This window comes from Nicotiana sylvestris, chromosome 5, assembly GCF_000393655.2.
Source record: "Nicotiana sylvestris chromosome 5, ASM39365v2, whole genome shotgun sequence".
Taxonomy (NCBI): Eukaryota; Viridiplantae; Streptophyta; class Magnoliopsida; order Solanales; family Solanaceae; genus Nicotiana; species Nicotiana sylvestris.
In genome coordinates this window covers 127767434-127839522 of record NC_091061.1, presented here as the reverse complement: position 1 = coordinate 127839522, position 72089 = coordinate 127767434, and the positions used below count along the sequence as shown (strand labels likewise).

The window sequence follows — 72089 nt, the reverse complement described above, 5'->3', positions numbered from 1 at the left end:
TTTCTAATTAGAATCGTTATTTATTATTATTTTATTATTGTTATCATCATTAGATAATACTATTGTCATTGATGATATTACTACTACTACTACGATTTTATATCTCAAACTATTCCATTCAATGTTAATCAACCAATAATATTTTCCTTTACAAATATTTTTCGCTGCGTTGCCTTAATCCTACTCCTATTTGTAATATATTTATTCAAGTAAATTACATATTGGTTGAGTGCCCATTTTAAATTAATGGTTATCTACTAAATAGATATTTACAACATAAATTCGTAATTATTTAAACACTAGCGAATTATTTAATATAAATATTTTATTACTAGGCATATCAAAATTTAATTACTTATTTCATATTAATAACTTTTTTATAAGATTTAAGAAGCCCAAATAAAAAAAACAAAGAAGAAAGAGATTCAGTCCTTTCCATAGCCCAAATCGAAGGCCCATACCCACCAGCCCACATACTCTACCTCTTTTCCATGTCATCTCCACATAAGCCCCACGTCAGCGCCACATAGGGGCCAACGGTCCAAAACCCATAACCAAAACACGCTCAGCACACACCTTCCTCATCCCTTCACACTCTGACCCCACATCCGCCACATGGCCCAATCTGATCCATTCTTTTGAATGGCCAAAATTAATCTTCTAGAGAATTCTATGTATTTTTTTTATTATTATTATCTTGTTTTATCCTAAGCCTAATCTTAGCCATCCATTATTTTTGATCCAACAGTCCACATCCTTTCAATCATGATATTTTCTAACCCTAATTCCCTCTCTCTATTCTCATCAGACGCTCCCCTTTCCCCTCTATCGTCCCTTTCATTATCTGCCATGGCAGAACTTTCTCTTGGCATTTTCTTCCATTTTTAGCCAAGCTTTGACCTTCAAATCCCTACGTGACAGAGCATATCTCACCATTTCGGGTGTAACCTGAAGCATATCACTGAAGAATCACGTGAAGATCGAATCCATCCAAAAAGCTTCAACGATAAAACTCAAACGGATGCATTTGACTTAGTTTGAAATTCGAATTTCAAATTCCCGCTAAAAGGAACAAGGAACCCTAATTTTACACCTATAAATACCAGATTTGGTAGAGATTTTCAGCACCTTTTAGCTTGCCGCTTTAGAACCTTGTACCAGTTACTCTCCTTAAAACCACACTCTAAAAGCTCTTTCTTTTAGCCTCTATTGGTTTTACTTAACCATAAAAGAGGTGTCATCGTATTTGTTTCGAAGTTTGACGCTCGTTTGGAGTTGCGTAGTAGAGATCGAAAATCATAAACCTTCTTAACGATGCCCCGTTCACTGCCCACAAAAAGGTCAGTGATCTCCCTTTATCTTTTTATCTACTCTAAGTAATATTTGAGTTCTTTTGTAAAAATAAGTGTTAGTTCTCTTTTCTGATCTTTGATTAGAAATTATGAAATAAGGATTTATCATGCTTTCATTCAATGTTTCATATTGTTTGTGAACTAGTGAACGCGGTTTAAGATTTCTTTATAATATTATTCTGGATTAAGTTATCAGATTATGTGAAGCATTGTATGCTATAGAAATTTTATTTTTTCTAAAATGTAAGTTGTTAACCAGAAGTCATGACTTATGGATATGTTTCCATAGAAAGTATGGTAATAAAGTTATGAAATTATCTCTGCTTAGAATTTGGTTGAATCTGCAATTGAAAGTTTACTAGGAATCATGATTTCGTTACTTGGTCATTATCCGTTAGCATAGCGATACATCAGTTTGATACAATCTGTTGATGACAAAGAACCTGCATTATTCTTTAAAAGATCTATTTGTGTTCCTTCCTGTAATGAAATCAAGTTCATAAAGAAAATAGGAACCTACTAGTATAACTTAAGAAAGATTAGTGTTTCTTCATTATAATATGGTTCATACATCCCTAATAACTAGTTAAAGTTAAGTATGAGTGCAGGGCTATGTGTTAAACACCCTTTCCAGGAATTGATATCAATTTTGCCTGCACTTTAAGGATCATATAATTGTTGCATAGTAAGTCAGTAATCATGATAGCATGTATATGTGATATCTTACTTATTAAGGGTAAAAGTGAAACTTGTTAGCATGTGTTTGTCGAACAAAGTATGGTTTTTGTTGTTGTTATTTCTTATGTACCTTTAAGAATCAAGTTTAACTTTTGCTAATGGCCTTAAGGAAGTGTAAATCCCACTTTGTTTGTTAGGCTGAATCTCTTACTTTAGGAGATTACTTGAATACAGAATGTAATTGTTTAACCTTAATATAAGAACACACTTGAGAAGCCTTTCAAATTGGTAAAAGTTTATGTGCCTTAATAGCTTGATATACATAAGTACTGGTTTTTTTGCATAAGTTTGTGATTTATGTACTCTTTCTGTAACTTTAGTTTTTCTTCTTTTATCTTCCTTACGTGTTTAATATATTCAGATCCTCTTTCTAATCCTTTCCTTTCTTTCTTTGTTTTACATGTAAACATCGGAGTCGCAAGGAGTTCCAGTATGGGGACTCGACGCTGCTGCCTAGACACGAAGCACGCACACCCTTTCATTTTCTTTTCTATTCCTAAAGTATATTTAGGCTCTCGAAAAAGAGAGAAGAAGAAGAGAGGACCAAACATTGGCTGTCTAATGTTACTTTCCTGTGTTTATTATTAGCTAATTGTTTTATTCGATCTATTTGCTTGCTTCATTGCTTGAACTCGTTTGAAGTAAATTAGTTTGTTTGATCACATAGAATTTGGCATCTCGATGTGCAAACTTTAACACTAATAATAGCTTTGCATTTAGTAGTCCAAGCTAATAGACCTGACTACTGATTTAAGATCATTTTGGAAGGTGTTTGGAGCTTTAAATTGTGAAGGAACCTCGTTTTTATTTATCGTGTGTTAAAAAAGTTTAAGGAAATTAGCTAAATTCTTATCTTTATAATTATCTGCCAATCTTTTTTTTCTTTTACAATGATAAAAGAACAAGTTCAAATTTTGTTTTCCTTCAAACAACATATTTCTTTCAAGTACTAGGCGAGTGGATAGATCCATACATCTTCCTTGAATTTGGGTTTCACTGGATTAAAGAACTTTGGACAATGATCTATTTTTTTTATTTCTAAAAGTTAAAGTTGTTCTCTTGAATCTTTAACGAGAGGTCAGATTTTTAAAGTCAAAATAATGCTTTCTATTTGATAATTTATACTAAGTTTAGGTAACTATCTACTTTAAGCTGCCTACGGCAATTAATAGCATACATTTTAGTGTTAACTTTCTTTTATCTATACTTATAAATGACCACATTTTTACAACCCTTAGTCTTAATTAACCTAAGTTTTGCCGGTAATCGTTATTAACAGATCTTAAAGAATGCTTGACACCTTCTCTTTAGGATAATTAGAACCCTTGTCTATAATTTCTAAGGTTAAGTAAACCATAAAATAGAGTTAGCTTTAAGCATTACTTAGCTAAATTTTGTGTCCTAATTCACCATTAAACCAATTAGGTGGCGACTCGCTTTAGTTAATTAAACCTCTAGAATTACTGTCATGACCCAATCCCCGAACCCGGTCGTGATGGCGCCTCTCGTGAAGACAAGGCCAGCTAGACCAAAACAGAATACCTCTTTTAAATAGTTAATCATTATAATAGTAATAACATATAATATAATACTCATAAATTGCGGAATTTAACGATAATAACAGCAGGAACCATCTCGACACATCCCAAACCGGGGTGTCACAAGTCATAAGCTACTACAGAATCTGCTATAGGTCTACAAAGTACGGAATCCGATACAACAGTCTGAAGAAAACATAAATGATAGAGGATAAGAGAGACAAGGGGCTGCGGACGTCAACAGCTACCTCGTAACTCCAAATCACCGCCTAGCCTGGAAGGAATCAGCGCTCAGGTGCGGACTCTGCTATACCTGAATCTGCACACATGGTGCAGGGAGTAATGTGAGTACTCCGACTCAGTGAGTAATAATTACAAATAATGGCTGAAAGTATGAAAACACGTAAAGGCACAAAGCAATTCCATATCAAGCAGTAAAATCACTTAAAGCAGTAAATCAGTGAAGAAATCAAATGATATTCCTTTTTAAAACAAGTAAAACAGGTAATTTAACAGGTAGAAATCCGCCCCTCGGGCACAGTATCAATCGCTCAGCATAGTATCAGCCCCTCGGGCTCACTCTCAGTACAGTATCAGCCCCTCGGGCTACTTCACAATCACTCAGCATAATTGTCAGCCATTGTTACCTGACCAACTTTTGTCAAACAGTGTCATTGTTACCACTGTTTCAAATCACATGAGTACCCGCGCTCACTGTGGGTGTGCAGACTCTGGAGGGGCCCCTTACGGCCCAAGCGCTATCTCAAGCCACCTCGTGGCATCATCACTCAGCATATCCTCACATCACTCAAGCCACCGCATGGCATAAATAGTATCTCAGGCCCTCGACCTCATATCACTCAGCATATCCTCACATATGGCCCTCGGCCTCACTCAGTCCAGAAATCATCATAAGCCCCTTGGGCATTAGTAAAACAGTAGTTCTCATCCCAAAACATGATGTAGAAATATCATTTTAGTTTCAAAACTGAGTAAAAGTGGCTGAGTTTGTAAAACAGTAGATATCAATAGGACTGAGTTCAAACAATAAGTCAAGCAGTAAGGAAACAGTGATAAAAATCCCCGAAGGGTTCAAATAGTTGGCACGAAGCCAAAATATGGCAATCAGCCCAAATCATGATGGTAACAAATGAATTTCAGTCAAATATCCGGTAAAATCATCAATCAGGATGGACCAAGTCACAATCCCCAGTAGTGAAAAACCCCACGCTCATCATCCAGCGCGTATCTTGCCTCAATATAGCACTACGATGTTCAATCGGGGTTTCAAACCCTCAGAACATCATTTACAACCATTACTCACCTCGAACTGGCTAATTCTCTAGCTCACGACGCTTTTGCCCCTTGAATTGGCCTCCACGCGCGTCGAATCTATCCAAAATCAGAACGAATACGTCACAATATGCTAAGGGAACAAAGCCCAAGCGAAAACATTCGAAAAATATCAAAAATCTCGAAATTAGCATAACCCGAGCCCCGGGCCCACATCTCAGAATCAGGTAAAATTTACATTTTCAGAATCCTCATACCCTTACGAGTCTAACCATACCAAAATTATCCAATTCCGATACCATTTGGTCCTTCAAATCATCATTTTACATTTTTGAAAGGTTCCAGAATTTTCTTCCCAAATTCCATATCAAATCACGAATTAAATGATGAATTCAGTGATAGATTCATGTACTCTAACCAAATCTGAGTTAGAATCACTTACCCCGACCAATTTCTTGAAAACCCTTCGAAAAATTGCCAAAATCCGAGCTCTCTAGGTGAAAATATCAAATAAAACCCAAAACCTCGTATTTATAGAGTACCCCTCGGATTCCGACACCGCTGACCGCACAAAAATGACCGCAGTCCGCGCAAAACCAGCGGGGTCCGCGCAAAAACGACCGCGGCCGCGCAGGTCTTGCTCTGCAGGGATAGGCTTTAGTATTTTGGCTATACATTTCGCTACAGATGTCCAAATTGCAATATCTTTACCTTTCTGGAATGTAGACACGAAAGGCTACAACTTTTGTTTTTGAATCACCTCAAAGTTCCTTGTGGAACAAAAGATATGAGCTTCCGAAGTAGGACCAGCAACCTGCAGTCTTCACGACCGCGGCCGTGGCCACTTTGACGTGGCCAGCACTAGGCCAGCGCGCCCAGCACGAAAAGGAGCGCGGTCCGCGCCAAAACAGCTGCTCCCTCCAATTTTCTAAGTTCTGGGGTGTCCGTACTCGCTCAAAACTCACCCGAAACACACCCGAGGCCCCCGGAACCTCAACCAAAAGCACCAACGCATCCTAAACATTACTCAACCTTGTTCCAATCATCAAAACACCTCGACTAACACCAAAATCATCAAATCACATAGAATTCAAGCCTATGAATCTTAAGAACTTCCAAATTCCATTTTTGATCAAAAACCCAACCAAACCACATCAGAATGACCTCAAATTTTGCAGACAAGTCCAAAATGACATAACGAAGCTACAGAAACTCTTGGAATTCCATTCCGACCCTCGGATCAAAATCTCACCTATCAACCGGAATTCGCCAAAATACTAACTTCGCCAATTCAAGCCTAATTCTACATCGTACCTCCAAAACCACTTCCGATCACTCTCCTAAGTCACAAATCACCTCCCGAAGCTAACCGAACTATCAGAACTCACATCCGAATCCTCTAACATATAAGTTAACATCCGGTTGACTTTTCCAACTTAAGCCTTCTTAAAAGAGACTAAGTGTCTTATTTCTTATTAAAACCACTTCAAATCAACTCGATTACACAAGATATGGATAATGAAGCATAAGGAAGCTGAAAATGGGGAAATGGAGTGGTAACCCATGAGACGACTGTCCGGGTCGTCACATCCTCCCCAACTTAAACAAACGTTCGTCCTCGAACGAGTCAAGAGACATACCTGAAGCCTCAAAGAGATGAGGATATTTGTTCTGTATCTCCCGCTCGGTCTCCCAGGTAGCCTCCTCCACGGGCCGACCTCTCCACTACACCTTCACTGAAGCTATATCCTTTGATCTCAACTTCCGAACCTGGCGACCCAAAATAGCTACTGGATCCACCTCAAAGGTCAAATCGTCATCCAACTGAACCATGCTGAAGTCCAAAACATGAGACGGATCCTCAATATACTTTCAGAGCATAGAAACATGAAATACCGGATGCACATTCAACAGGCTGGGTAGCAAAGCAAGCTCATAAACCACCTCCCCAATCCTCCGAAGCACCTCAAAAGGCCCAATGAACTGAGGACTCAACTTGCCTTTCTTCCCAAATCTCATAACACCCTTCATGGGCGAAACCTTCAGCAAGACCTTCTCACCGACCATGTAGGACACATCTCGAACCTTCCGGTCCGCATAACACTTTTGACGTGACTGTGCTGTATGAAGCCTCTCCTGAATCACCTTCACCTTCTCTAAGGCATCCTGAACCAAATATGTCCCCAATAGTCTAGCCTCGCCGGGCTCGAACCAACCAACCGGAGATCTACACCGCCTCTCGTACAAAGCCTCATATGGAGCCATCTGAATACTCGACTGGTAGCTATTGTTGTAAGCAAACTCTGCAAGTGGTAGAAACTTATCCCATGAACCTCCAAAGTCAATAACACAAGCACGCAACATGTCCTCCAATATTTGAATAGTACGCTCGGACTGTTCGTCCATCTGAGGGTGAAACGTTGTGTTCAACTCTACCTGAGTACCCAACTCTCTCTGCACGGCTCTCCAAAACTGCGAAGTAAACTGAGTACCTCTATCTGAGATGATGGAAACAGGAACGCCATGCAACCGAACAATCTCCCGGATATAAATCCCTGCCAACCGCTCTGAAAAATAGGTAGTACACATAGGAATGAAGTGCGCAGACTTGGTCAGCCGATCCACAATCACCCAAATAGCATCGAACTTCTTCAAAGTCCGAGGAAGTCCAACCACAAAGTCCATCGTGATTCTCTCCCACTTCCACTCGGGAATAACCATCTGCTGAAATAAGCCACCCGGTCTCTGATGCTCATACTTCACCTGCTGACAGTTGAGACACCGAGCTACAAATCCCACAATATCTTTCTTCATTCTTCTCCACCAATAGTGCTGCCTCAAATCCTGATACATCTTCGCGGCACCCGGATGAATGGAATACCGTGAGCTATGGGCCTCCTCCAGAATCAGCTCTCTAAGCCCATCCACATTGGGCACATAAATCCGGCCCTGCATCCTCAACACACCATCATCACCGACGGTCACATCCCTGGCATCATCATGCTGGACTCTGTCCCTAAGGACAAGCAAATGCGGATCATCATACTGGCGCTCTCTGATGCAATCATATAAAGAAGACCGAGAAACCACACAATCCAACACCCGACTGGGCTCCGAAATATCCAACCTCACAAACCGATTGGCCAAGGCCTGAACATCAACCGCAAGAGGTCTCTCCCCAACTGGAATATATGCCAAACATCCCAAACTCACTGTCTTTTGGCTCAAAGCATCGGCCACCACATTGGCCTTTCCCGGATGGTACAGAATAGTGATATCATAATCCTTAAGCAACTCCAACCATCTCCGCTACCTCAAATTAAGATCTTTTTGCTTGAACAAATGCTGAAGACTGTGATGATCAGTGAACACCTCACAAGATACGCCATACAAGTAATGCCTCCAAATCTTCAATGTGTGAACTATGGCAGCCAACTCCAAATCATGAACGGGGTAGTTCTTCTCATGGGGCTTCAACTGCCGAGAAGCATAAACAATAACTCTACCCTCCTGCATCAACACACAACCAATCCCAACTCTTGAAGCATCACAATACACAGTATATGAACCTGAAGTTGATGGCAAAACCAACACTGGAGTTATGGTCAAGGCTGTTTTGAGCTTCTGAAAGCTCTCCTCACACTCGTCCGACCATACGAATGGATCACCCTTCTGAGTCAACTTGGTCAATGGTGATGTAATGGATGAAAATCCCTGAACAAACCGGCAATAATAGCCTGCTAACCCAAGAAAGCTACGAATCTCTATGGCTGAGGACGGTCTAGGACAACTCTGAACCGCCTCTATCTTCTTCAGATCAACCTGTATACCCTCGCTGGACACCACATGCCCCAAGAAAGTCACTGAACTAAGCCAAAACTCACACTTGGAGAATTTTGCATAAAGCTTCTCCTCCCTCAGTCTCTGCAACACAACTCTCAAATGCTTCGCGTGCTCCTCCTGACTACGCGAGTACACCAGAATATCATCAATGAATACAATAACAAACGAATCCAGATAAGGCTGAAATACACTGTTCATCAAATGCATGAATGCTGCTGGGGCATTGGTTATCCCGAAGGACATAACAAGAAACTTATAATGACCATATCTGGTCCTAAAAGCAGTCTTAAGAATATCTGAATCCCTGATCTTCAACTAGTGATAACCCGAACGGAGATCAATCTTGGAGAACACCCTCGCTCCCTGAAGCTGATCAAATAAATCATCAATGTGAGGAAAAGGATACTTGTTCCTAATTGTTACTTTGTTCAATTGTCTATAATCAATGCACATTCTCATCGTGCTATCCTTCTTCATCACAAACAAAACCGGTGCACCCCAAGGGGACACACTAGGCCGAATGAACCCCTTATCTAGGAGTTCCTGAAGCTGTTCTTTCAATTCCTTCAACTCTGCTGGTGCCATACGATATGGCAGAATAGAAATGGGCTGAGTGCCCGGCACCAGGTCAATACCAAAATCAATATCCTTGTCCGGTTGCATGCCCGGCAGGTCTACAGGAAAAACATCGGGAAAATCCCTCACAACTGGGACATAATCAATACTAGGAGTCTCAGCTCCAACATCCCTCACAAATTCTAGATATGAAAGGCAACCCTTCCCAACCATACGCTAGGCCTTCAAGAAACAGATCACTCTACTAGGGATATAATCAGTCATACCACGCCACTCGATCCTTGGAACACCCAGAATAGCCAATGTGACTGTCTTAGCATGACAGTCTAGAATAACACAACATGGAGATAGACAATCCATGCCCAGAATAACATCAAAGTCCACCATGCTCAATAGCAATAAATCAACTCGGGTCTCTAGACCCCCAATAATCACAACACATGACTGGTACACATGGTCCACAACAACAGTATCTCCCACCGAGGTAGATACATGAATAGGTAAAGAAAGAAACTCTCGGGGCGTACCCAAATAATGAGCTAAATATGAGGACACATAAGAATAGGTGGAACCGGGATCGAATAATATCGAGGCATCTCTGTGGCAGACTGGAACAATATAGCTCTTAACCGTGCAATCAACTTAATTAATAGCAAACTCCCCAACTTGGATCAAAGCCATATAACAAAACGCACTCAGTAAATCATAACGCACATACTCTATTGTTGCTGTAATACCATAGTGAGATTGAACTCACTCCTTCATAAGCTTGTGGAAACACAAATCATCTGGAATTTTAACTCTTCTGCAATTCTTGCATTCACTCACACAACAGTTAAGCCCACTCTCTAGGCAGAACAATTTAGATTTCAACGCATATTCTTCACTTGTAAATGAGATCTTCTAATAGACAACATAAGGATCATACCACCTTAGAACACTCTGCAGGAGATATCCCACCTGTTTCGCCTCCAATTAACATTTTGTATACCTTCCACTGTCATACACATTACACAGTCACTTAATCTTCCTGAGTCTAAACTCATACCGTAACATGAAATTTACTTCACTCCAAATAGGAGACATGAAAAGATTATTCACGCGCTCATAACTCGGGGCTACACATCCAATTACAATGGAAATCAAACACTTAATGGTTCATCTATCATCCAGCAGACCTTCCTCGCCACTTCCAAGTCATATAGATACATCTCGCAGTACTAACATACTCATCACGTAGCTATCCAGCTGTCATTCAAACTAATAGGGGCAATACCGAACACATAAGTTCAAAACACTTGCTCACACAATCAACACCTCGGTGCTCAAGCCATAGGCAAAGATCCGACCTCAAGTCCTCCAGACCGGCCCAACATCAACTCATAGAGATCACATCTCGCCCCTCGATTGGGGAATCACAAGCCGTTGATGCACATCTGATATTGAGCGCTCATACGCGCATACGAACACGTGGAAGGTATTTCAAGAGTTACTTTTCAAGCTGAATCAAGGACGCACGATAAGAATTCAAGAATGTGAAGTTTTTCCTAAAGGTTCTGCAGTCTCTCGAGGATAAATACAGACGTCTCCGTATCGATCCGCGAGACTCTACTAAACCTGCTCATGACTCGTGAGACCTAAGTAACCTAGGCTCTGATACCAACTTGTCACGACCCAATCCCCGAACCTGGTCGTGATGGCACCTCTCGTGAAGACAAGGCCAACCAGACCAAAACGGAATACCTCTTTTAAATAGTTAATCATCATAACAGTAATGACATATAATATAATACTCATAAATTGCAGAATTTAATGATAATAACAGCAGGAACCATCCCGACACATCCCAAACTGGGGTGTCACAAGCCATGAGCTACTACAGAATCTGCTATAGGTCTACAAAGTACGGAATCCGATACAACAGTCTGAAGAAAACATAAATGATAGAGGATAAGAGAGACAATGGGCTGCGGACGTCAACAGCTACCTCGTAACTCCAAATCACCGCCTAGCTTGGAAGGAATCAGCGCTCAGGTGCGGACTCTGCTATACCTGAATCTGCACACATGGTGCAGGGAGTAATATGAGTACTCCGACTCAGTGAGTGATAATTACAAATAATGGCTGAAAGTATGAAAACACGTAAAGGCACAAAGCAATTCCATATCAAGCAGTAAAATCATTTAAAGCAGTAAATCAGTGAAGAAATCAAATGATATTCCTTTTTAAAACAAGTAAAACAGGTAATTAACAAGTAGAAATCCGCCCCTCGGGCACAGTATCAATCGCTCAGCATAGTATTAGCCCCTCGGGCTTACTCTCAATATAGTATCAGCCCCTCGGGCTACCTCACAATCACTCAGCATAATGGTCAGCCATTGTTACCTGACCAACTTTCGTCAAACAGTGTCATTGTTACCACTGTTTCAAATCACATGGGTACCCGCGCTCACTGTGGGTGTGCAGACTCCGGAGGGGCCCCTTACGGCCCAAGCGCTATATCAAGCCACCTCGTGGCATCATCACTCAGCATATCCTCACATCACTCAAGCCACCGCATGGCATAAATAGTATCTCAGGCCCTCGGCCTCATATCACTCAGCATATCCTCACATATGGCCCTCGGCCTTACTCAGTCCAGAAATCATCATAAGCCCCTTGGGCATTAGTAAAACAGTAGTTCTTAGCCCAAAACATGATGTAGAAATATCATTTTAGTTTCAAAACTGAGTAAAAGTGGCTGAGTTTGTAAAACAGTAGATATCAACAGGACTGAGTTCAAATAATAAGTCAAGCAGTAAGGAAACAGTGAATAAAAATCCCCGAAGGGTTCAAATAGTTGGCACGAAGCCCAAATATGGCAATCAGCCCAAATCATGATGGTAACAAATGAATTTCAGTCAAATATTCGGTAAAATCATCAATCGGGATGGACCAAGTCACAATCCCCAGTAGTGAAAAACCACACGCTCATCATCCAGCGCGTATCTTGCCTCAATATAGCACTACGATGTTCAATCCGGGGTTTCAAACCTTCAGAACATCATTTACAACCATTACTCACCTCGAACTGGCTAATTCTCTAGCTCACGATGCCTTTGCCCCTTGAATTAGCCTCCACGCGCGTCGAATCTATCCAAAATCAGAACGAATACGTCACAATATGCTAAGGGAACAAAGCCCAAGCGAAAACATTCGAAAAATATCAAAAATCTCGAAATTAGCAAAACCCGAGCCCCGGGCCCACATCTCGGAATTGGGTAAAATTTACATTTTCAGAATCCTCATACCCTCACGAGTCTAACCATACCAAAATTATCCAATTCCGATACCATTTGGTCCTTCAAATCATCATTTTACATTTTTGAAAGGTTCCACAATTTTCTTCCCAAATTCCATCTCAAATCACGAATTAAATGATGAATTCAATGATAGTTTCATGTACTCTAACCAAATCTGAGTTAGAATCACTTACCCCGACCAATTTCTTGAAAAACTTTCGAAAAATCGCCAAAATCCGAGCTCTCTAGGTGAAAATATCAAATAAAACCCAAAACCTCGTATTTATAGAGTACCCCTCGGATTCCGACACCGCTGACCGAACAAAAATAACCGCGGTCCGCGCAAAACCAGCGGGGTCCGCACAAAAACGACCGCGGCCGCGCAGGTCTTGCTCTGCAGGGACAGGCTTTAGTATTTTGGCCATACATTTCGTTACAGATGTCCAAATTGCGATATCTATATCTTTCTGGAAACTAGACGAACGGCTACAACATTCGTTTTTGAATCACCTCAAATTTCCTTGTGGATCAAAAGATATGAGCTTCCGAAGTAGGACCAGCAACCTGCAGTCTTCACGACCGCGACCGCGGCCACTTTGACGCGGCCAGCACTAGGCCAGCGCGCCCAGCGCGAAAAGGAGCATGGTCCGCGCCAAAACTGTTGCTCCCTCCATTTTTCTAAGTTCTGGGGTGTCCGTACTCGCTCAAAACTCAGCTGAAACACACCCGAGACCCCCAGGACCTCAACCAAAAGCACCAACGCATCCTAAACATTACTCAACCTCGTTCCAATCATCAAAACACCTCGACTAACACCAAAATCATAAAATCACATCGAATTCAAGCCTATAAATCTCAAGAACTTCCAAATTCCATTTTAGATCAATAACCCAACCAAACCACGTCGGAATGACCTTAAATTTTGCAGACAAGTCCAAAATGACATAACGAAGCTATAGAAACTCTCAGAATTCCATTCCGACCCTCGAATCGAAATCTCACCTATCAACCGGAATTCGCCAAAATACTAACTTCGCCAATTCAATCCTAATTCTACACCGTACCTCCAAAACCACTTCCGATCACTCTCCTAAGTCACAAATCACCTCTCGAAGCTAACCGAACCATCAGAACTCACATCCGAACCCTCTAACACATAAGTCAACATCCGGTTGACTTTTCCAACTTAAGCCTTCTTAAAAGAGACTAAGTGTCTTATTTCTTATTAAAACCACTTCAAATCAACTCGATTACACAAGATATGGATAATGAAGCATAAGGAAGCTGAAAATGGGGAAATGGAGCGGTAACCCATGAGACGACTGGCCGGGTCGTCATATCCTCCCCAACTTAAACAAACGTTCGTCCTCGAACGAGTCAAGAGACATACCTGAAGCCTCAAACAGATGAGGATATCTGTTCTGTATCTCCCGCTCGGTCTCCCAGGTAGCCTCCTCCACGGGCCGACCTCTCCATTGCACCTTCACTGAAGCTATATCCTTTGATCTCAACTTCCGAACCTAGCGACCCAAAATAGCTACTGGCTCCACCTCAAAGGTCAAATCGTCATCCAACTGAACTATGCTGAAGTCCAAAACATGAGACGGATCTCCAATATACTTCCGGAGCATAGAAACATGAAATACCGGATGCACACTCGACAGGCTGGGTGGCAAAGCAAGCTCATAAGCCACCTCCCCAATCCTCCGAAGCACCTCAAAAGGCCCAATAAACCGAGGACTTAACTTGCCTTTCTTCCCAAATCTCATAACACCCTTCATGGGCGAAACCTTCAGCAAGACCTTCTCACCGACCATGTAGGACACATCTCGAACCTTCCGGTTCGCATAACTCTTCTGACGTGACTGTGCTGTACGAAGCCTCTCCTAAATCACCTTCACCTTCTCTAAGGCATCCTAAACCAAATCTGTCCCCAGTAGTCTAGCCTCGCTGGGCTCGAACCAACCAACCGGAGATCTACACCGCTTCCCGTACAAAGCCTCATATGGAGCCATCTGAATACTCGACCGGTACTATTGTTGTAAGCAAACTCTGCAAGTGGTAGAAACTTATCCCATGAACCTCCAAAGTCAATAACACAAGCATGCAACATGTCCTCCAATATTTGAATAGTACGCTCGGACTGTCCGTTCGTCTGAGGGTGAAACGTTGTGCTCAACTCTACCTGAGTACCCAACTCTCTATGCACGGCTCTCCAAAACTGCGAAGTAAACTGAGTACCTCTATCTGAGATGATGGAAACAGGAACGCCATGCAACCGAACAATCTCCCGGATATAAATCCCTGCCAACCGCTCTGAAGAATAGGTAGTACACATAGGAATGAAGTGCGCAGACTCGGTCAGCCGATCCACAATCACCCAAATAACATCGAACTTCTTCAAAGTCCGAGGAAGTCCAACCACAAAGTCCATTGTGATTCTCTCCCACTTCCACTCGGGAATAACCATCTGCTGAAATAAGCCACCCGGTCTCTGATGCTCATACTTCACTTGCTGACAGTTGAGACACCGAGCTACAAATCCCACAATATCTTTCTTAATTCTTCTCTACCAATAGTGCTGCCTCAAATCCTGATACATCTTCGCGGCACCCGGATGAATGGAATACCGCGAGCTATGAGCCTTCTCCAGAATCATCTCTCTAAGCCCATCCACATTGGGCACATAAATTCGGCCCTGCATCCTCAACACACCATCATCACCGAAGGTCACATCCCTGGCATCATCATGCTGGACTCTGTCCCTAAGGACAAGCAAATGCGGATCATCATACTGGCGCTCTCTGATGCGATCTTATAAAGAAGACCGAGAAACCACACAAGACAACACCCGACTGGGCTCCGAAATATCCAACCTCACGATCCGATTGGCCAAGGCCTGAATATCAACCGCAATAGGTCTCTCCCCAACTGGAATATATGCCAAACTTCCCATACTCACTGTCTTTCAGCTCAAAGCATCGGCCACCACATTGGCCTTTCCCGGATGGTACAGAATAGTGATATCATAATCCTTAAGCAACTCCAACCATCTCCGCTGCCTCAAAAGATCTTTTTGCTTGAACAAATGCTGAAGACTGTGATGATCAGTGAACACCTCACAAGATACGCCATACAAGTAATGCCTCCAAATCTTCAATGCGTGAACTATAGCAGCCAACTCCAAATCATGAACGGGGTAGTTCTTCTCATGGGGCTTCAACTGCCAAGAAGCATAAGCAGTAACTCTACCCTCCTGCATCAACACACAACCAATCCCAACTCTTGAAGCGTCACAATACACAGTATATGAACCTGAAGCTGATGGCAAAACCAACACTGGAGCTGTGGTCAAGGCTGTCTTGAGCTTCTGAAAGCTCTCCTCACACTCGTCCGACCATACGAATGGATCACCCTTCTGAGTCAACTTGGTCAATGGTGATGTAATGGATGAAAATCCCTGAACAAACCGGCAATAATAGCCTGCTAACCCAAGAAAGCTACGAATCTCTATGGCTGAGGACGGTCTAGGACAACTCTGAACCGCCTCTATCTTCTTCAGATCAACCTGTATACCCTCGTTGGACACCACGTGCCCCAAGAAAGCCACTGAACTGAGCCAAAACTCACACTTGGAGAACTTTGCATAAAGCTTCTCCTCCCTCAGTCTCTGCAACACAACTCTCAAATGCTCCGCGTGCTCCTCTTGACTATGCGAGTACACCAGAATATCATCAACAAATACAATAACAAACGAATCCAGATAAGGTTGAAATACACTGTTCATCATATGCATGAATGTTGTTGGGGCATTGGTTAGCCCGAAGGACATAACAAGAAACTCATAATGACCATATCTGGTCCTGAAAGCAGTCTTAAGAATATTTGAATCCCTGATCTTCAACTGGTGATAACCCGAACGGAGATCAATCTTGGAGAACACCCTCGCTCCCTGAAGCTGATCAAATAAATCATTAATGCGAGGCAAAGGATATTTGTTCCTAATTGTTACTTTGTTCAATTGCATATAATCAATGCACATTCTCATCGTGCCATCCTTCTTCTTCACAAACAAAACCGGTGCACCCCAAGGGGACACACTAGGCCGAATGAACCCCTTATCTAGGAGTTCCTGAAGTTGTTCTTTCAATTCCTTCAACTCTGCTGGTGCCATACGATATAACGGAATAGAAATGGGCTGAGTGCCCGACACCAGGTCAATACCAAAATCAATATCCTTGTCCAATGGCATGCCCGGCAGGTCTGCAGGAAAAACATCGGGAAAATCCCTCACAACTGGGACAGAATCAATACTAGGAGTCTCAGCTCCAACATCCCTCACAAATGCTAGATATGAAAGGCAACCCTTCCCAACCATACGCTAGGCCTTCAAGAAACAGATCACTCTACTAGGGATATAATCAGTCATACCACGCCACTCGATCCTTGGAACACCCAGAATAGCCAATGTGACTGTCTTAGCATGATAGTCTAGAATAGCACGACATGGAGATAGCCAATCCATGCCCAGAATAACATCAAAGTCCACCATGCTCAATAGCAATAAATCAACTCGGGTCTCCAGACCCCCAATAATCACAACACATGACTGGTACACACGGTCCACAACAGTATCTCCCACCGGGGTAGATACATGAATAGGTAAAGAAAGAAACTCTCGGGACGTACCCAAATAATGAGCAAAATATGAGGACACATAAGAATAGGTGGAACCGGGATCGAATAATATCGAGGCATCTCTGTGGCAGACTGGAACAATATAGCTCTTAACCGTGCAATCAACTTAATTAATAGCAAACTCCCCAACTTGGATCAAAGCCATATAACAAAACGCACTCAGTAAATCATAATGCACATACTCTATTGTTGATGTAATACCATAGTGAGATTGAACTCACTCCTTCATAAGCTTGTGGAAACACAAATCATCTGGAATTTTAACTCTTCTGCAATTCTTGCATTCACTCACACAACAGTTAAGCCCACTCTCTAGGCAAAACAATTAGATTTCAACGCATATTCTTCACTTGTAAATGAGATCTTCTAATAGACAACATAAGGATCATACCACCTTAGAACACTCTGTAGGAGATAACCCACCTGTTTCACCTCCAATTAACATTTTGTATACCTTCCACTGTCATACACATTACACAGTCACTTAATCTTCCTGAGTCTAAACTCATACCGTAACATGAAATTTACTTCACTCCAAATAGGAGACATGAAAAGATTATTCACGCGCTTATAACTCGGGGCTACACATCCAATTACAATAGAAATCAAACACTTAGTGGTTCATCTATCATCCAGCAGACCTTCCTCGCCACTTTCGAGTCATATAGATACATCTCGCAGTACTAACATACTCATCACGTAGCTATCCAGCCGTCATTCAAATCAATAGGGGCAATACCGAACACATAAGTTCAAAACACTTGCTCACACAATCAACACCTCAGTGCTCAAGCCATAGGCAAAGATCCTACCTCAAGTCCTCCAGACCGGCCCAACATCAACTCATAGAGATTACATCTCGCCCCTCGATCGGGGAATCACAAGCCGTTGATGCACATCTGATATTGAGCGCTCATATGCGCATACGAACACATGGAAGTAATTTCAAGAGTTACTTTTCAAGCTGAATCAAGGACGCACGATAAGAATTCAAGAATGTGAAGTTTTTCCTAAAGGTTCTGCAGTTTCTCGAGGATAAATACAGACGTCTCCGTACCGATCCGCGAGACTCTATTAAACCTGCTCATGAATCGTGAGACCTAAGTAACCTAGGCTCTGATACCAACTTGTCACGACCCAATCCTCGAACCCGGTCGTGATGGCGCCTCTCGTGAAGACAAGGCCAGCCAGACCAAAACGGAATACCTTTTTTACATAGTTAATCATCATAACAGTAATAACATATAATACAATACTCATAAATTGCGGAATTTAACGATAATAACAGCAGGAACCATCCCGACACATTCCAAACCGGGGTGTCACAAGTCATGAGCTACTACAAAATCTGCTATAGGTCTACAAAGTATGGAATCCGATAAAACAGTCTAAAGAAAACATAAATGATAGAGGATAAGAGAGACAAGGGGCTGCGGACGTCAACAGCTACCTCGTAACTCCAAATCACTGCCTAGCCTAGAAGGAATCAGCGCTCAGGTGCGGACTCTGCTATACCTGAATCTGCACACATGGTGCAGGGAGTAATGTGAGTATTCCGACTCAGTGAGTAATAATTACAAATAATGGCTGAAAGTATGAAAACACGTAAAGGCACAAAGCAATTCCATATCAAGCAGTAAAATCATTTAAAGTAGTAAATCGGTGAAGAAATCAAATAATATTCCTTTTTAAAACAGGTAATTAACAAGTAGAAATCTGCCCCTCAGGCACAGTATCAATCGCTCAGCATAGTATCAGCCCCTCGGGCTCACTCTCAGTACAGTATCAGCCCCTCGGGCTACCTCACAATCACGGAGCATAATGGTTAGCCATTGTTACCTGACCAACTTTTGTCAAACAGTATCATTGTTACCACTGTTTCAAATCACATGGGTACCCGCGCTCACTGTGGGTGTGCAGACTCCGGAGGGGCCCCTTACGGCCCAAGCGCTATATCAAGCCACCTCGTGGCATCATCACTCAGCATATCCTCACATCACTCAAGCCACCGCATGGCATAAATAGTATCTCAGGCCCTCGGCCTTATATCACTCAGCATATTCTCACATATGGACCTCGGCCTCACTCAGTCCAGAAATCATCATAAGCCCCTTGGGCATTAGTAAAACAGTAGTTCTCAGCCCAAAACATGATGTAGAAATATCATTTTAGTTTCAAAACTTAGTAAAAGTGGCTGAGTTTGTAAAACAGTAGATATCAACAGGACTGAGTTCAAATAATAAGTCAAGTAGTAAGGAAACAGTGATAAAAATCCCCGAAGGGTTCAAATAGTTGGCACGAAGCCCAAATATGGCAATCAGCCCAAATCATGATGGTAACAAATGAATTTCAGTCAAATATCCGGTAAAATCAACAATCGGGATGGACCAAGTCACAATCCCCAGTAGTGAAAAAACCCACGCTTCATCCAGCGCGTATCTTGCCTCAATATAGCACTACGATGTGCAATCCGGGGTTTCAAACCTTCAGAACATCATTTACAACCATTACTCACCTTGAACTGGCTAATTCTCTAGCTCACGACACCTTTGCCCCTTGAATTGGCCTCCACGCGCGTCGAATCTATCCAAAATCAGAATGAATACGTCACAATATGCTAAGGGAACAAAGTCCAAGCTAAAACATTCGAAAAATATCAAAAATATCGAAATTAGCAAAACCCCAACCCCGGGCCCACATCTCAGAATCGGGTAAAATTTACATTTTCAGAATTCTCATACCCTCACGAGTCTAACCGTACCAAAATTATCCAATTCCGATACCATTTGGTCCTTCAAATCATCCTTTTATATTTTTGAAAGGTTCCATAATTTTCTTCCCAAATTCCATCTCAAATCACGAATTAAATGATGAATTCAGTGATAGTTTCATGTACTCTAACCAAATCTAAGTTAGAATCACTTACCCCGACCAATTTCTTGAAAAACCTTCGAAAAATCGCAAAAATTCGAGCTCTCTAGGTGAAAATATCAAATAAAACCCAAAACCTCGTATTTATAGAGTACCCCTCAGATTCCGACACCGCTGACCGCATAAAAATGACCGCGGTCCGCGCAAAACCAGCGGGGTCCGCGCAAAAACGACCGCGGTTGCGCAGGTCTTGCTCTATAGGGACAGGCTTTAGTATTTTGGCCATATATTTCTCTACAGATGTCCAAATTGCAATATCTTTACCTTTCTGGAAACTAGACACGAAGGGCTACAACTTTCGTTTTTGAATCACCTCCAAATTCCTTGTGTATCAAACGATATGAGCTTCCGAAGTAGGACCAGCAATCTGCAGTCTTCATGACCGCGGCCGCGGCCACTTTGACGCGGCCAGCACTAGGCCAGCGCGCCCAGCGCGAAAAGGAGCTCGGTCCGCGCCAAAACTGCTGCTCCCTCCATTTTTCTAAGTTCCGGGTTGTCCGTACTCGCTTAAAACTCACCCGAAACACACCCGAGGCCCCCGGGACCTCAACCAAAAGCACCGACGCATCCTAAACATTACTCAACCTCGTTCCAATCATCAAAACACCTCGACTAACACCAAAATCATCAAATCACATCGAATTCAAGCCTATGAATCTCAAGAACTTCCAAATTCCATTTTTGATCAAAAACTCAACCAAACCACGTCCGAATGACCTCAAATTTTGCAGACAAGTCCAAAATGGCATAACAAAGTTACAAAAACTCTCGGAATTCCATTCTAACCCTCGGATCAAAATCTCACCTATCAACCGGAATTCGCCAAAATACTAACTTCGCCAATTCAAGCCTAATTCTACACTGTACCTCCAAAACCACTTCTGATCACTCTCCTATGTCACAAATCACCTCCCGAAGCTAACCGAACCATCAGAACTCACATCCGAACCCTCTAACACATAAGTCAACATTCGGTTGACTTTTCCAACTTAAGCCTTTTTAAAAGAGACTAAGTGTCTTATTTCTTATTAAAACCACTTCAAATCAACTCGATTACACAAGATATGGATAATGAAGCATAAGGAAGCTGAAAATAGGGAAATGGAGTGGTAACCCATGAGACGACTGGTCGGGTCGTCACAATTACTAATATATTGTACTCTAATTTGGCCATGTTAAAACAGGGTATAACAGCTTGGCGACTCTGCTGGGAATACTAGGTTCTAAGCCATAACAAGCTTAGGTTAATAATAAAATCGATTTGTGTGTTTGTGATTGTTTATGATGCTTATTTGAATTGCCTTTATGTGATAAACTGTCTTATATGAATTGTTCATTCTTATTGCTTCATATAAATTGTCATCCCGTTTTATTTCCTCCACTTTTGGAAAACTCACACTATGCGTACACCTAGCGGTTACGTGGTTTACGGTCATGCACTTTTCAAAAAAATACCTTTTAGGGGAAAGTTTGTGGGTAAGTCGATCAGCGGTGCAGTCGACAGTCACGGGCTTTCCACTCTCAAGTTGTCCGCTTGGGAAAGGACCAGTCTAAAAAAACCCACTCTTAGTCCGCCTAAGATAGAGCTACACCAAAACCCTTTTAAGATCGTGCATCATTCTAACCTTAGGTGATTTAATATCCGAGGTGTATTAAATCCATTAGTTAACCTTACCTAAATGTCCAAGTGGGTTTTTCAACTCCAAAGTGACATCTTATCACGTATATGTGCATTATTTGAATGAGTGAACATGCCAATTATGAGGACCACTTAAATTAAATCCTAAGAAAATGAGCATGACGAAACAACGAAAGTTTAGACAAGACAAAATATATTTTATTATACTTTCTTTTAATCTTTTGATGAAAATATACTTTCTTTTGACCAAAAAAGAAGAGGCTTAAGCAGTTATACTTAACTATTTATTGCTTTTCAAAAAATAGAACTAATTAATTAATTTACATAAATGGGATGATACATAATGGCATATTTATCTTTCAAATACACGTTAGGCCTAACTCTGGCACAAAGAGGTCCCCTACATATTAGGACGCACAATTATTTATAACATGCTTGCTTGCTTATTTGCTTACTTGCTATGTTGCTTACTTGACTTTATCATTTTACTAACATCATTTGTTGTTTTTCAAAAGGAAAAAAGAATAGACTATCCAACTTGCTAATATTTTTATATATACTTTATTTGTACATATATTTTTGTTACTTATTTTTATCATCTTTTCAAATTAATAATAATAATAATCACCAATCGTTCTGTGCTTAGCGCTCTTTAACGACTCTAGGGCACCATTTAGGTATTTACTTAGGCCGAGATTTCTCTTAGGTTCATTCCAATTCTTAGAGTCCAATTAAGACATCATTTCATTTTTGAATTAGTATGGTTTGCCCGCAACTCTCTAACAAGCTCGATTCATCGTGATATCCCTCGATATTCGTGCATTCAACTAGCCTCAAGGATTTTCTTTAACCAACAAGGTGTATAGTAAGATTTCATTAAAATTGGCATAATCTTTCATAATTAGGTAAAATATTTTTCCCATCTAATTTCGCGAGTTAGTTTTATTTGCGTCCTTTTTATAAAAATATAGTTAGATATTTTTTTAAATATTGCCACTCGTGCCTCACATAATTTTTTAATTTCGTAATATTATACCTCCAATATTCGTCTCATAGCTTCATATCTCTTAGAATTTCAACCTCCATGCCAATTCTCATTTACAAGTGGGTAGATATCCAAACTTGCGCAATCTACCGAGCAATAGAAGGCCACTATTTGGTCAATTTGCATCGTCAAATTATTCTAAAGATTTTCACCTATTCAATTCAAGTGTCGATATCGTCTTATTTCGGGTTGTCAAGATTAATCTTCACGCACCCGTTAATTCTAAATTTTGGCACATGAGTCGAGGTACTATCCCATAACTCTCAAAACGGTTGACACCGTATTCCCAGGCCTCGATAACTTTATGAGTTGCCAATGCTAATAAAATATTTTTTAACCATTTCATATCCAAGTGACTACCATCTTTATTAATTATCCAAATCTCGAGCATCTATATACAAATACTAACAAATTATTTTCAAGATAAAAATCACCCATTTTTTGCTCTTCTTATACATAACCCTATTATAAGACTCGATCCATTGATTTTTTAGGAATGCATTCTTAAAGGTTCTACCCTCAGCTTTAGTGCTTACCATCTATATTCTGTCTTTCCTCAAAAGGTTGACTTAAGTTGAACATCAAAGCAAGGAAAACTTCAAGGACGATATGGCTGACCAAATCGTAGTAATTGACTTAGTTGAAGACGAAGATGCTGGCGAGAAAGCAGAATCATACCAGGATAAGATTGTTAAGCTTGAAATTAAGGTGGCACAAATGGAGCAAGAAATTGTTGGTATTAAGAAAATGGTAGCCGATCTTAAGAATGCGTCCAACGGAAAAGGCTACTCTCCAATTCGCACAGCTCCACATATGCACTCTTTCTTGCTAGAAAAGGCATTCAGTAGCTTGGCCGAGACCAGTAAGGATAGAGAAAGTGATGGAAAATATTTCAATGTAGAGAGCAACCATGTTCCTTTGGGAAACGGTCATGTCTTACAACCTGAGTCAAATTTAGTTATGGCAGAAAATGAAAATGGGGATATTGCTAATCTCATTGATGTTCCAATGTACAATGGGATAGGTTGTCCTCAAAGCCATTTGAAGGCATATCATTATTGGCTAGCATGCATAGGGCAAGACAATGAATTTAAGCTGAGGCTCTTTGTTAGGATACTTACAGGGCCAACATTAATGTGGTATGCAAAGCAAAACACATGGAAATGGTTCAGTTGGAATGACCTAGTAAAGGACTTTGTCAAGCAATATGGGTCCTCCAACAATACTACTAGCGGATGCAGCTTGTTGAAGAGAAAATCCATGGAGTCTCCTCAGAGTTTGAAAGCAAACGAACCTCAAGGAAATGCGGTAGAATCAACTTTCAAACTTGGCAAGCCGGTTAAGATACACCTCCAGGATAAAGGGAAAGGAGTGATTGATGAAGCATTAAATCCTCCACCATCAGCACCCAAGATAAGAAAATCTCGAAACTTTACCCCTTCGAGTGAACGACCTTCTGTCATTTTTGAGAGATTGAAATCATTTGGTATCATGCAACCAAAACCTGCCAAAATCCCTCCACCACATTTCAATCCAACCAAGTGTTGCACATTTCACTTATGCGTGCTAGACCATACAACAGATGAGTGTCATTGTTTGAAAGAGAAAATCCAGAAGCTATTGGATAATTGTAGGGTCATTCAGAGACCGATGCCTTCGCCTCAATCTATGTGGTATCAGCCTCCAAATGTCATCCCTATACAGAATTTCACCCAAGTAGCTTATCTGTAATGTACTAATTCAGCTCTTCCCTACAACCAAGCAATACAGAAGAATTGAGCATGTGGAAGCGCCTCTCAGAAGAAGAATAGTTGGGAATCGTGAACTAAGATTTAGTTTTTGAAGTAGCATATCATTAGAAGTTATGTTATTTTGTACGCTTAATTGATCATCTCTTGTATCCATCTTTTTGTAACGAACTGTGACAAGCTTGATTCTTGTCAGACATTGAGTTCGGCACTTTTATTTAAAAAAAATTGATCCTTATTTGTATGTAATTGAACTACCTCGGACCTGATTCCCTTGGTGGGATACGTAGGCAATCCATATCGGGTTCAGTCACATTTTAGTAAAATTATCCTTTATGTATTTTGGAACTACGTTTGACTTGATTCCCGTAGTGGGATACGTAGGTAGTCTATATAAGACTCAGTCTCATTATAGCAAAATTTCCATTTCAATCCATAAAAGAAACTGGGGCAGATTATTGGCACGCAGATTGAGTATGCTAAACATGAAATCATGCCATCGATTAGTCATCAGAGACTTCCTAAATATTGGGACAATGTTTTAAAGTACGCCAGAGTCATGAAATGAAAAAAAACGTGTGCTAGAGCTAAAGCTTTGATGTTCGACATGAGTCAACTTTTTCACAAAATTTCAAATCAATTCGCTTCCATGTCAACAAGTCTCGAGCGTTAGAGCCCTCTAGATAACAATTCATTCTCGTCCATCCATTTTGCAACATAGGCCATCGTTTCTAGTTTAAGGCTCCTACTTAACCATAGCATGGATTAATCTATATAATCATATACTCTATTATTTTTATGTATTTATTTCATTATGTTGAATGCGCTAACACTTTATTTTTGTTTGTATAGTTTTATTTTTCCTTTAAAGGTTGTCTAGCATTGAACACTGTTTTGGCTGCAAATCTGCATAAAGGACAAGGCTATAATGACAGACCAATTTGAAGAATTCAACACTGGTAAGGGACTATTGCAAGCACGGTTTGATGGTACCAAGGCGAATGTGGTACGAAGAAACGTGTTGGTTAATTTCGAAAACACTTTTGACCTACTTCCAAATATAGCCTCTACTTCCAACTCAAATCAAAACATTTGTTTAACCATATCTTCTTGCCCAAATTCTACTTATACAATCTTTCCACAAATACTATTAACCTACACTCCCAATCAAGTTATGACGATGCCCAATATCCAGCCTTCCGCGGTCACGATTCTTTTTAGGAAAAACAAGCAAGACCAATAGCATTGTGCCAATATGTAAGACATGGTAAAGAAATCCAGTCAAGTGGCCAACAGAATTTGGACAATGAGCTCCACAATCTAAAGAAAGCCATTGAAAATGAGTTGCAATCAAGAAGTTATCAAAGTTTGAGGTATGAAGATTTGTGTTTGCATCCACATGTTGAGCTTCCGCTAGGGTACAAACTGCCTAAGTTCAATACTTTTAATGGGATTGGAGATCCCGTTGCTTATTTAAAGGATTACTGCAGCAGATTAATTGATATTGGACATAATGAGGCCATTCGAATGAGATTATTCATTCAAAGTTTGTCCGGATTAGCGTTAACTTGGTACACCAGACAAGACTTTAGCAAATGGCGTACATGGGAAGATGTGGCTCGCGATTTTGTAAAACAATATGAGTTTAACATTGGACGTGATCTGCACATGGCTGATTTGCTCAAAGTAAAGAAAATACCGCATGAATCTTTTCAAGAGTATGTCATACGATGGAGATTAGAAGCTTCAAAAATACATCCGCCATTGCCTGAGAGAGAATTGATCTCAACCTTCATTCAAATTCAAGAAGGCATATATTTTGATAAGTTGCTCGCAACTTGTGCACGCAATTTCTCTGATTTGATTAGAATTGGAAACAAGCTAGAATGTGGCATTCAGGAAAACCAAACCTTCCATCAAGAGATATCTGAAAACCTACAAAGCAAAAAGAAAAAAGATAGCTCAGTTGCCATGGCTACTATTCACCAGCCATAATGCCCTGAGAATCACCAATTTTTGCAATCTTATGCCACTTCCAACTTACACAACAGTCACCTCCAGCCTAATTGCCAGCAAAATTTTCAACAAAACTTCCAGAAGCAGTCTCCCCGAGCACAACCCAACCTTCGACAACAAAAGAAAATTAAGCAATGTTGTTTCACTCCTTTGGATGAGCCGTTGATTGACATACTTGAAAGATTGAAAGTCAAAGGTCTTCTACAGCCAAGGAAAGGATTTATCTCTGAGCATCCAGCTCATAACTTTGATCCATCCAAGAACTGTGCCTTTCATTCAAATATTCAGGGACATGACACTGAAGAATGTCCAGCACTCAAATTCAAGATACAAAGCATGATTGAGCAAGGCAAGATTAAGATACAATCTGAGTTACCAAGCAATAATTGCGAAATTTCAACTGCAGGCACAATTATTGTCAAAGGCGATCCATCAAAATTGGCACCAAGATGTTTGAAAAGAAAACGCATAGCAGATCAAGAAGACTGAGAATGATGTCATATCGCAACCATTTTCCACCTGCCCATCCTTAGTATTACGCCTTTGCAATTCTTCTGAGACTTTTGTAATGAACTACGTTTTTGACCTGATTCCCGTTTAAGAGGGGATACGTAGGCAGCCTTATGGGTTCGGTCTCAATATAATAAAATTTTATTTTCCCCAAAAGTCAGAACCGGGGCAGATTTTGCAGAAGGATTCTCAATATTCGGCAAGGTAGAAGTCATATTTTCGAGCTGAATTCTGGTCATCTTCGTATCAGCAAGTTTGAAATGCCATCGCAATACAATTACAAATTCAATGTCGAAACTTTGATGTTCGATGCAAGGCAACGATCTTCTTTTATACTAACAGCTTTCTTTGAGTAATACAGGGGCAACCTTTAGCTATTCTTGAATGATATTATACACTATTTAGAAGTTCAACATCAAGTCAGAAGTTGGAAGAGGAATAAAAGGGTCAAGCCAAGTTATCGCAAATTATATTTTGAAACTCATAGTTTTCATTGAGTGCAGGAATTTACCAATAATAAACTTCAGCATGCAGATTCCAAATTATTGGCACCGCTCCCTGAATATTTGCTTCTATAAAGGCACTGCATCAAGCTCTCTGCACCATGGATATGCGCTACTACAAAGTTACTACACCAGGATTTTTACATCGCACCATGAATTACCACTAAAAAATGGGCACCATTTCAAGATCTTTGCACTGTATCAAGCTTTTCGCACTGCATCAAGTTTTGTAATTACAAATCAATCATCATATATTGGGTCTATCCGCCCTCAAATAGGATATATCAGGCCTATCCGCCCTCAAACAGGATATATCGGGTCCATTCGCCCTCAAATAGGATATATCGGGTTCATCCGCCCTCAAACAGGATATATCGGGTCCATCCGCCCTCAAATAAGATATATCGGGTCCATCCGCCCTCAAAAAGGATATATCGGGTCCATCCGCCCTCAAACAGGATATATCGGGTCACTCCGCCCTCAAATAGGATATTTCGGGTTCATCCGCCCTCAAATAGGATATATCGGATTCATCCACCCTCAAATAGGATATATCGGGTCTATCCGCCCTCAAATAGGATATATCGGGTCTATCCGCCCTCAAATAGGATATATCGGGTCCATCCTCCCTCAAACAGGATATATCGGGTCCATCCGCCCTCAAACAGGATATATCGGGTCCATCCGCACTCAAATAGGATATATCGGGTCCATCCGCACTCAAATAGGATATATCGGGTCCATCCGCCCTCAAATAGGATATATCAGGTCAATCCGCCCTCAAATAGGATATTGAAGTTAATCCTTCCTCAAAAGAATATTTAATTTATTTTGACCCACACAAACAGGATATATCCGCCCTCAAACAGGATATATCGGGTCCATCCGCCCTCAAACAGGATATATCGGGTCACTCCACCCTCAAATAGGATATTTCGGGTTCATCCGCCCTCAAATAGGATATTTCGGGTTCATCCGCCCTCAAATAGGATATATCGGATTCATCCACCCTCAAATAGGATATATCGGGTCTATCCGCCCTCAAATAGGATATATCGGGTCTATCCGCCCTCAAATAGGATATATCGGGTCCATCCGCCCTCAAACAGGATATATCGGGTCCATCCGCCCTCAAATAGGATATATCGGGTCCATCCGCACTCAAAAAGGATATATCGGGTCCATCCGCACTCAAATAGGATATATCGGGTCAATCCGCCCTCAAATAGGATATATCAGGTCAATCCGCTCTCAAATAGGATATTGAAGTTAATCCTTCCTCAAAAGAATATTTAATCCTTCCTGCATTGCCGACCATGAAATATGTCACCATAAAATTATATTTTTTGTTTTAAATTCTCTTTTCTTATGAATCGATGCCTAAATATCATTTTCATAAGATTACTTTTATGTCATATTGCATCTTATTTCCTAACGAATATTTTTAGCATTGTTAAGTTTTGCAGGAAATATAGCGCAACGTGGAACTATATCTTAGCAGTGAACCGGGGCAGTTTGTTAGGGAGGAATACCAAACTCTCCAACAAAGGTCAAGGATCTACTTCGAACTCCGCTCGGCTCGACTCTCAAAATTCATAGTCAAATTCTTATTTCAAACAACTTTCTTTCAATCATGGCACCCAGTATCTCTATTATTCGACACTGGGCGATATTTTAAGATCTGCATCGATAAGTGAGTCCTACTCCAGGGTACCATAAGTCTTGAATTACATATAGCCTGATTCTCGTGAAACCCGAGATATGTAGGCAACTCGAAACCGGAGTTCGGCCGCAATCATTTTTTTACATTTCAACCTTGATGGCCGGGACAAAATTGGCTACTAAGTCAATATTCTTTGCCCGAAAACTCTTTCATCGTCTCTGGTCAAAGAGGGGCAACTGTTGACATCCAATTTTGTCCCTCTTTTCTTCCAAATTGTTTACTTGAGCTTCTAATATTATTAATAATGTGTAAATATTTATTTTACTATTTTTCTAATTAGTATCGTTATTTTATTATTATTTTATTGTTGTTATCATCATTAGATAATACTATTGTCATTGTTGTTATTATTACTACTACTACTGCTACTACTACTATTACTACTACTATTATGATTTTATATCTCAAATTATTTCATTCAATGTTAATCAACCAATAATATTTTCCTTTACAAATATTTTTCACTGTGTTGCATTAATCCTACTCCTATTTGTAATATATTTATTCAAGTAATTTACATATTGGTTGTGTGCCCGTTTTAAATTAATGGTTATCTACTAAATAGATATTTACAACATAAATTTGTAATTATTTAAACACTAGCGAATTATTTAATATAAATATTTTTTTACTAGGCATATCAAAATTTAATTACTTATTTCATATTAATAGCTTTGTTATAAGATTTAAGAAGCCCAAATAAAAAAACAAAGAAGAAAGAGATTCAGCCCTTTATATAGCCCAAATCGGAGGCCCATACCCACCAGCCCACATACTTTACCTCTTTTCCATGTCATCTCCACATAAGCCCCACGTCAGCGCCACATAGGGGCCAACAGTCCAAAACCCATGACCAAAACTAGGGGTGTCAATGGATATTCAAAAACCGACTAAACCGATCGAACTGTACCGCACTGAATCGATTTTTAGGTTTCTTTATAAGAAACCGTAGGTTTTTATATAAATCTATAATTGCGCTGATAATTAGGGTAGGTTCTTTATTTTATAAAAATAAACCAAAAAAATACCGAACCATACCGAATAAATTTTACATGTAGAAAATATATTTATTTAGTAAGTTTAAAAATAATAATGCATTAAATTTTCTTTGAGCCTTGGAATTATGAAAACTATTACAAGCCAACAAGTAATTAAACTCAAAATACTAATTCCTAAAACCTATTATGCTACTTCTACTTAAACTAAGTTATTTCAAGTATCTTTATTAGCAAGACACAAAGTATTCTAGCGATTATGAGTAGCAAACTACAATGTATTGAATGTGTTTACTTTCATATAATTTAGATTTATCTTTTTGAATATTTAATATTCTATAGAATTTATTCTTGAGTCTCAGCTTGGTATATCTTTCAAGTCGTGCGATTAATATTTTATTTGTCTTTGTTTGATTTCTTTTATGCTGTTGTAGAACAGTTGATGGATCTATACTCTAGCCATCTTTCTTTCTTTTTTAAATTCATCACCCTTTAAACAATAAAAATGTTTAGAGAGTTTTTCTAAGTCCTATAAAAGAACGTATGTTATTGCAATTCTACTTCTACTGGTGAATTTTACATGATATTAAAAAAATACCGAAAATTAACTTAACCGTACCGATACCGAAGAGAAACCGAAATGATTGGGACGGTTCGAAAAGTCCAATTGAAAAATTGGTATGGTACAAATTTTATAAAATAACCAGCCGAACTAAACCACTGACACCCCTAACCAAAACACGCCCAGCGCACGCCTTCCTCATTCCTTCACACTCTGACCCCACATCTGCCATATGGCCCAATCTGATCCATTCTTTTGAATGGCCAAGATTAATCTTCTAGAGAATTCCATGTATTTTCTTTATTTTTATTATCTTGTTTTATCCTAAGCCTAATCTTAGCCATCCATTATTTTTGATCCAACAATCCACATCCTTTCTATCATGATATTTTCTAACCCCAATTCCCTCTCTCTATTCTCATCAGATGCTCCCCTTTCCCCTCTATCGTCCCTTTTATTATCTGTCATGGCAGAACTTTCTCTTGGCGTTTTCTTCCATTTTTAGCTAAGCTGTGACCTACAAATCCCTATGTGACAGAGCATATCTCACCATTTCGGGTGTAACCTGAAGCATATCACTGAAGAATCACGTGAAGATCCAATCCATCCAAAAAGCTTCAATGATAAAATTCAAACGGATGCATTTGACTTATTTTGAAATCCGAATTTCAAATTCCCGCTAAAAGGAACCAAGAACCCTAATTTTACACCTAAAAATACCAGATTTGGTGGAGATTTTCAGCACCTTTTAGCTTGTCGCTTTAGACCCTTTTACCAGTTACTCTCCTTAGAACCACACTCTAAATGCTCTTTCTTTTAGCCTCTATTGGTTTTGCTTAACCATAAAAGAGGTGTCACCGTATTTGTTTCGAAGTTTGACGCTCGTTCGGAGTTGCGTAGTAGAGATCGGAAATCGTAAACCTTCTTGACGACGCCCCGTTCATTGCCCACAAAAAGGCCAGTGATCTCCCTTTATCTTTTTATCTACTCCAAGTAATATTTGAGTTCTTTTGTAAAAGTAAGTGTTAGTTCTCTTTTCTGATCTTTGATTAGAATAATGAAATAAGGATTTATCATGCTTTCATTCAATGTTTCATGTTGTTTGTGAACTAGTAAACGCGGTTTAAGATTTCTTTATAATATTATTCTGGATTAAGTTATCAGATTATGTGAAGCATTGTATGCTATAGAAATTTTATTTTTTCTAAAATGTAAGTTGTTAACCAGAAGTCATGACTTATGGATATGTTTCCATAGAAAGTATGGTAATAAAGTTATGAAATCATCTCTGCTTAGAATTTGGTTGAATATGCAATTGAAAGTTTACTAGGAATCATGATTTAGTTACTTGGTCATTATCCGTTAGCATAGCGATACATCAGTTTGAGACAATCTGTTGATGACAAAGAACCTGCGTTATTCTTTAAAATATTTATTTGTGTTCCTTCCTATAATGAAATCAAGTTCATAAAAAAAATAGGAACCTACTAGTATACCTTAAAAAAGATTATTGTTTCTTAATTATAATATGGTTCATACATCCCTAATAACTAGTTAAAGTTAAGCATGAGTGCAGTGCTATGTGTTAAACACCCTCTCCAGGAATTGATATCAATTTTGCCTGCACTTTAAGGATCATATAATTGTTACATAGTAAGTCAGTAATCATGATAGCATGTATATGTGATATCTTAACTATTAAGGGTAAAAGTGAAACCTGTTAGCATGTGTTTGTTGAACAAAGTATGATTTTTATTGTTGTTATTTCTTATGTACCTTTAAGAATCAAGTTTAACTTTTGCTAATGGCCTTAAGAAAGTGTAAATCCCACTTTGTTTGTTAGGCTGAATCTCTTACTTTAGGAGATTACTTGAATACAGAATGTAATTGTTTAACCTTAATATAAGAACACACTTGAGAAGCCTTTCAAATTGGTAAACGTTTATGTGCCTTATTAGCATGATATGCATAAGTACTGGTTTTTTTGCATAAGTTTGTGATTTATGTACTCTTTCTGTAACTTTAGTTTTTCTTCTTTTATCTTCCTTACGTGTTTAATATATTCAAATCCTCTTTATTATCCTTTCCTTTCTTTCTTTGTTTTGCATGAAAACACCGGATCCGCAAGGAGTTCCAGTATGGGGACTCGACGTTGCTGCCTAGACACGAAGCATGCACACCCCTTCATTTTCTTTTCTATTCTTAAAGTATATTTAGGCTCTCGAAAAAGAGAGAAGAAGAAGAGAGGACCAAACATTGGTTGTGTAATGTTACTTTCCTGTGTTTATTATTAGCTAAGTATTTTATGCGATCTATTTGCTTGCTTGATTGCTTGAACTCGTTTGAATTAAATTAGTTTGTTTGATCACGTAGAACTTGGCATCTCGATGTGCAAACGTTAACACCAATAATAGCTTTTCATTTAGTAGTCCAAGCTAATAGACCTGACTACTGATTTAAGAGCATTTTGGAAGGTGTTTGGAGCTTTAAATTGTGAAGGAACCTCATTTTCGTTTATCGTGTGTTAAAAAAGTTTAAGGAAATCAGCTAAATCTTTATCTTTACAATTATCTGCCAATCTTTTTTTTCTTTTACAATGATAAATGAACAAGTTCAAATTTTGCTTTCCTTCAAACAACATATTTCTTTCAAGTACTATGCGAGTGGATAGCTCCATACATCTTCCATGAGTTTGGGTTTCACTGGATTAAAGAACTTTGGACAATGATCTATTTTTTTTCTTTCTAAAAGTTAAAGTTGTTCTCTTGAATCTTTAACGATAGGTCAGATTTTAAAGTCAAAATAATGCTTTATATTTGATAATTTATACTAAGTTTAGGTAACTATCTACTTTAAGCTACCTACGGTAATTAATAGCATACATTTTAGTGTTAACTTTCTTTTATCTATACTTATAAATGACCACATTTTTACAACCCTTAGTCTTAATTAACCTAAGTTTGGCCGGTAATCGTTATTAACGGATCTTAAAGAATGCGTAACACCTTCTCTTTAGGATAAATTAGAACTCTTACCTATAATTTCTAAGGCTAAGTAGACCATAAAACTGAGTTAGCTTTAAGCATTAATTAGCTAAATTTGGTGTCCTAATTCACCATTAAACCAATTAGGTGGCGACTCATTTTAATTAATTAAACCTCTAGAATTACCAATATGTTGTACTCTAATTTGGCAATGTTAAAACGGGGTATAACAACATCGATGACATGCTAGTGAAGTCAGCAAAGAAAGAAGATCACATTGGTCATCTGAAGGAAGCCTTCGAAATACTAAGGCAGTACAGAATGAAACTGAATCCCGAAAAGTGCACCTTCAGCGTGACTTCTAGAAAGTTCCTCGGTTTCCTAGTGTCACAAAGTGGAATCGAGGTCAACCCGGATCAAATCAAGGTCATCGACAACAATGTAAGTTCGACCTCGTTCGAACCACGATGGGATTCTTCTTCGACGACAGTTCGAAGCAACATCCCAATGGCCAAGGTCATCGACGAGAATGTAAGTTTGACCTCGTTCGAACCACAATGGGATTCTACTTCGATGACAGTTCGAAGCAACATCCCAATGGCCAAGGCCATCGACAACAATGTAAATTAGACCTCGTTCGAACCACGACGGGGTTCTACTTTGACGACAGTTCGAAGCAACATCCCAATGGCCAAGGCCATCGACGACAATGCAAGTTCGACCTCGTTCGAACTACGACGGGAGTCTACTTCAACGATAGGTTGAAGCAACACCCCACTGGCCAAGGCCATCGACGAAAACATAAGTTCGACCTCGTTCAAACTACGACGGGATCCCGCCTTGATGAAAGTTTGAAGCAACATCCCAATAGCTTAGGGCGTCAACGATATCATGTGTGCGATGAATGCAAGAAAAAAAACAAGCCGACAAAAGTAAATTTTACATTACGGTAAAACATCATTTACACTGGCCCCTACAAACGGGCCCAAGTACGACCCGTGCAAAAATCCCTAAACAAAAGCAAATACAAACTAAGATTACACATCATCCCCAGCGGGGTAAGCGTCTTCATACCACAAATCTGAAGCAAGGCGATTCGCATCATCAGAGTTGATATCATCCCCGTCAGGTGTGAAGGGGTCGTACCCGTATGACTCACGAGCTGCACGAGCTTCTGTGTGCACAGCCTAAACCTCCGCCTCAGTAGCCCTTCCCTCGACGTGAAAAGCCTTATACACATCAAGTCGAGCCTCCGCATGGACCCACAACTCGTATAAATGACGGGGCACAACCGGATCAGCTGAGGCGCGAGACGTAGAAGGCTGAGAACGTCGACGTGCATCCTCCGCCCTCAGCGAGGACATTTGTCCGTTTAGTGCAGTTAGCTCCGCCTCCAGTTCTTTGACACGCCCTTCAAGCCCTGCCACCCGACGACCAGAGGCTTCCTTCTCCTCAGTCAACTCCGACCTAGAAATGCGGAGGGCATCTTCCAAAGATACCGATTCAGAAATAGCTGCCGCCAGCTTATCAGCACTAACGTTCAGCTCGCCCTTAAGCCCCTCAATCTTCGCTACCTTAGTACTCAACCCAGCGGTCAAGTTGGCCACCTTCGCCTATAAGTCGGCATTCTCAGCCGTCACCCCCTGCTCAACTCGAGCTTGTCCTCCTTCGCCTTAAGGGAGACCTCCAACTCACTGTTACGGGCGACAACCTTCATGAGCTCTTCATCCCTCTCCCTCAGCTCCTCAATCTTGCGCTCCAACTGGTCCTTCCGCTGCTTAATCCCCTCACGAAAAACTTGAAACTCAGGGTCCTGATGATAAATGTTGGCCATCACCCGGTGTTTAGCCCGATACTGATGATATTTGGACGATATCTTCTCATAAAGGCCCTTTCTTCTCCTCTCTCGACGCTCTCTCTCTACCTCCATGATGAGGGTCTAACAAAAAAGAAGGGAAGAGGTCAGAAACAAAGTATAAAACAACGATTATCGCACCAACCCAATGATGAAAAGAGAAGGAAAGGCACCTACCTGCAGGGCCATACCAGCAACCTTCTGAGATAACTCCACGTCGTTCATCATCCTAAGCATATCGCTTTCAGAAGAGGCACATAGAGGAGATAGGGCCGATGCCACTTGCTCGCTGTTCAGCAACAAGTTGTAGTTCCCCGGAACGACCACATGACGGTCGGATCTGTCCATCCTAACCTCTACATGGGTATGGCGACCCACAAATTCATTAACATCCTCTAGGTCGATATCCGAACCTGAGTCGCCACCCTCAACACGATGCCCCCCCAACGTTGGACGACGCACCACCCTCAACAAAGCGCACTGAACCAACTCCTAGGCCAACGCCCTCCACTTGGGGAGATCTCCCCGACAAAATGGCATTGGCCATGAACACAGGAACAGGGGCTGTCTGGGACGCCCCGCTGCCATCAGCGTCCGTAGCCACGCCTTTCCCCAGCTCAAGCCTCCTCCTTTTCCTCGACAATGACTCGTCCCCGTTAGAGGATTCATCCAAAGGATGTGAGGCCGGTACCGAAAAAACCTCTTCCCTCGCGGTCACGACTGGAGATGGATCTCCCAATTGGATAGGTTGAGGACGACCTTTTCAAACAGACTCAATCAAGACAAACTGCGTATCTGCAGTGGTAACGGCTTGTCGAAAAGCGGGGACTGGAGCCCTCCGCCTGGAAGCACCTCGACTTGTCATCACAGAAGTCCGTACCATTAAGTAAGGCCACACGGCTAACGAAGTAGTAAGCAAGACGTTTACCTGAGGAAACTTTAGGGCCATAATGCTGCACGAAGTCGGGCCAAGTTCGAGTTTCTGCTGCATGAGGCAACAGGCGGGCTACCCAATCTTTGATACCCACAATGCGGCGAGGTGGATGGCCCATAGCTGCAAAACGGCAAGCGAATAAGCTTTACAGTAAATATAGAAGGGAGAGGAACATAACGAATGACGGCACTTACGAGTTTCGTTTCACCACTCCGGAAATCTGGCGGAGCCAGAAACGACGTGCTCGGTCTTGACAAAGAAGTACTTGTGCCAGAATTTGCGGCTCGCCCGGTCGTCCGTTCCAACCACCAGCCATTTCGTACCATGAAGCCTCAAATGCACCATGGGTACCCCTGAGGAAGCCAGGCGTGAACATGTGCAAAAGGTGGTGGACAGAAATGCTACACTCCGCCAACTCTGCATACTTAGTCAATAGCAGAAGCACCTTGAGCGTGTATGGCGAAAGTTGTGTTGGGCAAACTTGGTAAAATCTGAAGAATTCTTCCGCTAAAGGCAAGAGAGGAAGGGTATAGCCGATCATAAAAGGATACTCATAGAAAGCACAGTATCCAGGTCTGTGGACGTCCACGTAATCTCTCCCTACTGGAATCATTTCTATATGAGCAGGAATGCTATACTTTATACAAAGGGCGTCAATATGGACCTGCTCCATCTCAGAAAATACGGGGTTCGGGGTAGAAGGTGGATCTTTGAGGAAGTCACTCCGGGATGAGGGGTGCCTCGGTAGTAGCTCCTCCACCGTAGGAGGGTTGTCACTCTCTTCTACCACCACATCTCCGCTCTCAGAAGGAGGCACCGTGGATGACGGGGTGGCTTCAGGAACCTCTTCGCGAGAATGACGAGACCTCGGCATAATATCGTTTAAATGAGTATCAACACAAAAGGAGGAAGGAAGAAGAAGCTTCAGGTGAGGAACGAAAGAAGAACAGAAGGATATGAGAGCAAGAGAGAAAGAGTGAGAGAGGTCTTCAAGAGAGGAGTGGCTAAAGTTTTTCAAAAAATCAAATTCCCTACCTATTTATAGGATTGGGAGGCGCCAGAATCGAGGCGACAGGCTTCGAAACAGCACAAGAATCGAAGCACCAAGCCGTCAGTCCCTGCCTCGAAAACCTGAGTGATGATGACGCACGTAAGGCTGACATCACTTCCCGGAGAAGTGTACCACACGACATTTTGTTGAGCATGACGACCATCTCCCATTGGCCACGTCATAACGTTCCCACTAGTCAAATTTCTCCAGGAGAATGCATGAAGTCCGCTCATCGAGGACGTATCCGGTCGCGACCTAGACAAGCGGAGGGACTAACTGCATGGGTCCAGATTTGACCGACCACGACCTATAACGAGTACGACAAACGACCGAGTAACTCCGAACCGGTGTCCCAAGGAAGACGACCCCAAGGCTAAAAGAGAAACCGTACGACCCTTGTAGAAGTGTAAACCCATTAGGGGACATTAAGAATATTTCTTGTATTTTTTGTTTCTTACAATTGGGAAGGTTTCCTCTCTAGTATATAAGGGGAACAAAAGACCTCGTAAAAGGGAGACTGAAAAAAAACTCTGTAATTCTCTTCCTTTTGCCTATTATTATTCTAGAGATTATTATCTTCAGTTGCGATTTACCCCTTCATCTTCGATTGATTTGTTCAAAAAGATCTTAACATCTTTTGAGTCAAACAACTAGTCCGAAAACTGACTAGCCCGTGCTATTTTTACCCTTAACCGCAATGCATGCATATAGATTGGCTACATATCCAAATATCAAAACCATGGTTCTAGACCAAGTATGAACACAGCAAATATCCAACTTTCATACTTGCACCAAAAAAAGAAAGTGCAAAGCATAAACAAAATAGGAAATTAACTTGAGCACCCCCTAAGGAACCAAAACAGAATAGTTCCGCCTATTCAGAACTAAGAAAGAGCCTTCCACAAATAAAATGGAAAAACTACACAATATAACCGCTCTAAAAATAATGACCGACAAAATTATATATATTTTTTATATTAATATAATATAAAAAATTAATAACATACACAAAATATACATATTTTATACATAATCAATCTATATTTTTTATACACTAGCTAATGGATGCAATAATTATTTTAGGCTGACCGATCAAATGTGTAATTTGCCCTACTAAAATCCCGATATTTGCAACAAGTGATTTCTACGAATAAACATCATAAATTCCAGAACAGAAAGATATGGATACACCTTTTGCCATAAATATTATATATAACGTTAAATGTAGAATAAAAACCATCAGCCTCAACTCTACCTGCCATTTTTATTCATGGGGCTGATCGGGAAGATCAGGTATAAACCTTTTACAACGACGGACTGCCTATACAGAAACTCGTTTTCCTATATGAAATATTACAAGAAACAATTTAATATTTGTATACCCTAAACTGTATAGTTTCCTAGCTTCAATCTACCTGCAATGTAATACATGCATAATTAATTCATTATTGCCTCTATACCCGTCCAGGAACGTTTTCACAACATTGGAATACATAATCGTAGTCACAATTGTTGTGCGGTTTAATAGACCTTTTGCCAACTACCGCTTAAAAGGAATGTCATTTGGTTCGCCTTCTTGTTCATCCGTCTTAATTGAACGCAGCTCCCACTTGCCTTCACCATCAATCAACCGTAATTCCACAGAATGGAATGGAATTAAAGCAGGGCGCTGAAGAAATACATCGCCAGAAAAGAGTTGGATAAGTTTTGGAGTGGTAGCGCCTATAAGAAAAAACAATGAGAATAAGAGGACCAGATGCAAACCTGTGAGGATGTAACAACAGTAATGCCAGCATCTGTAGCAAGCCTATAAAGGTGTTCTTCAACATCAACACTAGTAGCACTGCGAATGGAAGGGGAAACGTCCGGTCAGGTATAGAAAAGCTTTTCGTAAAATTGGAAGACGCTAAGCTCCTGTTTACTTACTTCGTACATTCATCAAGGATTCCAAACCGTGGCTTGTGAAAAAATAAGCGTGCCTTGTCATAAGTAGAATTGCCAATCAGTTAGCATAAACGCAATAAAAAATGAAAACTATATTTCTCAGTAAAGTTGTTGGGTCATATTGAGCTCACCATTCCTAATCGCTGTTGTTCTCCAAGAGATAAAATGTCTTCCCAGTTCTGGTTGGCATCCCAGCCACCTTCTCTTTCTAAAAGGTAAACTAATTTCACATTCTCGAGAATTGTTTGCAGATGTGAATCCAAAATGTTAGTAGACCCTAGAGGTTTCTGACCTGTATTCACAAGAGAAGGCAATTATGTTGGCATCAAAACCGGTGACTGCTAAAACAATGAGAACTGGAACACAAACAAAAGCCACCCGTGCTTAAAAGTAAAAATTGAATTTTGTGCCAAATGCCGAAATTCGTACTGGTATATGTATATTTTCGCAAAAAATTTGTGCTTTTCTATCTCCCACCTATTCCTATTAATCCAACTTTTTGTTGTTCAATAATCTATAAAGCACAGACACCGGATTTATGGCCTGATACCGGAGGCTTACATCAACAAAATTATGACCCTTTGTTAAATACGAGTTGAAAATTACAGATTCGGGACCAATGTGAGATGATCAGTAATTTTCTTAATTTTCAATTACATCTTGCTCTCTTTTCTTAAGAGTTGCTACTTTGTTGCTCAACCCACTTACTCTATACCCGCGGGTTTTCTGAGCAATGTCATGAAAGAGGAGAAACACAAGTACAAACTTGGATGGTTCAAAACCAATGTCATCTCCATTTCTGAATGCCTTTTACATAATAATAACTCCTACTCCTATTAGTTAACAGCTACAAACAGAGTTTTTGCAACTGCTTAAGGAAAACCAAGTATGAAATCACAAGAACTTTTTTACCCCTTTGGAAAACCACAACAAACTTGTATGCATACCCTTCTCACAGTCCACATTGGGATCCTTTTTTTAAATAAAACAAGCGACATTAATAGAACTCCATATCAAAGTAAATTATTGTACCACCTATATACATCGGGAGAAGTTAATATGGAACTCACATAAACCCGTCAATTAGAAATCCGCTTCCCTATGTTAGCTGTATGATTTTCAACGAGTTTACCTCAAGCACAGATTGTAACAGATTAATAGCAAGTCAATTCATAAAAAGAACTGGGGAATACAATATACCCAGAAAATTACCTTCTCGGAAAGAAGCCAGTACCCTTTTCTCTGCCACTTCACGTGAGAGAGGATATATGATTTGATCCCGTAGGGTTCCTAAGCAGGTATATGGTCGTTGCGGTACATAGAAGATGTCACTTCCCAATTCTGAGTTAAGCGTTTGACATGGTTTGACTAGTCTTCCACTAACAACTGGCCATAAACCACGAAGCACTCGGAAGATTGAACTCTTTCCACTTCCATTAGGGCCTTCAGAGAGGAAGTAATGAGCAAATAAGCATCACTGTATCTTAAAGTATATAAATAGAGGTCATTGGGCCACTAACCAGTAACAAGAAGGCTTTTTCCCTGCACTATATCACATGTCAGCTTCCTTGCCAAGGTTTTTTGTCCGGGTGTAATGATGTCCACTTCAGAGAAAGATATTACATCCTTGGAGGAAGGTGATGAAGAAACGCCCACAGGTACTTCTGCATGCGTACTAGAAACATCACTACCATATAACTATACTAACACCAGCAGACTGGTCAAGCAGTTTCTAACAAAAAGCAATTTGAAAAGGAAATATCACTATCTTGCAATGTTAACATTTGAATGATTTAGACAGTCCTGAGCAGTCAGCAGTGGTGGATAATTTTTAACAGAAGCAAAAATTAGCTTTAGCGTCAGATATTTGATTTTGCTATTTCAATCTTATAGCTAAAATTCATTAGCATAACCTAGTTGCAGCATCTTCAACATGAATACTATCATCTCAAGCAATCAGCGCCGCTACCAAGTGTTTTCTGCATATCTACTATCACAAACAACCTAATATTACATCTATCAATCCTCAGTTTCATTACCATGTTCATGATACTATGATAGCCTCTCCATTACACACAAATTGTGACATCTACAGCACTATTGCAATGGACTCAAACAGACCTATCATACGTACTGGACCACATCTCTTGCCTTCTGAATAAGGTTAACTCAAAGGTTTCATAACATAAAGCTTGACCTGAACTGTTAACTGCTATATAAATGTCATTGAAGCTTTACAACCAGAGTGGAGCATTTGAAATTTGCAAGAAACAGAAACAAGAGAAATGAAAATGTCAAAAATCACACCCACCATATTGAGCAGCATCGAGAAACTCTTCCAGCTCAAAAATTCTATTGATACCACCAGAAAGCTCGACAAATTTTTTGTGGAGCTCCAGGATGTCACCAAAAGCTAAAAAGCTCTGAGACACAACAGATGCTAAAAAGCGCAGTGCATGAGCCAGTTCACCTAAGAAATGGGACAAAGAAATAACAAGTGATAATTTGAACACAAAATCACAACAGTACAAGAATACACAAATTCATAATTTGTCTGGGTATCACCTTGAGTTGAAGTCAAAGCCCGGTCGCCCTTGTGCTCCATAGCATACAACAGGCTCAATCCCCAAGTAACATTGTGAGGAAGCTGCTTCGTGATAAACTCATCTATTATGCCAAACAACCATTTCTTCTTGAGAAGCAAAGAAGAGTGATGAAGAAGTTCTTTAAACCTTGCTTCAACCATCTGCCATGCATAACGTGCATCAGTATTGCATTAGAGATAAACGGATCAACAAGAAGACAGCAAAGGACATAACAAAAGCAAGCCAGTGTTACTAAAAACAATTACTTCATTGCTTAAAGCAACGGAGGGACACAAAGGCAAGGGGTTGTTGCTTCTCAAGGGCGACGCAATGTGACTTCAGAGAAGCGAGTGTATCAAGCAGTGGATGCAAAGCAATCCAAGTGAGAAGCGGGGCTAGGATTTGGTGTTGACCTTAGAAGAATGTTAAAAGAAAAAGAGTAAAAATATGGCCTTCTGCTATTTGAGGTCCATCATATTCTTCAAATGATTCTTCGATTATTCTTACTTTTATGCATCTCTTGATTTGCTTCTTATTCTTCTTTTGCTTTTTCACATTACAACAACAACAACAACCCAGTATAATCCCACTTAGTGGGGTCTGGGGAGGGTAGTGTGTACGCAGACCTTACCCCTACCCTGGGGTAGAGAGGTTGTTTCCAAATAGACCCCCGGCATCCTTCCCTCCAAGAACTTCCCACCTTGCTCTTGGGGAGACTCGAACTCACAACCTCTTGGTTGGAAGTGGAGGTTGCTTACCATCAGAGCAACCCCTCTTGTTTGCGCAACCTGTTTTCACATTCTTTCCTTTTTTTCTTCTAGTATGCGAAACCTATTCAACTACTGTTTTCTCTCTTGCAGCAATTCTACTTTCTTCTTTTCTTGTCTGTTCACTTCTCCGGTTGTTCTTTATTTTCCCATTATGAATCATAGGCTGATTATTGGAAAATAAAAAAAGCCTTGCAACTAAGGTTCATAATTAGTGTAAAGAAAATGGACATTGGGCCTAACTCAACCCTAAAAACTCATGAGGTGAAGACTTCTCAAGAGCATATAAGGAGACAACAGCGCATTCCATCAACACTACGCCACTGAAGCAGGTTTCTTCTCAATGCATTGCTCTGTCGTCAGAAGATACATCAATGGCGTAGTTTGTTGATTTCACCAGAAGATATGATGAAAGTATCCTTCCTCTTTTCAGTCAGTGCATCACATACCTCCCCTTGTACTTAAGTGTATATATATTAAGAAGTCAGGGCATATAGTTCAATTTCGTATGGATGCTCTTGACCTGAATTTTATCCATGCCCTCCATATGACCGGATAGTTTTACAAATTACTAATATCAGTCAAAGGTGAAGATCTTTCAAGTCAGTGCATCATGTACCTGTTCAACAGAAGATCAGGAATTTCTGGAATTCAAAACTTTCCCAAATTTTTATAAGGATCACATAGATTAGTTTTAAGCTATTCCCGATCATGATGGACCCTAGTTCGAGCTAATCATTCCTTAAATGCTCTCTGAACCCAGTTCGAGCTAGTCATTAGTTCTAACTTATTTTGTTGTTGCAGACTTTGCAGGTCTAGATAAAAAAAGTAGCAAAGAACTACTCCAAACCCCAAGGATTTGTACTGGGTAGACACCACACTAATACATGTCTTCTATACTTCAGTGCCTCAATCCACTTCCTGGACTTTTAAGTTTTACCCGTATTACCGATAAATCCAGACATGAGGAAGGTAGTCCTTACACGTAATATCTTAGCCAAATTTTGGGCCAATATTTATTTTTTACAAGAACAGTGGAGGTCTTGATGTAATCTGTAGCACTTGATACAAAGAGATGACAACTTCTTAAAACTTGACAGTTGATTTACCCCTTCTGATTTCCAAATAGGATTGACGAAAATTGGAAGAAATTTACCGTAGCAGCAAAATTTCTAGCATGTCACACAAAATAATCGCCAGAATGTATATGCATGTATACAAATAAACAGACAAATGCAAATCTATATCATATTTCTGTAAGGTTGCGCTGCTGATAAAAATAATGCTGCTAAATAACGTTACCTCTTTCTCACGAGTACCACCTCCAAAGAAAGCAACAGATTCAGCATGTGTCCGCAACCTTTCATGCATGAACCTGATAATAGATATTCAGGTGTAACAGTAGCCTATCCAAACACAATAATGCAAGCAAGTAATTAAAACATCATGTAACCTGAAAGTTCCTTCAAGCTGTTGTTCTCGACTCGCCAGGTCACCAAAGTCAGGAGTAACACATCTCAAGAAACCCAGACCTAATAACATGTAAGCATATAATATAGCAACTCCTCTCTGGCCAGTTAGCAGTTTCATTCTCCAAGTGAACCTGCATTTCATAAGTACTTCTCTAAAGCCTTGAAAACAGTGTTAAAACACCAGGTTAGCACCAACCAGTGAACTTACCATAGAATGTCAACTGTTGGCTTCACCATTCCAGTAACCAGACTAGACAAGTCAGCGGTAAGCCTCTCCAGATCCTGAGTTAATCTCTGATCCGCATCCATGTTGACACCCGCCATGTTAAATACCTACAATCCATCCTTCAAAATTATTTCTCCAAGATATTTGAATATTAAATCAGAGTTCTGCTTGAGAAGTGAAGGATAGTACTTCAACATTAGTTATCCTTTGATCAAGGATGACGAAAAAATATTATGATCAAAGAAGTTGCAACTGTTATACAAGAAGTTGTCCTACTATTCAAACAAATGAAAAAAAGGCATGCAACAGGACCAAAATAGACAAGCTGTTAAAGAGTTGTCCATGTTGGCTTTTCAATGTCAAATTCGACTTCCAGCATTTTAGATAAATTCATAAACGTCAAGGAGATCCTAAACCTTCCACATGGTAGTTTTTTCATGTAGTTGAATATGTTTTTTTTCATTTTCGTAGAAGTTGAGAAATATAGTGATAAAGATGCTGACCAAAGCCCCGGTTGACCTCTAAAAGTGAAACTTATCCAACAACTTTAGAACGAATGGAGTAGCATAAAAAATAATCCATTTAAGATTCCCTTATTCCCTGTGAAAGATATTCAAGTGTTGAACTTTCACGAAGGCATAGGAAAGCATAGGGTTTACTGAACAGCACATCCAAGATACCTTTATGAGTAAGACAGAGTGAATGATAATGAAGCAACAGTGTAATGTGACGGAACTAAAGAGTATTAATATCTTGCCGAACAATTTAGTACCTTATAGTAAGCATTCTTTCTTAAGTAGTTCTTCAACAAATGCTTGGTCAAACGGATCCTCCATCCAAGTGCCAATGTCGCTGTCAAGTTCCTGTATGAGAGCAGAAAGAAAAGTTTGATCTCAACGAAAAAAGGACAAAGATCAACAAAGAACATACACAACAAAAATGGCAATATGAAATTAAACATAGTCTAAAACACTGCAAGATTCAGAGGCAGATAATAGCAAACAATAAATGGCACTAAATGAAATGATAGAACACAGTTTGCCCATACAATATGCAACCAAAGCAGCAATCTAGTGATAATTAAAACCTACCCAACAGAAATTTTCATTTAGAGGAGCTAGAGTACATAAACTACATCAAGTCCAACCTTTCTAGGATCCTGAATCAGCATACAAAGAGAGATCTTACGCTGCTTGGCTATAATGGTATCTAGTTGTCCACACTATTAACCCAAAGTCGAGAAAAAATGTTCCAGGATAATGTTGGGAAAAATCACCTGGCTGAATTTGCTCTTCAATTCTTGTTTTCTTTAAAAAATAAAATTAATAAACATACAACCTTGTCAAAGATAATATCACTACATACATAAAAACAAAAAACGGATATAGGTCAACTATAGCATTTGAACCAAGGAGTGCAGTTAGACTAAGATGTAGTCTGTTTGAACCTCAGAATTAGTGTCTGTATGTTATTTATGTGCATTATTCACCAAATAGAACACCGGAAACTAATCTTACTTCCTGGAAAAAGAATTAGTGTCTGTATGTTATTTATGTGCGAATATTCATCAAATAGCACACAGGAAATTAATCTTATTTCATTGAAAAAGAAGACATTTTTGATCAACGGGGTTGCCCAGTAAGCTTAGAAGTTTTGGCCAGAGTTGTTCACACGCTCGAAACGCAAACCAAGGTGGAGATTGAAAATGTTGGTTTATGTTTAGTCAACAATGGCATGCCAATTGGAAGAGTTGGTGGAAAGAGTTGGTGTGGATGCTAGGAGGAAGCTTCCTCCTTTGATGTCACCCATGACATCAAGAGGAGGTAGTTTGATGTCAGCAATGACATCAAGAGGAGGTCTTTACCTCTATAAATAGATGCACTCCTTCACTTGTAGAAATCATCCCAAAATAATACAATACATTGTAGTGAGTAGAGAGTTAAGAGAGAAATTCTCTTAAGTGTAATTGGGAAATCTCCCCTTCCTTTGTTAATATTAAAAGGGCAATTGTTCTCTGGTGGACGTAGGATTATTTTGATCCGAACCACGTTAAATCTTGTGTTCTTTCTTTTACGTTTCCGCTAACAATTGGTATCAGAGCGACAGGATTCTTTAACGATCCAAGGAGAAAGAACAAGCAAATATGAGTTCCATGAAGTTTGAAATTGATAGATTCAATGGACGCAACAACTTCAATATCTGGAAGATCCAGATGATGGCGTTACTGCGGAGGGAAGGTTCAATCCATGCTATTGACGGAAAGTATCCTACGGATATATCAGCTCCCGACAAGGAGAAGATTGAAGGGGATGCATTGAGTGCAATCCAACTATCCCTTGCACCTAACGTGCTTTGTGAAGTGAGTACGGGTACCGAAGAGACGGCCAAACAGTTATGGGAAAAGCTAGAAGGGCTATACCAAGACCGATCAGTGACAACAAGGATGTTGTTACAACGGCGTCTTCACACATTTAAGATGGGGTCAGGTACTTCGTTACAAGATCATTTAGATGCGTTCAATAAACTTGTCATGGACTTACAGATTGCAGGAATTAAAAAGGAGGAGGAGACGCTTGCATGTGCTTTGCTATTTTCATTGACTTCAGGATATCGTGATATTGAGAATTCAATGATGTATAGCAAGGAGCCTATCAAGCTTGAGAAAGTGCGGCAGGCACTTAACTCTAGTGATGTGCGGAGGCACATTGAAGGAGATAGAGATGACCAGGCAAGTGGCCTCTTTGTTAGAAGCCGGACTAGCCAACAGGGAAAGACCAAATCAAAGCACAGATCAAAGTCTCGTGTGAACAAGAAGAATACAGAGTGTTGGGGTTGTGGCAAGAAGGGGCACTTTGAACGAGATTGCCCAATGTCAAAGTCCAAGGAAAAGGCGAGTGCATCTACAGTTGAACAGGTACATAATTTTGATAATGATTATGTACTAACAACATCGTGTAATAATAATAGTAGTTATGAAAACAAATGGGTGTTAGACTCTGCTTGTACTCTGCATATGACGTTCCGAAAAGACTGGTTTAGCAGCTACGAGAAAAGTGGAGGAACCGTAGTAATGGGCAATAATGCAACTTGTGCAATAGTTGGCATTGGCTCAGTTCGGGTTCGCTGCCATGATGGAATCGTGAGGACTATTACACAAGTCCGTCATGTTCCTGATCTGAAGAAGAATTTGATCTCCTTGGGTACTCTGGATGAACAAGGCTACAGGTACATGAGCGAAGCAGGAACTATGAAGGTGACTAAAGGTTCTTTAGTCATGCTGAAAGGCAAGCTGGAGAACGGCCTTTACACATTGGCCGGAAGCACCATTGTTGGCTCTGCAAATGCATCTACAGTGCAGTTATCTAATGATGACAAGGCAAGACTATGGCACATGAGACTGGGTCATATGAGCGCACGTGGACTGGAGATGTTGAGCAATCGTAAACTTTTGGAAGGTGAGAAGATCAGCACGCTTGACTTCTGTGAGCACTGCGTTCTAGGGAAGCAGAAGAAGGTCAGCTTCAGCACTGGCAAACACAAGACAAGAGGAGTGCTAGACTACATCCATTCAGATTTATGGGGTCCTTCTAAACTTCCATCGAAGGGCGGAAAGAGGTATCTTCTCATTTTTATTGATGATTTCTCACGAAAGGTTTGGGTGTATTTTTTGAAGGCAAAAAGTGATGCTTTTGAAGCATTTAAAGAGTGGAAGATTTTGGTTGAAAATCAAATGGAGCGGAAAATCAAGTATCTTCGCACAGACAATGGCTTGGAGTTTTGCAATGAAGAGTTTAATGAATTCTGCAAGGTTCATGGGATCTCAAGACATAGGACTGTCAGGCATACCCCACAGCAGAATGGAGTTGCCGAGAGAATGAACAGAACTCTTCTTGAAAAGGCTCGTTGTATGCTCCTACAAGCCAAAATGTCCAAAGTATTTTGGGCTGAAGCAGTTCACACTGCTGCTCATATTGTCAATCGATCTCCAGCATCGGCAATTGACTTTAAGACTCCGAATGAGGTATGGTCAGGTGAACCCTCTAACTATTCATACTTACGAGTATTTGGGTGTCCAGCTTATTATCACGTTAATGAAGGAAAGCTTGAACCAAGGGCTAAGAAGGCCATATTCGTAGGGTATGTGGATGGAGTAAAAGGGTACAAACTTTGGTGTTTGTCTTTACTCAAATTTATAGTTAGTAGAGATGTCACCTTCGATGAATCCTCTATACTTGATCCCCGTAAAGTTTCCGTGGAGTTTTCAGGAAACAAGAACAACGAGCAGGTGGAGCTTCCGGTGGAGCTTGCCAAGGAAAAGGATCAAGAGACTCAGGTTAAAGATGAGTCAGAAGATGTAGGCGTTGAAGAACTTGCTGTCAATGAACCATACACAATTGCGAAGGGGAGGGAGAAGAGGCAGACACGAGAACCGGAACGCCTTATAAATCAAGCAAACTTGATTGCATATGCGTTCGTAGCTGCACAAGAAGAGATTAAAGATCTGGAGCCCTCCTCGTATATTGAAGCAACTTCTTGCAAGGATGCCGCACAATGGCGGTTAGCCATGACTGAAGAGATGGAGTCTCTTCACAAGAATCAGACATGGGTCTTAGTGAAAAGACAAAAGGGGAAGAGGACAGTTGGATGCAAGTGGGTCTACCGAAAGAAAGAGGGAATTCCTGAAGTGGAAGATGCTAGGTTCAAGGCGAGATTGGTTGCAAAAGGTTTCAGCCAAAAGGAGGGAATTGACTACAATGAGATTTTCTCTCCGGTCGTGAAGCATAGCTCAATTCGCGTGCTACTAGCATTGGTTGCACAATTTGACTTGGAGCTTCAACAGCTTGATGTCAAAACTGCTTTCTTACACGGTGATCTAGAAGAGACAATCTATATGGATCAACCTGAAGGTTTCCTAGCTGAGGGAAAAGAAGATCACGTATGCCAACTAAAGAAGTCTTTGTATGGTTTGAAGCAATCCCCTAGACAGTGGTACAAGAGGTTTGATGCATTCATGACTACACATGAATTCTCAAGGAGTGCATTTGATAGTTGTGTGTATCACAAGAAGATGTCTGGTAACTCAATGATTTATTTACTGTTGTATGTTGATGATATGCTTATTGCTGCTAACAACATTACAGAGATAAATGCTTTGAAGAAACTATTGAGTAAGGAATTTGACATGAAGGATTTAGGAGCTGCAAAGAAAATCCTTGGTATGGAGATTTCAAGAGAAGACGATGTTGTACATCTTTCTCAGAAGAGGTATATTGAAAGGGTTCTCGAAAGATTCAATATGCAAACGTGCAAGCCTGTAAGTACACCATTAGCTCCTCATTTTAAACTTTCAGAGTCACAAATGCCTCAGTCCGAGGATGAGGTGGAGCATATGTCAAAGATTCCTTATGCCAGTGCAGTTGGTAGTATTATGTATGCTATGGTATGCACACGTCCAGATATTGCTCAATCTGTAAGTGTGGTAAGTAGATACATGTCCAACCCAGGAAAGAGGCATTGGGAAGCTGTCAAGTGGATATTGAGATATCTCAAAGGAGCTTCTAGTGTTGGTCTTACCTTTCGAAAAAGTGGTACAGGTATTTCAATTCTCGGTTATGTGGATTCTGACTATGCAGGAGATCTTGACAGAAGAAGGTCCATAACTGGATACATCTTTACCCTCGTTGGCAGTGCCGTCAGTTGGAAGTCGACTTTGCAGTCGATTGTCGCTTTGTCTACGACAGAAGCAGAATACATGGCAGCAGCGGAGGCGGTAAAGGAAGCTATCTGGTTGAAAAGTTTAGTAGCGGAATTGAGTTTGGTTCAGCTGGAATCAACTCTTAGATGTGATAGTCAGAGTGCTATTCATCTAATGAAAAATCAGAGATTTCATGAGCGCACTAAACACATTGATGTCAGATTTCATTTTATTCGAGATGTTATTGATGAGGGAACTATCAAGGTCGTGAAGGTTATCACAGACGATAATGCTGCAGACATGTTGACCAAGATAGTCCCGCTCGCTAAGTTTGCACACTGCAAGGACTTGGCGGGGGTGTGCATCAACTGATGCAACTCCGAAGAGAACAGTTGCTAGGTGGAGGTGGTATGTTCAACAATGGTTTGATTCTTCTTGTTTCTTACAACGGGGTTGCCCAGTAAGCTTAGAAGTTTTGGCCAGAGTTGTTCACACGCTCGAAACGCAAACCAAGGTGGAGATTGAAAATGTTGGTTTATGTTTAGTTAACAATGGCATGCTGAAAATGTTGGTTTATGTTTAGTCAACAATGGCATGCCAATTGGAAGAGTTGGTGGAAAGAGTTGGTGTGGATGCTAGGAGGAAGCTTCCTCCTTTGATGTCACCCATGACATCAAGAGGAGGTAGTTTGATGTCAGCAATGACATCAAGAGGAGGTCTTTACCTCTATAAATAGATGCACTCCTTCACTTGTAGAAATCATCCCAAAATAATACAATACATTGTAGTGAGTAGAGAGTTAAGAGAGAAATTCTCTTAAGTGTAATTGGGAAATCTCCCCTTCCTTTGTTAATATTAAAAGGGCAATTGTTCTCTGGTGGACGTAGGATTATTTTGATCCGAACCACGTTAAATCTTGTGTTCTTTCTTTTACGTTTCCGCTAACAATGTATCCGAGAATATTTTCCTTTTGTGCATCGCTTCAAAGGTTGGACTCCTAATAGCTCTTTATAATAACTGAATCATGGATTTGTTGATCGGGGAAAAGAAACCTAGTAACCTAAGTTTCATATTTTCTGTCGAACCTTCCAGGTATAAATTTTAAAACTAGTTGATGCAAGCATGTTTCAAGCAAGGAAAGGTGTGTAGTTTTTCCAGATTTAAAATTCACCTCAGAGACGGCGCAATAAAAGAGGATGCAGCACTCTGAAGGACACTAACACCAATCAAACGTAGGAAGGCCACCTTATCCTGCTCCAGCACAAATTTTACAGTTGTTCCTATGTAAACAGATGTATTATAAAGAGTCCAGTGAAATCTCTCACTCCAGATGAAGAAGAATAACAATTAAAAGAGAAAATAGAGAAGTACCATTTAAAGAGGCAATGCGATCAGAAACCCACGTTCTGGACACCACGAGTAAAGCGACCGCAAGGAATTGTGCCCCCTGTTTATCTAGCAGTGTGGGTACCTAAAACAAGCACCAGAGCTATAAGAAGCAAGTGAAGAAGATGGTTCTCAATAACATTAACTCCCTCCATGCAGATATAGTGGCCAGCTCCTTATCTAAAAAATGGCGATCAGCTCTTTACAAAAAAAAAAAAAGTGGTGATCAGATATATTAGAGAGTAATTTTTCTTGACTTTGGACCCAGTTAAATATAAATTTAGTAAAATCATAATTCACGACTTACTAGTCGCATCCACTCAAACCCGCCTTACCACTTTCTAATCATACAATTACTTTTCCGCAATGCCTTTTAAGCCAAACTCAGTAAATGTTACATGTAAATCACAATAGGATAACTTGTCCTTATGTAAAAAGCTTATAGGATTTATTTTGTTTTGATTTGACAACAAATGAAAAGCAAAGTATCGTGAGAGCAAATTGGAAACTGACCAACTAAAAAGGACCAAGCTGGCTGTCATAGTAGCACAACACTCACCAAAATTTTAGACATGGCTGCAATTCTAAGTGGAAGTATCCTTGGAACACTCTTAAGCTGTGGAAAGACTGGTAAAGGGGAATCATCAGCTTCAGATGGAGATGCCGATATTAACTCCGAAAAATACAATTCGGCCTCTGACTTGGAGAATTTTGTGCCCTGTAGGTGATGCCAAAATAGAAGAGTTAGTTGAAGCAGAAAAAGTCTCTGGAAACAAGCTTGAGCAGCATATGAGTATTCCAAACCTTTTTTGCATTTGCAAATGCACGTTGTACAGTCATTGCATCACTTTGGCGATCTGTCTCAGAATCCTGGTTTTTATTGAACTCAAAGTCAGTGAGACTAGGAGCATCTGCCCTGGAGATTTTGCAGAACAAACAAGTAATAAGTATCTGCTTTCGCTCAGAATGTTAGTTAAAAGATTTATTACTTCAGCTTCGTACCTCTTATAGTGAACTCTCCAGCCTCCTTCACCATCCAAAGACAAGACGACATCATGAAATGCAACCAGAGCAGGTCGATGAGAAATAGTGATACATGATGTTCCCATCGCTCTTACTTTTGAACAAAAGCGTTCCTCCATATCAGTTGTCACAGCACTGGTACATTCATCCAGAATGGCAAATTTTGGTTTATGGTAGAAAAGTCTAGCCATTCCCAATCTTTGCTGCTCTCCCAGAGATAATTCATCACCCCAGTTAACCTCCTTTTCAGGAGGATAGCGATCCAGAAGATACTCAAGATCAACCTAGCATGTCAATGAAGTATTTACCGCATTATACCAAAATGAATGACATTAGCAGTTCCAATCCTTGAATACATGATAGATTAGTAATAGGTAAGTGAATGTGTAGGTTGCAGAGATGAATTATGGGAACTTACATTTTTAAGAAGTTCAACCATACCACTTCGCGTCAGCGGTTCAACCTCTTGATCAGCAGTCAAAGGATATATAATCTGGTCACGTAGTGTTCCGATAGCTGTATATGGACGTTGGGGCACATAAAAGATCTCCTTATTCAGATCAGAACCAACTCCAGGCTTTACAATATGGCCAGACACAAGTGGCCAAAGGCCACCCAGGACTCGAAAAAGTGAGCTTTTGCCGCTACCATTTGGACCTTCAAAATGAACCCAGCAAACTCTGAGAATCAAATTCTATGTACCCCTATGTCCAAAATAACTATTCTGAAGAACCTGTCGCCAAAACTTTTGTTCACCATGCTCCAACATAAAATTTAAATAGGTAAAAGTTTGTTCACCATTTTCCAACATTCTTTCTTGATAAAGTAATAAAATTTTATTAATGAAAAGCGCAAAACAACTGTGCACAGGTAGTATGCCAAAAAGTAGAAAACCTTACAAAAAGATATGATTTCTACAAAAGCCACCCACTCTTCTATATAAATAGGAACGGCAACTCCTCCACCTCAAGTGTACAAAATCGTTATCTGCTCCTTCATTGTCTCCCTTCCATACTGTCCGCATTAGTCCTATTTCACCATGTTCCAACATAACAATTGAGAATCTCTATCCTTTTAATTATGCCTTAGATTGGGAAGAATTAGTCACGCTAATTAGGATTATAAGCTTGTAATTATGTCGTTTTCCTATTTTGGATATTTATAAACTGTAATTAATTTCCAGAGCATGAGGGCATAATCAAGTGAAAATTTCCCAAAAAATAATTTTTTTTCTTTTCTTTAATAGCACCGCAGAATAGCTAAAAGTATTTCCTTTCCAAATAACAAAACAAAGACATCTCAGAGGAAAAATTACATTTGTGGCAAACCCACAGGAAAAATGCTCCCGCCATTACGACAGATCAAAAAATGCTTATTTGCCTAAAAAAAGAACGCACAGAGCGCACCAATAATGTCCAACATATCCACAACATGACAGTTGCAGAGAAATGCAAATGTTAACATGGATGTGCGGTCGTACAAAATTAGACAAGATTAGAAATGACAATATTCGACAGAAAGTGCAGATAGCACATATAGGGAATAAATTAAGAGAAAATCGCTTGAGATGGTTTGATCATGTCCTACGTCAACCTCCAATGCATAACTTGAAACCATGGTGATTGAAGGTTAACAAAGGGAATGAGGCGGACCTAAAATCACATAGAAGAAAGTCGCCTCGAAAGACTTATCTTGTGGGATCCATGCAGACTTAGCAAGAAATAAAGCACAATGGTTGAGAAAGATCCATAAGTGATATCGATTAGTTAGGACCAAGGATTAAGGAATCATGTTAGTACGCTTACTTTAGGTCAAATGTTCTCCAAGAATCTGTTGATCTTGTTAAAGATTTGTATGCCAATAGACAATATAAATAATTTATAGTGTTAGAGAACCTAAAAATTTTAATATTAGATTGAGATGAGCCTAAATGGAGCGATAAAGATATTGAGAGTTTATATAACAGACCCCAACTAGCTTGGGATTGATTCATAGTAGTTGTTGATCTCTGAAAATTCGAGAGTTCGACAATCAACACAAGGACAATTCATCTCCATAACACCACATTTTGATCCAATGAAGGCAAGGGAGAAAGGAGATAATATGATTTTTTTGCTCCTAGGAGGGTCTAGCCTCCCTCAGTTGTTAGTTAGAATATGAAGGATGCAATAGATATCAATTCCCTCTTTCCTATCCAATTTCAAAGTAGTTGAAAAAATGTAGTGGAGTGCACACCCATGCACTTCTACTTCCTTTCAGGTAATTGGCGCTTGGCCTCCATCTACAATTGAGGATATTTCACAACTCAGCCTAATGACTACATGAGAACCTTTAGTTCTTCTCTGACATAACTGAGCCAAAGGCATCGTGCTCTGAGCACAAAGTGAGCAGCCAATCAAAAGAAAATATATAAAAACGTTAACATACCTGTTATCAAAAGATTAGACCCTGATTCAACCCTTAGGGTCAAGTCCTCTACCAAAACATTACCAGTTGGAGTAACTACCTGAAAGCACCAAAGATCTAGGATCACAACCCAAATACGGACGGTAATAAAATCAAAACAAAGAGATGATCTATCACCTTAACCCTATCGAACTCAATGTAATTTGCCTCAGTAACGTAATTGCTACTCCCGTTAGAGTGCATGGAAGAGGCATTACGTCCACCTAATTCTCTAGAAATAATCATGAGCTCATGAATACGATCTGCATAGCCACTGCAAATGCCAAAATCAATTCAGAAAAGGAAACAGGATTATCTCAAGTATACAGTAGAAATGCAAACGAAAACGTGTAGTACAACTTTAGTGCTCAATCTCTACTTTACATGTTATTAGAGCTAGAGCCAGAACCCTGATGTTAGGCTACCAATATCGTGCCACCCTTGTTATGTTACATCATGCACTGGCGTGCAAGGGAGAGAATTTATAGGCTATTGTTCTCTTATTTGGCCTTGGACAATCTTCACTACTTGAACTAGATGTTTGGTTGAGTCCACACAAGGCCAATGTTCTTAACAAAAAAGGAGAAGCAAAAATAGTGTCTTCCAGTGACTACAATAAAGATTTGCAGCTAAGAAATAGTATTCACAAATTGATAAACTAATAATCTCCATTGAATCAACGGAAACAAATCTAGCAGAGTCTTTCATTCATCAATCGTTCATTTTATTGCTGATAAGAGTTACACATCTTATAAATGGTTTCCTTGCTATCAATCTATCATAGATGAGTAATAAAAGAGCTGTAAAGTTTATCTTGTCATATCCCTTGTCTGTATCTTTTTATTTTCCTTTAGTTCCGGGTTATCTGCAATGCCTGGTTCGGTAACCAGAGTTAAGTTCAAGAAAGATGCAGAACCATAGGCCTGAATTAGATAATCTTGTTATGGAGATAGGGGACTTCATTGTGGCTGCAGCAATACAGATGCAGTTAACAAAGTAGCAAGAGGTGCAAAAAGCATTTATCTAAATCACTTAGCAAGTTTAATTTGATAGAGAACTTGAAAGGTGTATGTGATCAAAGGCAATAAAAATACCTTAGACGATTAAGTCGTCTTGAACTAATGGCAAGGGTTCCCAATGCCTGGAATAAGGATATTATGACACTGGTGTGATATCTCAAGTTACTCAACATCTCTGCTCGTCCCAATGTGGATGCCTCAGGTCTCAAATGGCCAGAGAAGAAGGGCTCAATAATCAGGACAACAGCAACTGTAGCACCAAGATACTTGTGCAAGAAATCCTGAATCATCCCAAACCACCAGTGATCATGAAGAACGACCTTCATATGACGAACCAGACTCTTAAACTTGTGCTGAATGTGGAAATCTTCTCTGGTTTCACCGCCATAAAATGCTATGCTTTCTGCATGGGTCCTTAATCGTGAGTGAAGCTGCCTGTATTCCCCTTCCAGCTGCTGTTCTTTTGACATTAGTTTCCCAAATGGAGGTGAGAAGTTTCTAACAATAACCCCTGCCCCCAAAACATAGGCCTGGAAAATAACATCACATGAGAAAACCCACTAGACAGACGAGTTCCCAATTGAAATTTCAGAGCAGAAAATAGGAACTAACCATAAATAGGCATTTGAAGGAATCAACAATCATATGTTAAAGATTGAAGAGTTGGAATAATTTAACAAAATAGTTACCAAAATCCAGAAAAGATACTTCGGACTCGCATAAGAACACAGACGCCAAGTATAGAGAAGCCCATCTGTGACAGCTACAAGATCCTCTTGTATAAGATCACTCAGCTCCGAAGAGAACCTGGGTACATCACTTGCAATTCTCTGTTCTGGATTTGTTATCCGACCATCAACATGGGACAGTTTATAGTACACCATATCCTAACATCATAAAGATTTGTTAAACAATGATAATGAACAAAAAAAAAACAATGATAATGAACAAACTTCCACTGTTTCCTTCCTATCTGGACACACACCACAACAAGTATTTTGGCAAACAAATTCCAGCACAATTTGTAAGACCATTGTACAATTATACATATGTGCCAATTGCCGTTAGGAAGCCATCAACGTGAGGGTTTTGGTCAAAGATGCTCTTGCACACTCTCATTTCAAATTATAAATAGCCCCAAAGACCAAACATGAAACACAAAACATACTGTCGGAAGATGTCATGGGTAAATCTTTACCTGAAAATATTGTGCATGAATAAGCCTTGTTAAAATATTCCGGAAGCGTAAACTCAAGGTCCCAGTTATATATTTCGAGGTCGAATGCAATGTTGATTGGAGGAAACACAACAAAATATTTTCAAGTATGAGACGGAAAAACACTGGCACACGCCGGAGGAAGGCAGCACGAAAAAGAAACCCCTGTACTTTTGCCAATCTGTTGCTTACAGCAGTTCGTAACACCTGCAGTTGTTGAAAGGTCAGTTATGTCTATAAAAGAATCAAAGATTAAGAGGGTAAGTGGAAAATATCAGATAAGAGCATGCCAGCCAAGCATAAGAAAATGAACTTAGAAAAAAATGCAAACATGCCCACAATGAGAAAATAAAGAAGAAGTAAACACTAAACAGAAAGCGGTAAAGCTCATGCGCTCTTCAGAAGTAACTCCAATCATGAGAATATGCTAGTTCTAGAGTATTTGCATCTACTTTTGGTCTGAACTTGATTTCTGATTTCACATGATCAAGAAAGTAACAGAGCCATTATTCAGTAAGTATTTTGCTTGATCCAACCCAGACTTACAACTCAGCTCACTGAACTTCAATTTTCTGAACATCAAATGTCCTATAACCAAAGCAGCTTGAATAGAGATACACCAAGCACATTTGCAAAACCACTAAGGCAACTTTTGTCCCAACTTTCACCTCTTCGACCAAAATGCAATTTATAGGCAAGAAAAAGCGGCCTGGAGTAAGGTGATCATGATACCAAGACCCCTCTTTATTGTAAAGCCAAACATCTAAAGCAAAAATACCAAAATCCAGCAGTAGTATCTGCATATGTGATTAACTTGTGAAGTCTTTATAATGCTCGAGCTTTTTCTTATATTTTTTTAAGAAGTCCTAATCTTATGTATCTCTTTTGGAAACTACAGCATACCTCCTACACATTACTAGATACTCCATATTTTTATCAAATCCAAGATGCGGTTGAATAGTAAAATGTATGTTTTTAATTAGACATGAAGTATATGCTTAAGTAAAAAATCTTACCACTGTAGCTATCAGAGCCAACAGATCTCGTGTTCCCATTTTGCCCATTCTAGATAGCAGAATGGCAGCTAAAACTTTTACGGACTTCAAACCTCCTTTCTTTTGCCTGCTTTTCTTCACATTATTGCCCTTCCCGGTCATCTTATTTGGCTCTATTTTACTATCATTCAGTCCATTGCATTGAGTAGAATCATGCTCCTTGTATGTTCTCCGTGACTGCATGTATGCAGCCGCTGTTCCACCAGCAACAATTACACCCGTTGCAAGCAGCAGAACTTTCCTGTAAATTAGAGTAAAGATTTAAGAATACTAGTGCATGTAGGAGCAAATCTATTGATGCTCAGTTTTCAAAACACTGTTGGAAGATAGTAATGCATGTAAGAACATATGAACATGAAGTTGGATCACAGGTTACTTGAACTTCAGTAAGTATGGAAAAACCAGAAATAGGTACAGTTAAAAATATCAAATTAAACTACACGCAGCTAATATAAATTCTCACCCTTTTCGTGCAGTGACATATTTACACATTAATCCTTCCCAGGTATACTATTGAATCTTTTGTTCATTTTTTTTTTCATTATTTTTTATGTTTGATATCTCTTGTAGATCCTCTAACTCTTGTAGTTTGCTCCTTTTTCCCTTTCCCCCGCTTCCTGAGTGTCTTAACTTCAATTTTTATAGCATCTCTCATTTCATCTGATAAAAAAAATTTGCATAACTGACTCCATTTAGTGAATGTTCTATGTTTTCCTGAACTTTTCCTCTATCCTCATTTTTATTTATTTCTTTTTTTAAAAAAAAGAATCGAACCTCATTTTTATTTCTTTAATCCACAGGTTACTATAAACACCAAAAGGCCTTCGCCTGGACTTGCACTTTTGCCTTTTAAAATATTGGTTCATTCTATTGAAGATTTTCCGGAAATATCTAGGAAAATCAAGACTTCTGTTCATGAACCCTGCCAGAACTCCCCAACGACAGCATGCCTAGGAAATCCGGCTTCAGAAATTTCTGGAATAGTAATTTTCTATCATAATCAATCAGATGTATGTTTCCTAAAAACAGAAGGTAATCGTTAGTCAGCTTTTCACATTCTACGTCCTATTAAGCCTGACCATATATCCGTTTTGTTAAAACTCTCATACTAAGCTCTTCATTTGTCGGATCACTGGATGAATTTTGTTGGAAGGAACTTTTACTTGTAAATTTCTATTATGTACACCTGCTTTTCAAAAGTAAAGTTATGTTACTTATCAAAAGAAAAGAGATAGAACAATGCACTAACCTCAGCATCTTCTGTGTTTTCTGTTTCTTTTTGGCTATTCTTTTTGATATTTCAAAACTAGACATGCATTGACACATGAAATGAGATACGAACTAGCAGCACAAAATGGAGAAAGGATCTATACCTCTTAGAAGCCAGAAGGCCTCGCCCATGTTCAGTCAACTGCAGAAGTTGAAGAGAAGGCATTTCTGAATATAAACCTTCAAGACCAACAGACTATAGCCGCTAAAAATTCCTGATACCTGCATGAATAGTGTGTTTATGTTAGTAATGTGGGAGACGAAGAAATATAAACTCAAGGAAATCAGAAGAACAAAAGAATGAAAAGTAGAGGATATTACTGTATTTATACACCAAAACTAGATATGAAACTACCGCCGCATGAAAATGATAGCATATCAAGGGGCAGAAGAAGTTTAAACACCTATATCAACCTTCCGAAAGCTTCCCCATCCCTCTCAAAAATTTCTAAAAGGGTGTGGGGGAAGAAGAAAAGAAATGCAAAAGAGAATCCAAATATCAGCAAATACAGAAACATGCATGTTTTGATTTCCAGCATCCTATTACTGACTAGTTACTAGTGTGCCATGTTGCAGTTATTTGCATTTTGACATTCATGAGTATTTTACAGTGCGAATGTGGTTGATACAGCAAGCTTATAGATAGGGGATATGGCTTTGGATTATTTAAATTAGAAAAGTTCCCTTTGACAGCAAAATTTTGAGATAAACATAATAAAGAATTTTCTTTATCTTTTTTTTTTTAACAAAACGTGATGTCCAGCCCAGCTTAGCTTGCACCTTGACTATTCCACCAAGTACCTGATACCGTTCATCCTACTTTCACTCTATTCTTTTCCATTTCTTTGCTAGCTCAATAGGACCTAGAGATTGGTTCAGTTTTGTCTTGATTCTATTCTATCTCTCTTATCTTTACTCTCTGTTATGTAATCTGCTGGATCTCGGATTCCCAGCAGCTAGTCCAATGGTTTCGTCTTGTTTCCTAATGATGTTCACCTTTGCTACTCCCTTTAGATACCTAGGACCAGGTTCTTTTTAGCATAGATAGCATATGCACAGATAATTTATCATACATATATGTGCAGGTAATTTATCAAATTAATGGGCTACTTCACTAGGACTCATTCGATTTTCTATAGCTTTTCGGTTTGTTCTTCTCAATCTTCCTAGCATTGAACTGTGTCAACCGTGACCTCATATGGATCACTAACAGGCAAATAAAAGCATGACGATATGCATGTACACCAAAGGAATCAAAGTCCTGATCATGTAACTCATGAAATCTATATGGGACTTTATTCAAAATTCCAACAGATGAAGGTCTATCAAATTAGACCAGTATACATGTAAATGCACTGCAGGAATAAAGAAATCACTTAAAGATGGTGATAGAAAGCTACCTTTCAGAAGTGGCGAAAAAGCTAACCAAGCCCCGTCAAATAAAGAAACCGGTATACGAACATACTTCTTGAAAGGGGATTTTGAAGGATCTACTTCAGATCATTGGACAAACTACCATACATAATATTGTGCAACTTGTCTCCAGCAGAGATCACAGTCTCAAAGCAATTGGACAGCTTAACTGTAAATTAAAAACTAGGTCTAGTCAAATGAATTGATTCACATACAATAACACATTGAGCACATTGAAGTCAAGACATGGAACATTGATGGTTGCAACACAGCGCGGAAGTAGTAGATCAACTAACACCAAGTATGGCCTAAAACGAGTAACAGCTAATAATCATATGAACTTGATCCATTACAAAATCACAATTCATTGTTTTCGGATCACACATATATTGACAAAATAATATAAGCAAATTGTTTGTCTCACGCATGCCTTGACTCCTTAGGAGGAAGAAATACTTGATCCAATTCCTGAGCGTAGACCAGCTCCTCATTAGATGGTCAACATCATTCCCCAACCCCTGCACTATATTCCTCAGTAATTCGCCCCTCACACTTGGCATCATCATGTAGGATGGGTCTTAGAAACCTCCTTCACCCAAGAATGACCCAACAATATCATAGCCTACATTTTGAGTTGACAATGAAACCAAATGCAGTTATAAAGCAAGCCCTACGTAACTTTGAGATTATATTTACAATAATGATGAGACTAAATGGGTGATTAAACACTAAGTGATTTCTTCCCATCTGTCCAAGCCTTGATGGATAGAGTTATTTGATACCTATTGCTGGTGGGAGGTATCAGGTATCCCGTGGAATTAGTTGAGGTGCGCGCAAGTTATCACGAACACCACGGTTATCAAAAAACAAGAAGCTGGTATCAAATTTGAATTGGTGAGACTTGTTAGATCCAAAGAAAATGCCACTTAATTCAACTGACTGAACAGGACAACACAGCTGCTTAACTCAAGTCCCAGTCTACCATTCTAAAAAGAGAATGTTGTGAATCAACAGTACATGGTTTCAAAATCTTCTCGTTTACTCCTTCATTGATGCTGTCTCAACTTTATACTCTCAATTCCTATATCTGATGAAATTTTGCTTAACGCCAACAAGTACATAACTCTTTGGAGTAATTTTGCCATGTAAGACGTAAATAATCCAGAGTTTACATGTTTTAAGCTTTCACCACCAGCTCAACCCCCGTCATTGCTGACACCATCAATATAATATTGAAACTGAAAAGTTGGGCGGGCAGTTTTACACATTTAATGACAACTTTGTTCCTATGAGAAAGCACTAATTAATACTAAGGCCAAACTTTCACCTGATGACAGATTACTTATTAATGTCGAGGAAACAAACAAAACTTATTAACAAGGCATCACATTCGTTAAAGTTTTGACACAATTCGGCAAACAAAGATCCTCGTACAACATTCCACCTTTAAATTTCAATGAGGATCATATTACCCATATTGTATATTCGCTATCAACCTCCACAAAAAGATTGAATTCCAAAACAGGATAGTCGGCAACTGGAATTATAACAAAGGAAACCAACAAAGGAGAAGAACTTCATTTATACACCTCTAGCATACATCAGAAATATCCTGCCCTCAGTATACAATTATATATAAAAGAGTTCTCAATCTTGAAAAGGGTCACTTTAAATCAAAATTATTAAAAACAACAGCAACAACCTATATGTAATTCTTTTAAAATTAAACAGAATCAAAGCAACCAACTTCTTCCTTTTTTATTCTCATGTATCAAATTTCCCATTCTTGAACTGTTTCTTGATAGTTAATCAAAGATTTCAAAAACACTCACACAAGCTAAACATATACTCCAAGAAAAGATAAACCCACATCTAATTGTTTTCACTTTATTGAATCCAATATACAGAATCAATAAAAAAAAACAGCAGCAAATAAATAAAATAACCTGAAATCTTGAAGCAAGCAAACCTCAGCAGACAAGAGCTATCCAATTGACGATTGGCAAAACCACTAAAAACCCACGATTCTAGAATCAACTGGTCAAGCCCTAGAGTCTTTTATTATACAAAAACAAAAATCTAGTCTTTTTCTAATAAATAACATCCAGGAAAAAATAAATGAAAAAGAAAAATATAGAGAAGTTGCAACAACCGAGAAGTAACAAACTTCCTCAAACGTTGGGAGTGAGAGAAAAGGGAGAATCAGAGTTCTGTAAGTAATAAATACTACTCCTAGATTGGACAAGCCGTATAAGAAGAAGAATGATGATTAGAGAAAAAAAAAAAAGAGTGAGGTGGCTTTTCTGATTTCTCAGGGTACTAGTGTTACTAGTTTTTTTTTTTTGGGGGGGGGGGGGTTTCGGCCCGTTGTTACATGTAATTGTTAGTTGTTATAAAATAAAAACTATAAAGTAAAGACAAGTATAGAGAGAAACTGATATATTATTCGAATTCAAACTGATGTACATAATGAACTGAAATCTCTTCTATTTATAGAAGAAAGGAAGCTGTTGTGTAAGCTGCTACTATACCAGATATGGATAATCTTCTACTGAGAGCAATGTTTATCCATAACGGAGTACTGAAAGGATAAGCTTATTATACCCGATATGGATAATCTTCTACCGGGGGTAATGTTTATCCATAACTGGGTACTGAAAGGATAAGCTTATTATACCCGGTATGGATAATCTTCTACCGGGGGTAATGTTTATCCATAACTGGGTACTGAAAGGATAAGCTTATTATACCCGGTATGAATAATCTTCTACCGGAGGTAATGTTTATCCATAACTGGGTACTGAAAGGATAAACATATTATACCCGGTATGGATAATCTTCTACCGGGGATAATATTTATCCATAACTGGGTACTGAAAGGATAAGCTTATTATACCCGGTATGGATAATCTTCTACCGGGGGTAATGTTTATCCATAACCGGGTATCGAAGTGATAAGCTTCTTCAGGAAGCTTATTTCCAATAGAGTACTTAAATAGATAAACATATTTACGGTGGAGTCCCATATGGATAAGCTTCTTCAGGAAGCTTATTTACAACGGAGTACTAAATGAACATCCATAATATAATATATTTATAACACTCCCCCTTGGATGTTCATTAAAAGATAATGTGCCTCATTAAAACCTTACTAGGAAAAATCACGTGGGAAAAAATCTTAGTGAAGGAAAAAGAGTACACATATTTAGTAATACGCATTGCTGGCTGCCTCATTAAAAACCTTATAAGGAAAACCCTGTGGGAAAAAACTTAGTAAGGGAAAAAGAGTACAGAGCGCATTTTACTCCCCCTGAAGAAAACCTTATTTCAAATATTTGAGTCTCCGCATTGCAATCTTGTATACCATATTCTCAAAAATTGATGTTGATAAAGACAATCTGCTGGATTGTCACTTTGAACTAATTTGATGCACATCAATGTCACAATTTTCCTGAAGATCATGTATGTAGAATAATTCTGGTGAAATGTTCTTCGTTCTATCTCCTTTTATCAATCCTCTTTTAATAGTGCTATGCATGAAACATTGTCTCCGTATAATATTGTGGGTCTTTTATCACATTCCAACCCACATGTTTCTCGAATGAATCACTGATCTCAATCATATGCACTCCTGCTTGCCGGTTTGAAATCGAGCTTTATGGGTATCGGATAAATAACCTGCATCTGCATTACCAATACGATCTGCACCACTTTTGTTAGCATTAGCAAGATAAATAAGTGCACTATCTACACCGAGATAGAGTATTTCAGGACCAAGGATCTCATCATCCTCTTCTAGAGGTTGGAACATATCCCTATTCACTTGAAGTGATTGAATATTCATTGGTGTACTTAATAGGTACACTTTGTCCATGTAAAAGTATTTTTAAGACCCTCTTGGAGCTCTTCCGGAGTTCCAATAAGATTTATGTCACCAACATAAACATCAAGTGTAACAAATTTTGATGATATTTTCTTTATAAAAATACATGGACAAATAACATAATTTATGTAACTTTCTTTCAACAAATATTTACTGAGGCGATTATACCACACGCGCACAGATTGCTTTAAACCGGACAAAGATCTTTATAATTTGATCGAGTACATTTCTCAAGACTTTGAATTATATGCTTCGAGCATTTTCAATCCTTCAAGGATCTTCATATAGATTTAGCCAAATAAGTCATATAGGTTAAGACTTGTATCTAAATGGTATGACATCTTCAAGTGTCTGGACTGCTAGTCCGATCCTCACAATCTTTTACAATATTGTGCACTATATTGTATTAAATATATCGTCGACGATCATTTTGTGTCAGTTCCGAAGCGACATAACTTGTGGAGATCTCATCACTTTCTTTATTTTCAGGTACCTGAACTTTTTCGGGAGTTTCATGAAATGTTATGTCGTGGGCTCTTCTAGAGCTTATTTCCTCCTCATTTTGATCATTAGCTCCTACTATTTTTCAAGGATTGTTACCTTTGGAACCGATTGGTCTACCACGCTTCATGCGTACAGTAAACTCTATCCTTCAGGGACTTTAATTTTAATAGGAGCATTTGCAGCTGAAATATGATATTTAATTTTGGATCAGCAAATGCTTCTGGCATTCGACTTGAATTATCTTCTAAGTGAGGATCATGATAATTCGATTCATATAGCATATTTTTCAACTATTTATTCCATCCCCCAAATGTTAGAAAAACTAACATATATCCCCAATCATCCTTTGGGAAACATATCTTTGTGTATTATGGTAGAGAAATTAATCATATACCACGCAACAAAAGATAGTAAAAATATTTGGTTTCTGATCCTAAACCAATTGTGAAGGGAGGACTTATCATATATTGTTGATCTGATGCATACAAGTGCTGCTATATGCAATTTAGAAAATCTTAGACCAACACATGAAGCTTTGTTCTCATAAGCAATGGTTTAGCCATTAATAGGAGGTATTCAATGCTAAACCAGCTTGGATATAAACCAGCATTATCAAGATGAACTGTCTTGATTTCATAATCTGAAAATTATGCTCTTAATCGAGAAAAGCAATTCCAAATGCCAAACTGCAGGTTGACAATAATTACACATGTAACCATCTCATATATGCACCTATAAGTGGTTCACATGATAGGTGAACGGGCCCATATTCACCTTTTATATATTTCAGAATCAGGGGTCTTAGTCCCAACTTTAGCTGGTATAATCAATTCATTATGAGAACAAGCAACACATGAGAATTCCTGAAGAATCTTCTAGTTCTTTAGTATATGCTTATCTGAATTCTCAAATAGCTCATTTAAAAATGGCAAATGAAAACTTCAAGTTTATCATGTCATGTGCTATCTCTTAGTAAACTTCTGGTTTACTATGGCATAAACTTTTGCTTTAGTAAACTTCTGGTTTACTGTGATACATGATATAGTACAAATTAAAGAATAAGGCGGGTAACTTCTCACATACATATTATTTTACCCCCTATGATTGTGGAAACATGAAGATTATCAATCTTCCAATCATTTGTAGTCTCAATATGATAACCATTTGTATTAGTAAACTTCAGGTTTACTACAACATATGTTTTGACCATAATCATATAATATGAATGACATATTTGTATATAAGCTCTTCGAGAGCCTTCATTTATTATCCACAATCTAATATTTATCTGGCACTACTGGTGTCATGTATTCTTTAGGCAAACATTTAGCTCTTCAGGAGTTGTTGATACATTTTGTACTATCAAATATTGCTCAGACACTGCTGGTGTCATGAGAGAAAATCACAATCAAATAAACAATGTAAAACAATTGTTTAAGCACACGAAAACTCCTCTTCATAATATTTTTCCACTTCAGGAGGCAATTTCAATTGTGTTACTTCTTCAGGAGCAAATTTAAAATACGAAATATTGAGTATATATTCTCTCAATTATATTAACTCTTCTGGAGGTGAATTGTAATGTATTCACATCAAGAGCGCGTTCATATTTACCCGACTTATTAGTATTGTCACATTCACTTCAGGGAATGGATTAATATTATCAAAAGTTCTCATCCTTCAGGAAATCGAACATAATTATCTGAATGCGCATTAATCACATCAAATTGTGATGCCTCAACCTCTTTTAAAATATTTACTACTTCAGGAGCAAATCGAGGCGTGCATTTAATATAGAGAATATTTATGTAGCTTATCTTCAATTGTAACCATAGAAAGCCTAAATTATCACTTCTGGTGATCATAGGCATATACCACTTCTGGTAGTTAACAAAATATAATTACAATGAGATATACGAAATATAACCACTTCTTGTGGTTGTATATTTCTTGCAAACTCTGCTAGAGTTTAAGTTGATCTAATAATGTTATCCATATTCTTCAAAATGACATAAACAAGATATATTATAGTAAACATCATTATCAAATCATAATTTTTCTTTATGTACAACAATTACATAACCATACTATCTATTACAAATAACAAAAATTAAAATATTTACATTTCTACAGATTCACCACCGATTACATGACTTGTTTCTCCTTCTGGGAGTGCAAGGTAATCAGTTACATCCAAATGCATGAAGTCTAAATTATCTTCAGAAATAAAATTTGCTTCAGCATTTTCTCTGTCTTCTTTAGGGAGGCTTGATAAAGCTCAACCAGGTGCTTTGGCGTACGACAGGTACGTGACCAGTGCCCTTTTTCTCCACATCTATAGCATGCATTTTCTGCATTTGGTGCTTGCACCGCTTCATGCTTTTGTTCCTTCCTTTTCCACTGCTGGTGGTGAGGAGTGTTCTTTGGTGCATTATTATTACCATGATTAGAGTTTCTTTCTCGACCACGACCATGACCACGACTGGGGCCACGACCTTTTCCACGTTTAGCCTGGTGGAAGTTCGTCTCATTCACTTCAGGGAATGGACAAGAACCAGTAGGTCGGCTTTCATGATTTTTCATTAATAGCCCATTATGTTGCTCTGCTATAAGAAGATGTGAGATAAGTTCAGAATACTTTTTAAATCTCATCTCTCGATATTGCTGCTGCAGGAGCATATTCGAGGCATGAAAAGTGGTGAAAGTTTTCTCCAACATATCATGATCAGTAATATTATCACCACATAATTTTAATTGGGAAATAATTCTGAACATAGCAGAATTATACTCACTGATAGATTTAAAATCTTGTAGCCTTAGATGAGTCCAATCATATCGTGCCTGTGGAAGAACGACCATCTTCAGGTGGTCATATCTATCTTTCAAATTATTCCACAGTATGACTGGATCTTTAACAGTAAGATATTCCATTTTCAGGCCCTCATCAAGGTGATGGCGTAGGAATATCATTGCTTTGGCACGGTCTTGGTTTGATGCCTGATTTTTGTCTTTGATGGTGTCTGCCAGACCCATCGCATCAAGATGAATTTCAGCATCAAGCACCCAAGACATGTAGCTTTTGCCCGATATATCCAGGGCTACAAATTCAAGTTTAGAAAGATTTGACATTATTTAGGAAAAGAAAGTTCTTACCTCAGATACTTTCAAAATATTTGCTCGAGATGGCAGAGTCTCGTGCTGATAACGTGTTATAAAATAAAGACTATAAAGTAAAGACAAGTATAGAGAGAAACTGATATATTATTCGAATTCAAACTGATGTACATAATGAACTGAAATCTCTTCTATTTATAGAAGAAAGGAAGCTGCTGTGTAAGCTGCTACTATACCAGATATGGATAATCTTCTACTGAGAGCAATGTTTATCCATAATGGAGTACTGAAAGGATAAGCTTATTATACCTGATATGGATAATCTTCTACCAGGGGTAATGTTTATCCATAACTGGGTACTGAAAGGATAAGCTTATTATACCCGGTATGAATAATCTTCTACCGGGGATAATATTTATCCATAACTAAGTACTGAAAGGATAAGCTTATTATACCCGGTATGGATAATCTTCTACCGGAGGTAATGTTTATCCATAACTGGGTACTGAAAGGATAAACATATTATACCCGGTATGGATAATCTTCTACCGGGGATAATATTTATCCATAACTGGATACTGAAAGTATAAGCTTATTATACCCGGTATGAATAATCTTCTACCGGGGGTAATGTTTATCCATAACCGGGTATCGAAGTGATAAGCTTCTTCAGGAAGCTTATTTCCAATAGAGTACTTAAATAGATAAACATATTTACGGTGGAGTCCCATATGGATAAGCTTCTTCAGGAAGCTTATTTACAACGGAGTACTAAATGAACATCCATAATATAATATATTTATAACATTAGTGTCCGTTTTATGGAATATTTATTTTTTTAATTAGGTGTGTATGTATAGGTTAAAAAAATTATTTTAAGAGATATAATAGATCAATTACTTTTTTTTATAGATTACAATGTTATAATTTTTGAATTACCAAATTGATTTTGTTAAATATTTTATAACTATTGTTATAGTCATCTTAATCTAACATTGAGGGGGGGGGGAGGTTATAGGCTAGTAAATTAAAGTTTTTTTGTAAGGTAACAAATATCCATTTAACAATTAACAATTAAGTTAAAACAAAATTACATCAGAGGAATATCCATGATCTCTTTTATGTTGCTTCGTCAATTGGGAGTTGAATTTTCTCACAAAGAGGGTAACATTAGAAACTTTTTTTTTAGCCATCAAAATATTTTCTTATTGTTGTTACATAAATTTATTGTTTTTGACAAAATGGGAGATGAAATTACTTTTTTTAATGGCGGAGGCAGGATTAGAACCGGTGACCTTTCAAAGTTTTTGCTTTTGGGCTGTGTCAAGGGGATTCAAAACATAATATATAGAGGTAAAAAATAGATTTTGCCTTATATATACAGTGTAATTTTTCGGCGAAAGAGATTCGGGTGAACACCTTTCCGCTCCCCTGATAGTGTGTATGCAGACTTTACTCCTACCTCGTGAAGATAAAGATGTTTCCAATAGACCCTCGACACACGACAAGGGTTAAGTTATTGGCATTTGAAAATAAAATGTAATTTTTTGTTAAATGGTAGAAAGAATTCCAAAATATATAGTACTACTTGATATAAATAAACATTTTTTTATGCAAAAATAATAAACAAGATCAATATATAAAATGACAAGAACACAAACTTCAATAGGAGCCACACTATTTTGACTTGGTAACAACTCGACTCTTTCATTGACGACTGAAGTGTAAATTTGTTATGGTATCTCAATTTTCAGCAAAAATACAAACTCTTATAAAATACTAAATTTTGTTATAAAATAAAGACCGTAAAGTAAAGACAAGTATGGAGAGAAACTGATATATTATTCGAATTCAGATGTACATAATGAACTGAAATCTCTTCTATTTATAGAAGAAAAGAAGCTCTTGTGTAAGCTGCTACTGCAAGCTGCTGTGTAAGTTGCTACTGCAAGCTGCTACTATACCAGATATGGATAATCTTTTACTGAGAGTAATGTTTATCCATAATGGAGTACTGAAAGGATAAGCTCATTATACTCATTATGGATAATCTTCTACCGGGGGTAATGTTTATCCATAACCGGGTACCGAAGTGATAAGTTTCTTCAGTGTCACGACCCGGATTCCCACTCTCGGGAGTCATGATGGCGCCTACTAGTACGAGCTAAGCAAGCCAATTAATTGCACAACTTACATTTTTACCCATTTTATATTCATTAACAATTTCGAAATAATATCATTTAAACAACGGAATTTAACACAAGCGGAAGAAAGAAACAATAAGCTATCTGAACATGAATATCTAATACAACTGTTTGAGTCTCGACTACCCAGAATTGGTGTCACAGTTTCACAGACGGTCTAAGAATACTACAAATAAAGAGTCTGAAAGGAATAAATACAACAACGTCTCTAGAAATGCAAGAAAGAAACATGAACAGTAGATAGAAGGAGACGCCAAGGCCTGCGGACGCCTGCAGGACTACCTCGGGTCGCCTGATGATCAAGAATCAGCAATCTCACTGCGGTCCGAAGTCCACAACACTGGGGTCTACACAAAAGAGTGCAGAGTGTAGTATTAGCACAACCGACCTCATGTGCTGGTAAGTGCCTAGCCTAACCTCGGCGAAGTAGTGACGAGGCTAGGACCAGACTACCAAATAAACCTGTGCATTTCAAATATATATAGCGGAAAAGAAATATATATATATATATAGCGAAAAAGAAATACGGAAATAAACAAGTAAAGATGGGAGGGGGAAACATGCTTAGGGGAATAACAGGTAAAAACTGAATATCAAGAGAACTATAAAAGAATCAAAATTCAACCACTAACAAGAATAAGGGAAACAAAGGCAGATTTCACTTTCTTTTCACATCTTGTTGCAGGCGTGCAACCCGATCCCATTCTCTTATCTCGTGGCAGGCGTGCCACCCGCTCCCATTTCATTATATATCGTGGTAGGCGTACCACCCTCTCCCATTTCATTATGTCTAGTGGTAGGCGTACCACCCGCTCCCATTTCATTATATCTTGTGGTAGGCGTACCACCCGCTCCCATTTTATTATATCTTGTGGTAGGCGTACCATCTGCTCCCATTTTATTATATTTTGTGGTGGACGTACCACCCGCTCCCATTTCATTATATCTGTTGATAGGCGTACCATCCGCACTCATTTCATTATATCTTGTGGTAGGCGTACCACCCCACTCTCATTTCATTATATCTTGTGGTAGGCGTACCACCCGCTCCCAT

General features: G+C 39.1%; 1 protein-coding gene across 2 annotated transcripts; it reads right to left on the bottom strand.

The window, feature by feature from the left end:
- Positions 1-39007: 39007 nt before the first annotated feature.
- LOC104217649 (ABC transporter D family member 1) lies at positions 39008-63590 on the bottom strand. 2 transcript variants are annotated; one of them, XM_070174626.1, is made up of 28 exons: positions 63277-63590; positions 61761-61952; positions 61318-61499; positions 60022-60139; positions 58610-58889; positions 57576-57800; positions 57067-57264; positions 56453-56907; positions 55497-55632; positions 55341-55419; positions 53332-53570; positions 52893-53197; positions 52695-52806; positions 52450-52608; positions 51876-51975; positions 51676-51784; positions 45582-45672; positions 44792-44916; positions 44565-44714; positions 44414-44486; positions 42325-42505; positions 42071-42229; positions 41280-41423; positions 40972-41202; positions 39891-40051; positions 39742-39794; positions 39580-39658; positions 39008-39484 (listed from the first exon to the last, which is right to left on the bottom strand). In XM_070174626.1, exons 4-28 carry the CDS (start codon positions 60081-60083, stop codon positions 39356-39358), a joined length of 4035 nt encoding a protein of 1344 aa, XP_070030727.1. In that variant the 5' UTR covers positions 60084-60139; positions 61318-61499; positions 61761-61952; positions 63277-63590; the 3' UTR covers positions 39008-39355. The 2 variants fall into 2 exon arrangements, with proteins under 2 accessions (XP_070030727.1, XP_009766250.1); XM_009767948.2 differs by lacking the exon at positions 61761-61952.
- Between the last annotated feature and the right edge of the window lie 8499 nt (positions 63591-72089).

Coding starts and splice junctions, on each gene's coding strand:
- LOC104217649 (XM_070174626.1), bottom strand. CDS start 60,083: ATGCCTTCTCTTCAACTTCTGCAGTTGACTGAACATGGGCGAGGCCTT. Junction 44,715..44,791: donor CCAACAGTTGACATTCTATG/GTAAGTTCACTG, acceptor TATGAAATGCAG/GTTCACTTGGAGAATGAAAC. Junction 40,052..40,971: donor ACTGGCTTCTTTCCGAGAAG/GTAATTTTCTGG, acceptor TTGTGAATACAG/GTCAGAAACCTCTAGGGTCT.